Source organism: Neomonachus schauinslandi, chromosome 13 (assembly GCF_002201575.2).
Source record: "Neomonachus schauinslandi chromosome 13, ASM220157v2, whole genome shotgun sequence".
NCBI classification, from domain to species: Eukaryota; Metazoa; Chordata; class Mammalia; order Carnivora; family Phocidae; genus Neomonachus; species Neomonachus schauinslandi.
In genome coordinates, this window is record NC_058415.1 from 8461310 (window position 1) to 8532977 (window position 71668).

General features: G+C 42.3%; 1 protein-coding gene across 2 annotated transcripts; it reads left to right on the top strand.

Annotated features, from left to right (window-relative positions):
* Nucleotides 1-4880: 4880 nt before the first annotated feature.
* On the top strand, nt 4881-51788 carry PUM3 (pumilio RNA binding family member 3). Of its 2 annotated transcripts, XM_021694347.1 has the most exons (18): nt 4881-4991; nt 10409-10500; nt 11890-12108; nt 14053-14188; nt 14790-14865; nt 17141-17234; nt 17491-17557; nt 18892-19066; nt 20034-20137; nt 21132-21210; nt 23291-23389; nt 24270-24323; nt 27883-27963; nt 35769-35911; nt 43425-43647; nt 45174-45261; nt 47598-47688; nt 51500-51788. In XM_021694347.1, exons 2-18 carry the CDS (start codon nt 10416-10418, stop codon nt 51630-51632), a joined length of 1947 nt encoding a protein of 648 aa, XP_021550022.1. In that variant the 5' UTR covers nt 4881-4991; nt 10409-10415; the 3' UTR covers nt 51633-51788. The 2 variants fall into 2 exon arrangements, with proteins under 2 accessions (XP_021550022.1, XP_021550023.1); XM_021694348.1 differs by lacking the exons at nt 23291-23389; nt 24270-24323; nt 27883-27963.
* The last annotated feature ends 19880 nt before the right edge of the window (nt 51789-71668 follow it).

Here is a 71668-nt window from a genome sequence, read left to right on the forward strand (position 1 = left end):
GCCACAACTTCAGGGTCTACCACAGCATCCACACTGAGGCCATACTCTCCCTGGGTTGCCTAAACAATGACTGAGCACAGAGGGGTACTAGAGCTGGGCCATTCCTACACATTCCATTTTCCTTTGATGGGCAGTCTTTGCTCTGGAGCCCTTTGATGGCTCAGGCTTCCTCAGAGCTCTACTACAGTCTGGACATCATCCCACCACATCCTTGGCCCTTCCGTCTCTCCCTTTACAGGTGTCAGATCAGCACTGTGGTCTGAGGCTCTTCTCACTCATTGCTGTTCCCTCTCTTCTCCTCCCTCGTAGGCTTTTCTGCCAATAAATTTCTTGGCCTCCTAATTCTATCTTGGCATCTGCTTCCTGGAGAATTCAAACTGACACAATGGGTTTAGGCTAGTTGGTTAATTTTTTCTTTATCTCAAAAGGAGGAGGAAATTTGGGTAGGTAGAATTGGATCATCACTGTAATTCCTGACATAAACTTTCTATAGTTTTAAAAAGTTAAATGGAGGGAACAATTAGAAAATGTATAATTATCGAAATGCTTGGTTATCAAGACTTGATTGCTCCTAAATCAAGGAAATCAGAGGCTAAAACCAGTCACTACTTTCCAAAGGAAATACCTCTTATCAAGCCTATAAAGAAAATTTAAACAAAAACTTAAAAACATGTTAATTGTTCTCATTCTAGCTAAAACCCAAAACTGGTACACGTTGCTTGAGGAGTTTTGTTTTATAAAACCATAGTGCATTGTAAGTGCTCTCTATATAAATGATACTTTGTGGGCTTTATGTGACACTAATTAACCTTGGTTTTTATTTCTCCATCACATGCGGACATGATCTTTCATTAAAAGTGGTACTTTATACTGCAATCAGATACACTTTCATTTTGGTCATGTTATTTTTCTGCTGCCCCTAAGCATGGAACCAAAGAAAGTAAATTAGGGCCAAGATCGATTTTGTGTTTATGAGATAGCAACCAGGACATTATGAATGCACAATTAATGTTTAGACTCTATCAGTACACTTTGTAGCAAATTTATGGTATTGAAAAACATAATCCACCCTACTCAGAAGCAGTTCTTTTTTACTAAAAGAAAATGTGTTGGCAACTGCTCTGTTTCCATGGATTTGTGATTCTAATAGGCCCTGAAAATAAAACTCGATCTTTGCCAAAATCTCACTTACGGTTTATATCAATAATATGCCCTTTATCCCTGCTTATGCATTTGGGAAACAGAGAAACAACACCAATTAGTTAAAAATCCATTAATTAGAACTCTAAAGAACTGATTTTAGGAAAGGGGAGATGTGTGGGAGCTAACACCTAACACTTTATTTTTATGAAAAAGAGAAAAATTGCACAAAATCATGAGGGAAAAAAAAAGCAAACATTTTCCAGAATACATTTGAAAGTATATATTTCAAATTTAAACCATTTTCAGTATATCGTAATATTAAATAACTAATGGAAACCTCAAGCAGCAAGAAAGATAGTTATGTCCAAGACATTCTACCTACAGAAACAAGTGTATTATACATTTAATTCTTTAATTCTGGTGGCACAAAAGGAGGGACCAGAGGGTTATAGGGCTTAATCCTCCGTTAACTAGAAAATCAAATCAACAACTAGAAATCCATTCTTTAAACAAGTGGCTCTTAATTTTAGCTACATGGTAGCGTGGGGGAACTTTCCAAATCCTCAAAGCCCAGGTCCCACTTCAGACTAATTAAATCAGCATTACTGTTTTGTTGTTGTTGTTTTTTTTTTTTTTACTCTACAGGTGATTCTGATGTGTGGCCAAGATTGAGATTGGCCACCTTGACTACTACAGTTATTTTAAGTTTTAAACCAGATTAGTTTAAATTGCAGATTAAATCCCTACTGTGGGATGGAGGCATATTTGCCAAGTGACCTTTAATTTTACTAGAGTACTGGAAAAATAATTAAATCCAAATGCCATGATTAACATTATGTTTTATGGTCTTTTGATCCTGAGGGTGGCCATGTAACCCAGTTCCAGGCACTGAAATAGAAGGTAAAGCCTGCTGGGTCTTTTCCTTTTGGAATAAAAGGACCGAGTCCTATTGGGTGGAAAAAGTGAATTTGACCCCTTTCCCCATTCTCCTAGTCCTAAACTCTGATATAAATCCTGTAACTGAGTACATCTGGCCTCAGAAAGCAACAGTAAAATAAGTCAGAGATAAACAAATACTGTGTGCTTTCACTTATATATGGAATCTAAAAAATCGAAACTCCAAGAAAGAACAGATTGATGGTTGCCAGGGTGAGGGGGACATGGGGGGACAAGAGGGGATAGGTGAGGGTGATCAACAGGTACAGAGGGGGAGGAAAAGAAAATAAATAAAAGCAAAAAAGTGTGAATATTAAAAGTCAACACACTGAGGATGGTAGAGCCCAGAAACTGTGAAAGAGCTTGGGTCTTTGATGATATCATTGTGTCATTGAACTAGGAAACTAACTTTAGAATTTTTGTTGTGTGAAGAATTACTGCTTAAGCCACTAATAGCTGATATTTCCATTACTTGCAGCCAAAAACATTCCCAATGGATATAGCTTGGTTCTCTCTCTGTGTCTTTTTCCTCTCTAAAGCTATGCATCACTCAACATTTACTACTGGTTAATACCTTTACAGTTATTATTTTTGAGTCATGCAGCAACTCCAAAAGATAGGTGCTACTATTCCCATTTTATATATGCAGAAACCATAGTCCTACAGACCTTGGATTCTAAGCCAGATTTGATTCCAATGCCAATCCTCTTAATTACAGTGCTGAAAAACCTCTTAGACATGTAGAAGTCCAGGTGCTCTGATTAAGTTGTGTGCTCTATCATTTAGGAAGAGCATTTTATGCTTCTAGGAATACACATGTTCCTAATGCTCGACATTTAGACCATTAGATATTTGAAGAATTAATGGGCTTAACCTGGTTAACTGCAAAATTACAAGATAAGCTTTTTTTTATTGCTATTCTGCAAAACCAGGAGACACTTTCAACTCATTCCAAACAAAAACATTCAAGTCAATTCATTTTTTGGCAGCACAAAGGACTTGATAAATAGCATTATTAATAATAATCCAGGACTTAGGTATGTGATTCTTTTCTCTCCCTCGTGAAAAAACAAATGAACAGTAGGGTTGTTTTTTTTTTTAAAGATTTTATTTATTTATTTGACAGAGAGAGAGACAGCGAGAGAGGGAACACAAGTAGGGGGAGGGGGAGAGGGAGAAGCAGGCTTCCGGTGGAGCAGGGAGCCCGATGTGGGGCTCGATCCCAGGACCCTGGGTCATGACCTGAGCCGAAGGCAGACGCTTAACGACTGAGCCACCCAGGCACCCCATGAACAGTAGGGTTTTGATGTATATGTTTAAGATATTCACATGGATATGTCTGAGAGGATATGGGGTGCTGCTATCTGTGGCCTTAAAAAGAAAAACGTATCTCCCTCTCCTTCTGCCCCTCCCCCTGCTTGTGCTAGCTCTGTCAAATAAAGAAAATCTTAAAAAAAAAAAAAAAGGAAGGGAGGAAGGAAGAAAGGAAAGAAAGAAAGAGAAAGAAAGAAGAAAGAAAGAAAAGAAAAGGAAACAAAAGAAAAAAAAGAAAAGAAAAAAGAAAGAAAAACATATCCCTTCCAGCTATTGTGTGGTACGGTGTATCTCTGCTCTCGAGCATTTACTGGAGAACTAATGGATTAGGGAAAGCAGTTCAGAGGCAGCCTCCTTGAATTTGGAGTCAGGCTCACCTGAGCAACTCTACTGTGTTTCCCCTTGTTTCCCTAAACTGAAAGGAGAAGACCTACTTCAGCTGTTCCTATGAGACTTAAGTGACTGAAATGCAAACATACTTATAATAATTAGGGCAAAAAATAAGTACTTAGTAAACATCTATGTGCTGAATAAAGGGATGGGTGCCTGGGAAGTAATGATGGCCCCTCTTTAGTCTAGTGAATTACCAGTCTAATGCCTTAAGGGACAAGAAGTGGCGTCGTCTGCAAGACAGTAGAATCTGTGCTTGACACTTGAGATCATGTCCCAAATTCCTCTTTCCATGTGGTCAAAAGACATGTTAGTGTCCCAACCCCCAGAACCTGTGAAAGTGACTTTATTTGGGAAAAGATCTTTGCAGATGTCCTTAAGTAAGGGCCTTCAGATGAGATCATCCTGTATTATCCCAATGGGCCTTAAATCCAATGACAAGGCTCATAACCAAGTTTGTCGTGTTAGTTTCTTCATCTGTAAAGTGGGGATAATATCCTAACTACCGTCTCATTTCCTGGGGTGGAAAATGGGATAACTGCGGTCCGGAGAAACGAGCAGATATTAAAAATGACATTCACTGAGCGCCTACCGTGATCATTCACTGTGCTAAGCGCTTTCTATGAATGACTTAGAGATCTCTATTTTATTGATCTGGTAATCAACGCTCAGCGAAATACAGCATTTTGCCCAAAGCCACACAGCTAGCAAGCGGTAAAAAAAAAAAAAAAAAAGGATTAAAATTCAAACCGACTTCCGAGATTTTATCCTTCACGCTAGACTGCCAGAGAGGATACAAATGAACGCACTCTAACAAAGTCAATTATTCTGGTATTAGCTCAGGCGCCACCCGACATCACTTCAACAACCGACCACTGGGTGAGGAGCTGCCTTCTTTCCCCTAGCGCGGCAGCGACAGGGTTAACGACGTCATTCCCAGGGGCCGGTGATACGCGGTCGCCCGACGGATCCTTTCAAGGGCCAAAACCCGCGCGTGGCGCCTATAGATGAGGTCATAGAAGCGGACCAATAGAAATGCCTAATTTCCGTTTTCCGGGCTAATTTCTATCCTTTAACCCCAGCTCCGCCGCGGAAGAAGGAAAAGGCGGGCCTGGGGGCGGAGCAAGTCGAGGAAGCGGAAGCGGCCCCGCGGAGCGTGGACAGGCGCCGGCCTCGGCCCCACGCCTGCCTGGACCCCCACGTGTGCGGTGAGTGCGGCTGGCTAGGCGGCCGCCCTGAGGGGGTTAGCTCGCCGTCCCCCCGGCGCTGCAGGGAAGGGTCTCTCCGAGCGGTCCGAGCGGGGACAGGTGCTCCCGCCTGTCACGTGCTGGACGGTCTTCTGTGGCCTTTCTGCTCTGGGAGTTTGGGGGTTGACGGGAGCTTGGAGACTCCTCTCCCTCCTGCTCTGCCCTGACAGTGCTGGGTTCACCTGAACTGCCTTCACTTTCTAAAATCCCGGCCCGTGCTGCTTGCAGTTGGCTCTTCTGTGGTGTGTTTGGCAAACATCCATTCCGCCGTGTGCGTGCTGGGTGCCGAGTTTACAACCTGAATGTACAGTTGCAGGTTATCGGCGCTGGGAAGGAAACGAATTGGGGGCTGAGATGAGCATAGGGGAATCTTAAGTGATGTTTAAGCTGAGACCTGCAGCAGGATGAGAGGCAACTCTGCAATCCGGAAGCCCAGGGAAAACTACTTTCAGCAGAGGCAGTACTTTTGGCTAAGTCCCTGCGGTGGGAGTTGTAGAAAGGGGACCCGTGTGAGCTAGGAGTACAGCGATACAAGATAAAGTTAGAGGGGTAGGGCAGTTCTGTAGGACTTTTAAGGCCGTGATGAGTGGTTGAGATTTTATTTCTATACAATGGGAAAACATTTCCGTTTCTGTTCTCATTTGTAGGAAACATTGGAGGCTTGTAAGTGAGGAAGGGACATGATAGACACAGGTACTCTTTAGGAATTGTATATAATTTCGATTATTACTGAGTATAGAATTGGAAAGTATTGATGGTTTGGATTAGGGTGGTGGTAGTGGAGATGCAAGTTGGAGAGTTAGAGGTGTTTTTAAAGGGGATTCAAAGGAACTAATGGAAGGATTGGGCATAGCAGACGAGGGAGAGGAACATGTCAGGGGTAAATCTTGGGTTTCTCCCTGAGCAGTGGAGTGGATGATGTGCCTGCCACCCGCCGAGAGGGGAAGAATAGGATGGGGAATAATAGATGAGGATGTTATTTAAAGGATTTCATTTTGGACTTACTAAGGGTAAAGTGCCTGTGAGACTTGTAAACGGAGGTGTCAGGTAGGCAGTTAGATACACAGGTCTGGAACCCAGGGGGAAGTTCCTAATGGGAAACAGTTTGCGAGTCCTCAGCATAGAATGCTGTTGGATTGGATGAGATCACTTAGCGATAAATGTGGACAGAGAGGGGAAGACTTGAGAAATGCCACTATTTAGAGGTTAGGTATTGAATGTTTACCTCTTTCAAAGTGCAGTGCTAAGCCTGCTGAGAGGGTGGGATCAGTCACCTCTCCTATGTCTGGGAAATCTTTGCTGTTTCATTTCACAAGGCAAAATTGGGCTCTCAGCTACGGTTTTGAACACTTTATATATAATTCAGTTATAACACGGAAGTACGTTGTGTTTTAATTTTGCTTGCTTCTTTTCCACCACTTTGAATTTCTTTTTCATATATTTTTTTCAACCTAATAGCTTTCTAGCACATAGTGTGTTTGTATGTGGTATATTTCAGGTCCATGGTGTGAAGTTATTAGAAGGCCATCAAAGTGTTCCGAAAAAGATTAAGAAAGAGAATCATTTGGGAAAGAAAGGAGGCATGTAGAGGAGAAATAATAAGAAATTGTCATTTAAGCTGGATTTGAAGAATGGGTAGGATTAATATTAATAGAATGGCTTTTAAGTTTGGATCCTGAAAAAGAACAATGAGGAAGTTTGGCTTCTGTGTGTTGTTTGTGATTAGGGTATGTTAGGACTAAACTTTGAATGGCTTTGAATGCCAGTGTGAGTTTGAAATGTTTCGTGGAGTCAGTGGGAAACTTTTGAAGGTGTTGGAGCAGGGAGATGGCACGAAATTGGTGACTTTGTGGAAGATTAATCAGGCAGCGGCATGTGGTCACAGCAGATTAGATCCTCAGCAAAAAACAATCTGAGTAAGAGATACAGCCTGAATCGGGAAGAGAGAGAAGGGAAAAAGAGGAGACAATTTTGAGAGCCACAGGAATGTGATGGTCAGATATGATGGTACAGGGTTCCCAGCAGATACATTTTGTTAAGTGAAAGAAGCAAGACCCAACAGGCCATATATAGTTTGATTTCATTTATGTGACATATTTGAAAAGAGGCAAAACTAGAGGGATGGAAAACAGATCAGTGATTGCCAAGAGAGCCAGGAGGGGGTAATTGCAAAAGGCTCCACTGGGGACTTTTTGGTGTTAGGAAACCATTCTCTAAGGTACTGTGGTGGAGGAGACGTGACTGCATTTGTCAGAATCAACACTGTACACCAAAGAGTGAACTTGACTGCAGATGAAAAAAAAAAGTCAGCCAACGTGTCTGGAAATGGAATGTGGACTGCAAAAAATCTAACTTGTACGAAAGTATAAAATAACTTCACTCAACAGGGTGGTGGTGGGGGAATTGACCTAAGTAATTTTGGAAAACAGTATTTTGAATTAATACTGTGAGGGAAAAGAAGAAAAGCTGTAAATAAACTCTGTACTACAGTTGGTAAGTTTGTTTCCCATAGCCATCCAGTTTAGCATTCTGAAGCTCCATGTGTACTAACAAATCAATGGTGGATACTGGGAGGCAAGTTTCTCACTGTCAAGAGAAAAGAGTTACAAGTAAAGTAAGAGGGGAAGACTAGAGTGAATTAGAGTTGGAGACATTAGGATGAACTTATTTCACAGATAGATAAATACAGGCTCCTGTGTTCACATAGGTTAGTATACAGATGTGTATTACCAGCCCTTTCTGGTGGAAAGACCTAGAAGCAGTGACGACAAGCACACCTAGCACTCGGATCTTAGCATTTTCAATAAAGGGAACCAGGGTTCCCTGGAGAAATGGCTGATTTCAGGGCTGGTCAGGGAAAATAGAAGATGAACTTGGAACAAGTGCTAGGAAGTAAGGACATGGAAAACAGGATGGGGTCATGTCACCAGACACGGAAGCGACCTGGAAGACTTCACCACTGGCCAAAGCTGGAACAGTTTGAGCAACAAAGTCACTATAGGATTAGGTTCTACCCCGAGTAGCAAAATACGTGTGAGACCATACTGATGTAGATAAGTGATTGAATAAATAAATAGAGAAGAAGAGACAAACTTTCCCTACAGAAGTATTAAAAATAGTAGAGGTAGACATGATGAGAGAAATAGAAAATCACCATGAAAACACCACAGTAATTGCTGCAGGTGGGATCCACTGGAGAACACTAAAATCAGAGGGAGACAATTAGGATATTTGCATAATCTCAAAATGTATCACCCCAAATATTTATTAGTTGCTGCGGTGATTTTAACATACACATTTTTAACAGAATTCTTTAGGACTCCTCCCCCTAGGAAGTGGAACTTAATTGCCCTCCCCTGGTGTGGGCTGAACTTGGTGACTTCTAATAATATGGAAAGGGACAAATGGTAACTTCACAGTGGAAGAATCTGGCAGACGATACCTTAACCAAGTGATCAAGGTTGATAGTATCAGTATGAGTGCTTCACCTCTGTGCTGCTCTGCAGAAACATCCATCACACCCGTCCAGTCGTGAGAAAAATCTCAGGCAAACCCCAGCTGAGTTTTCTGCCAAGTGCCTGGCCAGTACTGTTGAAGAGTGTCTTGGTCATGAGAAAGAAGACCAAGACACGGCCACCTGCTGGCTAAACGCAGTGTGTCCTGGCACAGAAAGAGTTCTGGCAAATCCGAAGTTAACTAGTATCAGAGTATCGTACTAACGTGGTCTCTTGGGGTGGGGTGTTAACTTTAGAGGAAGCTGACTGAGAAGTGCACGGGAGCTTTCTGTTTATCTTTCCAAACTCTTCTGTAAAACTAAAATTATTTCAAAATAAACAGTTAAAACTAATGTACAGAGAAAATCTGTAAATGACTGCATTTTTAGACAAATACAAGCACAGAAGAACCAAGAAATGCTGGTGTGGTTATAATAAAGCTCCCAAGTGATGAAATGACCCTATAGTTAGTAACCAATGACTTAAGGAAAGGGAGTAATTCAGGGGCCATCCATGGTTAAGGATTATAATGGTAAAGCCTAAGCCAAGCTGCACTTTCCAGGGAGTTCTTTGGAACCTTACTGGTCCCTTGAGATGTTTCAAGAAAAAGTAAGTATGCAAATCTTACATACTTTAGCCCGTGCTTAGTGGTCAATTGGCAAATGAGAAGAACCTGAAAACCTTTCTTAAAAAAGCCTAGTTATGGGGCGCCTGGGTGGCTCAGTCGGTTAAGCGGCTGCCTTCGGCTCAGGTCATGATCCTGGAGTCCTGGGATCGAGCCCCGCGTTGGGCTCCCTGCTCGGCGGGGAGTCTGCTTCTCCCTCTCCCTCTGCCTGCCTCTCTGCCTACTTGTGCTCTCTATCTGTCAAATAAATAAATAAAATCTTAAAAAAAAAAAAAAGCCTAGTTATTTTCATTCAATTAACTATTTCTCAAATCCATGCCATCTTTGAACCCTTCTTTTTTCCCTATGCCCACTAAAAATCTTGCAAAATTAGTTGTTCTTGGAATATTTCCAGTTCTTGGAAAATCTTGGAAAATTCTTGTTTTAGAAATATCCAGTATTGTCTAGGAACTTCTCAGGTCTGCTCTAGGGGACCAACTTTAGAACTTTAGAAATGAATTGACTATACAGCTTTGGAAGGTAGAGAAATCGCCAGATGGCATTTTTCTTGATACACTCGCTGCTTTCAGGAGCCTTGGGTAACTAAGGGGTTATCTGTTGTATGCCCTGTGCATGGTGAGGTCTCTGTACCCAGAAGTGACCTGTTAGATTTCCTCTAAATGAAATATTAAATATTCCAACATAATCTTACTTTGGAGGGCACTGAAAATTACTGGTCACCTCTAAAAAAAAATAACAAAATAAACAGAAGTTTTTGTTTTAGCTACTCTGGATTACATAGAGAATTTGTAGGCAATCTTTGATTTTCTCTCATCAACTTGAATATATATAAGTGCAGCCTATTGTTTGTTCTGGACTTTTTAGGATGGAAACCAAGAAATCAAATGATATGGTCAGTCTCTCATCACAAAGTTGTCCTAGGTTATAAGAAACACAAACACTGACACTTGTATCATAGTTAACGTAAATAATGGTCTATTTTTACCCAGAACTATTGTTGAATTGTTGTCCCCAAATACATCACACACCAGCCAAGGTGTGTGTGTTCTTAGTTTTTGTGTTGGTATCTTGTTTATTTTCATTTTTAAAATCTTAGAAGCACTGATGGCGTAGTTCCTGGACACTTGGGCCCACGGTGGACCCAGGTGGTTTTGTCTTGCATCTGTGAAGCCCTGGGATTAAGTGTGGCACTGGTGGATGCCACCTACTGGTTGAGAACAACCCAGTGATCCTTTTGGGGTTTTGTTTTTGTCTTCCAGAACTGCTATGATGGAAGTTAAAGGGAAAAAAAAATTCACAGGAAAAGGTGCAAAGACGTCACAAGAAAAAAACAGATTTCATAAAAGCAATGGTAAGAGAACCATACCAAACCATGCTTCCCATAGGTGGTGGCCCCTATAATTGGAGAGAGGGGTTGGTGGGATGAGGAGCCTAGAGCAGAGTCTGTTTTCATGGGTTAGGATTAGGAAAAAGCAGGAGTTACTGTGTCCGAGTTTGCGTGTTCCTCACGACACAGACATTTAAGAAATTGCCAGGATAATCAGAGAATGCTATTCTCACGGGAGACCCCCAGTCTTAGCTGGGAATGCCTTTTCTTTATTTATTAATTTGCTGCAACATTTTATGTTCATGTTCAGTAAATTGTGCCTGATGAATGCATACTACTGGTGAACCAAATACTTTCATCCTCAGTGTTTCTAGTTGTGGAGTCTTTATTACTCCATCAGGTGTCACTGTTGCGGAGCAGAAAAGTCAGGGACTCTGTAAATGCCTAACTGATTCGAATCTAAGGCATCTTTGTTTTTTTTCTTGCAACAGTCTTAGGGCTTAGCTGTTGCAGTTTTCATCTCATTTGTTAGCTACTTCATTTGCAAGCTTAGTTAGCTAACAGTTTTTATCAAATAACTGTACTATAGGCTTTGAGAAAATTTTTCCAAAACTAGCAATTCTGAAAAATTAATGTCTTTAATTTGATATGATATTTAATAAAATAATAATGACATCCTTAAAATTTTTTAAAATAAATTAACTTCTTTAATTTTAATTTGATATGTGATTTGGTATGGCATTTCTAAGTTTTAGGCATTCATTTTATTTTTAGATTCATTGTTATTGAATCATTGAAAATTATGTATGAAGACTTGAATGACAAGAAGTCATTAAAGTAGAATACAAGATAATACAAATAATATTTTATCTTATTAAGTAACGTTAACATGCTTAAAACAGAAACATACCTGACTGACAACAATGGTTATCCGTAGCATTACGGATAGTTTTTATTATGCACTTCTCTAGTTTGTCGATTTTCTATAGTGAATCTGTATTATAATTTTATAAATCAGAAATTTATTTGAGAGAGAGAAAGAGAACGCCCACGTGCAGGCGATGGGGGAAGAAGGAGGGGGGGAACAGAGGAAGAGGGAGAGAATCTTAAGCAGCCTCCACGCCCAGCGTGGAGCTGGACCCGGGGCTCGATCTCATGACCCCAGGATCGTGACCCGAGCCATAATCACGAGTCAGACGCTCAACCAACTGAGCCACCGAGGTGCCCCTAAATCAGAAAGTTTTTAAATTTTGTTTTGATTTTTTAAAATCCCATTCTCCATATATTGAGAGTAGGACAAAGTACGTTTCACTGAAGAGTGTGTAATTTTGTGTAACAAATACAGCCCAATAGATAACAGAGATCTAGGCTCAGGATCACTGAACTCTGATAATTATTTACTATTGTCCCTAGATTCTGGTTCGTCAAAGACGTTTCCAAGGAAAGTTGGCAAGGAAGGTGGACCTAAAATCACATCTAAGAACTTTGAGAAATGTGCCACAAAACCTGGGAAAAAAGGTGTAAAGCAGTTCAAAAATAAGCAGCAAGGGGATAAAATACCAAAGAACAAATTCCAGCAGGCAAATAAATTCAACAGGAAGAGAAAATTCCAGGCGGACGGTAAAAGTGATGGTAAGCACTGATTCCTTCAGCATAGTCTTTGCAGAAGCCTTGTTCCGCCCGAACTATGCAGGAGGGAGAGGGAGGCTCTAGAAGTCTGGTGGAGACCTCCCGTTCTTGCTCCTTGACAGGCAGCATTTGGGGTGGGAGGAGGGTAGCCCGGATCAAGTAAGCACCAGGAAGCACCTTGCCTGCTCAAAATTGTCTTCTGGTGCTTAGAGTACCTTACTACCTAGGCCCTTGCTGAATTATCCGAGCTGTGGAGTTCAGCTAAGCTGGAGCGGCTTCATATAGTAGAACCCCAATGAAACATCCCTTTCTGTAGGCCGAATTTTATTGATTGATTCAACAAACAAATATTTGAGTTTTCTGTGCACTTTGCCAGGAGATGGGAAAGAAAAATTATAACAACCAGTAGGGGCACGCGCCCCAACTCAGCTAGAGTTCTTGGCACTGCATTTTAAACACACATGGTTTCTACATTAAGACCCGTCGTGGTGTAGCTTTGGTTCCTTTTCTGTGGGAGCTAGGTTCCTGACATGTCAGAACGGAGCTCTGATTTTATTGTCTCAAATTTTTATATCAGCAGCTGAGGGGAATTGGATACTAGAGATCCCCAAAGTTGTTAGATACACTGCAGCCTAGCATGGCAGATGTCAGGGTGTCCGGAAGTTGGTGGGATTAAATGAGCTCTGGGTCAGCCTTTCTCTTCTGCTGTGCAGTGCATGAAGCCCTGATACAAACAGGAAATATGCCCTCTGCTTCCTGCAGTCTCTGATTACCACCGGGGAACAGATAAATAACGGGAATAGTTAAGTACATTGCAGTAAAGTGTATAGCCGTTAAGAATTATGTTCTTGAGAAATAATTTAGTTTTGTGGAAGAATACTTATAGTAGAATAACGTTTAAGCGAAGCAGTGAGATTCTGAATTTTTAAAGATTAATATAAAACATACATAGGGAAATGGCAGGAAGAAAATAAAATGTTACTAGTTATATGTGGGTTTTGAGATGATAGGGGAATTTTGTTTTTTTTGCATTTTCCAAGACTTTTATAATGCGTGTATTTTCTAATCTGAGGGGGAGACGTTTAGAAGGCACTAATTCTCCAAAGGGTTCCTTGCAGGACACTCAAATAATATCCATTTTATTAAGTTGTTCTTTGTTGGTGTCAATGGGTTTTTGGATTTATTTGGTGGGATACTTAGCTTTTGGAGACAAAAAAAAAAAATGCTAATAGAAAGATACTGGACTTACAGAACATTACTCTGTAGAAAGCTGAGAAATTTTGACTGGGCGCTGTCATGAGTAAGAGGCAGCAGAGCATGAAGTTTCAGAGTTGTCTCTGGGTTTCAGCCCTGGCTCCACCACTGAGGACTTGCGTCACCTTGGACAAGGAACAGAAGGAACTCCTTAGTGCCTGTGGCTCCCCGATGTGAGAAGGAGCATATTAATAGGTTGTTGTGAGAATTAAATGACAGATAACACTCAGCGTACTGAAAATTTTCATACATTTTTCCCTGTTTTAGATTGGACTAATTTTTGTTTACACTAAGAACTGATTTTGTTTACAGTAAGAACTGATTATACCTAAAGTCCAAGGACTGTAATGTTTTAGAGTAGAATTTTTATTTCACAATTGAAAAGGAAGCTTAACATTTTTCAGTTGCTTTTACAATCCTTTTGATTTTTTTTTCTTAATAGGGTGTCCTGTTAAGAGTCAATATGTAGCTGTTGAATGAATGAATGAGTGGTTGTTTTCAACCAAATTTAAAATGTATAAACTGCTCAGAAAATTAAATTAAGTCTCAGTTTATAGGGAATGATATTTTTACAGTGAATATTGATCCTGATCAGTGTTGCCCTGTGTCCCTAATTTGTACTGGTTTGTGACGTTCAGAATGTTAAATGTACTTTATTTCTACAATGACTAGAATAATTTCTCTAATGACTAGAATCAGCAGCCAAGAAACCTAAATGGGATGACTTCAAAAAGAAGAAAAAAGAACTAAAGCAAAGCAGGCAACTAAGTGACAAAGCCAACTACGACGTTGTTGTTCGGGCGAAGCAGATTTGGGAGATCTTACGAAGGTAATGCTACCTCGTGGCGTCACTATTAGTCCTTTGAGAGGATGGAGGAGCACCCGTGTACCTCGTAAACAGTGCGCTGTCCTCCGCTAACCTGCACTGCCCTGGGGGTGTTCGGGGAACACTCAGCACGCCGCTAGACGCGTCAGTATTGGACGTCTGCCCATGGCAGAAGTGTGCGGAATCATGAGGATGGTGTCAGATGTGTTTATGAAAATGTATGAGAATTAAAATGGAGTGGAAATCCTTCCTGACAGAGTTCTGAGAAAATGAAAGACAATTTCTTTTATCGGCTTGCTTTTGAGATACTTAAGTATTTGGTATCTTGGACATGTTTTATTATTTTCTTTACTTCCGAGGTTCTGGCTGTGAAGATTTAAATTGATGCATAAAATTACACCTTGTGAGATGAGTTCTTGTCTTTGAGAAAATTACTTTTCTCCGGCTGCTCTGGAATAGTAATTTTAATGTCAGAGGTTTGCTGCCTCCGAAGAGAAAAATCACACCTAACTGGGTGAACGTACACTGGTAGGGTTTTTAGTTTCTCCTGTTTAAAATAATGTCTTTACTTAAGCTGTGTTTCCCCCTTTATTCTCATTTATAGAAAAGACTGTGACAAAGAAAAGAGAGTGAAATTGATGAGTGATTTGCAGAAGTTGATTCAAGGAAAAATTAAAACTGTAAGTAGGGCAGGCTCATAGTTGCATGTATTAACAATTGAAATCAGCTCACTCTTAGGAAAGGCTAGGTGACCATTCGTGATCTGTGAAACTGTTTTAAATGTATTTGGCCACAAATTTCAAGTACCTTTTAGAATACTGACTAAATAAAAAAATTTAATAGTGGGGACCTTACTGCTGGGAAATTATTAAAATATCAAGTATTTGGCTGTGTCATTTTTTCCAAAATTAAAGTAAATCGGTGTTCTTTAAAGTTGCCTTGAGGAATTTATTAGTTCATTAGTATTTGTCAGAATGTCTTGCTCTGAACTCCATATGCTTTCATATGTTCTAAATTGCTGACTTTTTGAATATATGTAAACAGATGATTACTTTCATTTCTTCATTGCTTTTACAAACATCATACAGAGATCTTTATAGATTTGGGAGTTCTAAACTGATTTTCATTGTTGTTGCTTAATTGTATTTTATAATAAACCTCTGTTGACAACTTGTGTATTTGGATAAATACTTAGTGACTATTCACTTGTAAGACAACAGACTTAGTAGTTTTGGGGACCCTAGAGGGGTAGTCTTTGCCAAAGCATACATAGGTCTAATCAGATGCTATTTTCCAATTTGAAGGAATGTCTTGAAATAAGCAAGTTCCCAGCAACTGCTTTCTTCTTTATCTGGGAAGAAAGGTTTTTTTAGGCTAGAACTTCTCCTCAGCTCCAGCAGTAGTCTGTTATCCTTGATTTAGAAGTATTTTACACTCAACATCCTTTCCCAACTACCCTTAGGTTAATACTGCATGGCCTTGGGTGTTAATGTGGTGTTCAGATCCTGCCTCTGCTGCTTAAAATATGTGTGCCTTTGGAAAGTAACAACCTCTGTATCGATAACTGTGTGCTAGGGGTTATGCTAACCATTGCATACTTTGTCTCCTTTAACTTATTGTCTTCGTCCCTGATGGACGTTTGAGACATCTGGGGCTCAGAAAAATTAAGTTTTGTCCCCAGGGTCACAGGGATAGCATGTTCCTTCTCATAAACTTGCTTTTCTCATCTGCAAAATGGGCATAGCAATAGCACACTCTTAAGGTTGCTTTGAGGTCTAAATGAGGAAAATGTACTTGAAGCATCAATCCTGGTTATATAGTAAATAATCAGTATGCACAAAACAGCCTTCTTGTTAAAAAATTTATTTTTTATTTTTTATTTTTTTTAAAGATTTTACCCATTTATTTGACAGACACAGCGAGAGAGGGAACACAAGCAGGGGGAGGGCGAGAGGGAGAAGCAGGCTTCCCGCGGAGCAGGGAGCCTGATGCGGGGCTCGATCCCAGGACCCTGGGATCATGACCTGAGCCAAAGGCAGACACTTAACCATCTGAGCCACCCAGGCGCCCCTAAACAGCCTTCTTGTTAAAAAATTTATTTTTAGTTAAAATATCTCTACAAACCTCCCTTAAGAAAATTCTGAAATGCATGACTTTGATGGAGGTCCACCTTCATCTTCTGACTTGTTGGAATTAAAATTTTTAGAGACAGGATGAGCAGCAAATAATAAGCACTATTAAAGTAGACTGGTAATGTAAAAAAATAATTTTGCTTGACTATTTGTGGTTATTGCTGTAGAAAATTGATCAAGCAAGTCTTGTAACGAGGATCTGATTTATCCAGTAGTTGGGGGTAGGGGGTGGAATTTTGAAATACAGCAACTTTTCTAGGAATAAAACAGATATATATTCAGGGATTATAGTGAAAATGTGAGAAACAGAGGGATTAGCTTATAATTGCCAATGTGTATATAGAAACATTTACTCATGTAGCAAGGCTTTTAGATCTGTCTTCTTTCTATACCTTTGGTTGCCAAGGCCAAACATTCCTAGATTGCTTACATAAGGAAAAAAAAAATCAGAGTAATAAAATTTTTGAATTGGAAAATTTCCATTAGGGAAAGTAATTTCCAGCGAAATGAGAAATACAGTGTGTATAATCATTAGACAGGTTTGGTTTGATACGGTTTGTTTTTAATTATGATGATAGGAATCGTGCAAAATGGTTAAATCTATCCCTTTCTCTATGTCGCAAAACCAAAGAATGCCATTTTGTACAATTAAAACATGTATTTCTTCTCCTGAGCAACCTAGGTTTGACTTTATCCATGAAGACTCTACCTCTTTTCTAGCAAGGAATTCTAAAAGCAGTAGCAATAAAACATTAATACTGTGATAGAAACATACATCGTCAAAGAGAATTAGTCTAAAGGCCCCAACTGGTCTTTCCTACAGATGGCATTTGCCCATGATTCCACTCGTGTGATCCAGTGTTACATTCAGTATGGTAATGAAGAGCAGCGAAAACAGGCTTTTGAAGAACTGCGAGGTATTTCTTATATGTGGAAGATTATTTATAATAAGTCACTGTTTTTTTCTTGAAATACCCAAAACTGCCCATGGTAATTCTTGTTGAGGGAAAGCTGTGTGTTCTCTGCAGGACCTTTTTTGGTTTTTTTTGTTCTTTGTGTGGGACAAGTTAAGAGAGTTGTCTGTGTTCCCAGGATTGTGCATTTACGTAGTTCTTTGCTTCTGGAGGACTGAAATGAGGTTAGCAAATCATTGTAATGTATTTTGTTTTTCAGATGATTTGGTCCAATTAAGTAAAGCTAAATATTCCAGAAATATTGTGAAGAAATTCCTCATGTATGGGTGAGTTGTTTTATTTATAAAATGTATTGTCATTAGCTTTTTTTTTTTTTAAAGATTTTATTTATTTGACAGAGAGACAGCGAGAGAGGGAACACAAGCAGGGGGAGTGGGAGAGGGAGAAGCAGGCTTCCCGCTGAGCAGGGAGCCCGATGGGGGGCTCGATTCCAGGACCCTGGGACCATGACCTGAGCCGAAGGCAGATGCTTAACGACTGAGCCACCCAGGCGCCCCTTGTCATTAGCTTTTTAAAGCTTGGGATACCACTTGTGCCCGTGGTCTGGGATCATAATAATGGCCCTAGGCAGATGCTTGTGATGTTTCTTAAAAGCAATTATTGAGGCGATGTAAATGATGGCCTTACCTTCACCACTTTCGTGAGTGTATTTTGACGCCCTGGAAGAAGACATGACCAGTATTCAGAAGGTGGATGGCCGGGAGGGGGAAGGTGAGGGGAGTCAGCAGGGTTGGTGGGTTAGGCAATGTCAGGATAGGAGAATTTCCTAAATTAGCTGGAATTGCTACTTGTCTTGACTTTTTTTTTTTTTTTTTTAAGATTTTATTTATTTATTTATTTGCGAGAAAGAGAGAGAGACAGAGAAACAGCATGAGAGGGGAGAGGGTCAGAGGGAGAAACAGGCTCCCCGCTGAGCCGGGAACCCGATGTGGGACTCGATCCCAGGACTCCAGGATCATGACCTGAGCCGAAGGCAGTTGCTTAACCGACTGAACCACCCAGGCGCCCCTGACTTCTTTTTTTGCGCGGAAGGTGCCAAAACGCGCTCACCGGCAGTAGAGAAGTTCGGTTGACAAAATTTCCGAGTGTTTCTGGCTGTAATCGTCAGCTGCTTGATTAGGTTAGGATGTAACGTCAGTACTGGTGACTACGTGCTGTTTGAATGGAGAATCCTGATGTGTTGTATTCGTGTTTCCCGTGTCTTCGACTTTTACTTTCTCCTGCCGAAGAGTTTAATATGGGGAAGGGACGCGGGTCACAGCTCCCTGTGCCCCTTAGGCACTCGGTCCTCTCCTCAGCCGCATTCTCTCTGTTCTGTGACCGAAGAAGCTGCATCACAGAGAATTCCAGTCACTTGCTCGGGATCTCTCAGCTGCTAGGCCGAGTCAGGTCTCAGACGTCAGTAGCAGGCTGGCTGCCGCGGAAGCTGGCAAGCTGGAGGTGGAAAGACCACTCATCTCGGCTGGCCTTCTCACAAGTGTTTCTGGCCCACCGGTGGCCCCACATTTTGATGGGTGGGCTTCAGGGGAAGTTAGGTTTTGTTGCCACCCGGCTTTCTTCTCCTTGTCACTGATTTTTCCCACCGTCGCATTGGGTTTAGGAGTAAGCCACAGATTGCAGAGATAATGGGAAGTTTTAAAGGCCACGTGAGGAAGATGCTACGGCACACAGAAGCGTCCGCCATCGTGGAGTACGCGTACAATGACAAAGCCATCCTGGAGCAGAGGAACATGCTGACGGAGGAGCTCTACGGGAACACATTTCAGCTTTACAAGGTGACATCCCAGGACATTCTGCGAGCATTTTTACTTTCTCTGTGTGCTGTTCCTGACCTTCTAGTGCCCTGTTCGCAGAAAATAGTTTTGCTTTGGCTGGCCTGTTAAGAGACTGTCTCCTACCCTTTATTCTCTTAGATTATTTTGTCTCTGGTGTGATGAGCAAGTGATCAGACTTTGATTTCTCTTACTCCCAGAGCGCTCTCTCTAAATCCCCTTTAAATTAAACTACGTTGTTATACTCCCTCCTGAGTGCTCTGTGTAATGCTTCAGGACGTCCGTTTCTGATAGGCTGAGGTAGACCACTCTTAATAGTTAGTAAAGCTTTGTACCCGCCCCCTAACCAGCTCTGGCTGAAGTGCCTCCGGCTCCCCATTGCTACCTTCTGTGTGTCTCCATGGTGTGGACTCTCCTTCTCTAGGTTGTATCCAGGGAGGAAAGGGAGTAGAGAGAACCAGTCTTGGATATAGTACAGGGATTGAATCAGAAAAAGGCCAGGAAGGGGACTAGGACAGTTAAAGAGGCGTAAACGCACACATCTGTCTTCAGGGATATGGGTTATTTCCTGGCTTGCTTCCCCTGGTCAGGTTCAGCTCCTGGGCTGAACTGAGAGCTTTATTGCTTTTGTAACTGTCACAGGAATATCCACCTAATTACAAAGCGCATGGTGGCAAGAATTTGTGAGCTGACTGCTTGATCTTACAATTAGGCATGTGCTAGCCCCTGTCGACTGGTTGAGTTGGGGTTGTTTGGGCTGGCTCTTTAAATACATTGGTGGGTATATAGAGTGAGAATCAGATAATCAAGTTACTCCATGAGTGTATCTACAGCAGGGCCTTCATTATATAAATATGGGAAATTTGAAATTTATATTAAGTTTACTTGAAATAATTATAATTGATTTCCTTTGCTCTGAAGGTGAAGAAACTTGATTAAATTTAGAGGGGTTTGATTTTTCTCGTTGCAGTCAGCAGATCGCCCAACCCTGGACAAAGTATTAGAGGCTCAGCCAGAAAAGCTAGAGCTTATCATGGATGAAATGAAGCAGATTCTAACTCCAATGGCCCAAAAGTAAGAAAGCTGTTTTTGTCTTTTCTTAGCATTTGAAAGAAGAAAATGTTATATAACCCTTGCATAGAAAAGGTAGATAGTTTCCCAAATAGATCGTGTTATTTAAATTGGATCGTAAAGCTTAGATGCTCAGGCGTGTGGCCTTCTTAGCATTTGTACCACAGCGGAGTGGTTAAGACGTGGCCTTTGGGACCCAAGCTGCCCAGGTGTGAGTCCCGGTGCCCCCCTCGCTTACTGTGTGACGTTGGGCAATGGAACCTCTCTCTGCCTCAGTTTCCACATCTGTAAGATTGGGATATAGTAGTACGTGTTCCGTGGAGGTTTATGAAGATTAAATGGGTTAATGTTTCCAAAACACTCAGAAACAGTGCTTTGCCCATAAAGGCAACCTGTGTCTGCTGGCTACTCAGGTACTCCGTGTCAGCCTGACGTTTTGGGTGCCTCGATCATCAGCCTCCACTGTACATCTGCATTCCACAAGCACCACACCAGGAAGCTTGGATCACTTAGGGGTTGTTGCAGTTGCTGGTGCTGTTTCGTTCTGTTCATGTTTTAATTGTGCTAAAATCATTTTATGGGGCTAAGCATTGTGAAGGGTGCTTGACAGGAAGAAAATAAGCCATAAAAAAAAATGGGTGCACACACGGATTTCTAATCATGTGTCCATTGTTGAGTAAAAGCATAGATGTCCTCACTGAAGGTGGTAGAGTGTGTTTGGAATGATGACAAATCTTGGCTGACTAGATACTAAAAATTCGTATTCTGGTTTTGATTGTAGAGGCTACTAAAAGATTTTTGTAGTCTGAAAGTTTGTTTTTTTCCTTAATTCTTAGTATATTGCTGAAAGATGTATTCTGTCTTATGACAGGTTACATTTGCTAAGACCATTTCACTTGCTCTGATTATTGTAGGACAACTGAGGCTGCCTCTGTCTCTCTTACTGTATGTACTGCTAGATCTGACATAGTCTCTTTTCCCTTTTCTCTCTTTTCAGGGAGGCTGTGATTAAGCACTCATTGGTGCACAAAGTATTCTTGGACTTTTTCACCTATGCACCCCCAAAGCTAAGATCAGTAAGTTGTTGCTTTTGGTTTTTAAACCAAACATTAGAGGAAGAGCCATGTTAAAATGTAAAACGCTGCTTTGATGCACCTTGTCTTTTGGAAATTTTAAAGAGTTGTTTCCTTGTTTATTTATTTGAGAGAGACAGAGGGAGGGAGGGGCAGAGGGAAGGAACCTTAAGCCAGCTCCACGCCCAGCATGGAGCCCAGTGTGGGGCTCGATCTCACGACCCCGAAATCATGACCTGAGCCGAGATCGAGAGTCAGACACTTGGCCGACTGAGCCATCCTGGTGCCCCCGTTTCCTTATTTAGAGAAGATAAGGCACTAAACGTCCTTTGAACAAGCCTACTAATTCCATTTAGGTATTTGCCAGAAGACAGTGGAATTGACCATAGTTTTATCAATCTTACTGGATTTTTATATTTTGATTACAAGCCAGAAACTATGCTCCAGCTGACCATACTGAAAATTAACTCACAAATAGATGTTCGGCATTCACGTAGTTTGAAATTCACCTGTGCTGATAAAAAAAAAAAAAAAAATCATGTCAACGTTAAAAGGTTAGGGGAGGACACTTATGTAAAACTAAATGGACCATGAAAACTGGACCTTACAGGCTAGCAAGATAAGGAGCAGAGAGTGAAGGTAATTTGTACTGCCCTTCAAGTCAGTGATGGGAATACAAATGAGAATTCATCATGTAGTCCCCTGAACTTGCTTGCCTCATCAAACTGAACTCATTGCCCATTTGTCCTCATTTCAATAGTAAGAGATAACTCATAATAATGACCCTAACTTCTTTTTAACAAATATGCCAGATTAAACATTCATAGGAATTTTCACCCTCTCAAAATTGACATAGAGAAAACACTTTTCCAAGAGTAGCTGTTCACCTAAGCTTGTGGTCCAGTGAACATAGCAGCTGCTTTTGGGGATTTCTGTCTCTTTTCTGCAGAGCACAGTTTCTGACTGGTCTGGATATATTAAGGCAGGACTACATTTGGAGAAGTGAGAATATGAGCATTTGGATATAGTCAGTGATGGAAAATATTTTTTTAGTGTTGAATGTATTAATAACACAAAAATCATTGGGAACTTAGTGTGAATATACAGTAATGAGACAAATCTTTCCTGGCCCTGGGGGCATTTCACTCTCCAACTGGGTAGCTTTGAATAGATTTGTAAGTTTAGATATGTAAGCTGAGAGCTGTGTTTTTGAGACCCATCCTGGGAAAGGATTGAACAATAGTTAAGGACGAAATCGCTTGTTCCTTACTGATGAAAATAGGTACCCACCTTTCTCTTTTGTGGTCGGAGACTTTGTGTTTATTTTATTGATTTAATCTAAAATTTTAAATCAGGAATGGACTAAAGTGGGGCCCTGCAGCTTTTAGCTGTCAGAACTCATTTACATCTATAGACTAGACCTCCCAGATATAATTAAGAAATTATGTACATTGACAGTGAAGAAGAAAGTTTATAAATAAGCTAAACTACCTTGTAAAAAATTACTGACTGGGTTTTTACTACAGGGGTCATTGAGAAATGAGGACCTAGTCTAACAGACTAATTTCTCTTAGGGAAATGTTATTTAAGTGTTTTTATGGTGAATTATTAAAATGATTTCTAGAAGTAATCCAGTGATGAACTGAAAAAGGGAAACCTTTTCAGCCAAAATTAGTGTTTGGTTCTCTGCTCATTATATACACGATTCTCTTATGGAAGAAGATTTTATTTTTTTTATCTGGTTTTACTGTTAAGAACTCCCTTCTTACCACAGCCACTTCCTAGATTTCTTTTTCTTGAAAAATCTTTTGGAATATACTACACATACATACACTTGTTTGAATAGATATTGGTGAGACTCAGGTATCTTAATAGAAATTGCTACCACTACTTGCTGCTCTTGATGGGGAAAAAACTGTTCAGACCGCAGTCGTTTCCGCAGGCTTCTCTACGAAATGAAAAATGCAGTTGTTTACTGCCTGTACTCTCTGTCATGCTCTGTGCATCACTGCCCCTCAGTGGACAGGTTTTAAGAAGGCAGGAAGAAAGAACAAGATAAAGCCCAGTAGTATTTGTTCCGCAGGAGACGGTCGAGGCCATCCGCGAAGCCGTGATCTACCTGGCGCACACACACGATGGCGCTAGAGTGGCCATGCACTGCCTGTGGCACGGCACCCCCAAGGTGAGCGGTCCCTTCGGGCCGAGGCGCCTCGCCTCAGACGTGCCCTTGCCTGCCCGCGGGCTTTGCCCTGGGGCGTAGGAACGGCGTTCCCGGGGCGGAGCTGTGCCTCCTTGGGGCCTCCCCGGAATTGGATTTTCTTAGGGCCTGGGGTTTCTTTGCTGGAGTTTGCATGAACGTACAAAAAGCTTGAGTTGTCTTTATTTGGGAGGGGACCCGGTCGAGCAAGTAAATGCAATGTTCATGTCAGGCTTACATTTATAGAGGTTTGGGTACCTGGCGGATTCTTTGATTCCTCATCTACTGATCTTCATGGGGGCGGGAGAGGCAAGGTGCTAATGAGCAGCTCCCCGTTTGCTCATGTGGGCGTTCAGTACTTTGAGGGGAAAGGTAAAGATCCATGTTAAACACAGAAGTTTCACAGAGATGCTCCTCATTTCCTTGGTCAGTATAATGTTGCCTTTAAAAGAGTTGCACTCTGCCCACTTTTTAAATGAATACAAATTTAATTTCTGTTCAGCGAGTATCGAATACTGTCTCTGTTGCACTCTTAGGCATTTCAAGTCAATTCAGACACTGGAAGAGTTCTCTCCATTCTCACTGTTTTAAAAGAAGGTAGTTTTGCTAGATTTGCTTTTCAGCTAATTTATGGTTCCGTATTTATGTCTCAGTGCATTGTCACGAACAGCTCTAAGGTTGTAATAGTTCTGAAAGGACTTAAAGCATATTGCCATTTCTTTTCTTTGTTCTGGCTCATGACTGTTTTCACTAGTGAAGAGTATGCCAGACTGGTGGGAATTTTAGTATTATATAAAATTTTTGACTCTATAATTATTAAGCTGTCACTAAAAGTTATAACAAAAGTTAGTTTTTCTTTTTAAAGGACAGGAAAGTGATTGTGAAAACAATGAAGACTTACATTGAAAAGGTGGCTAATGTAAGTATAATAAAACCACAATTTATTATGTTTTTGTTTGATTTTGGCTTTTCTTTTAGGTTTTTTTTTTTTTTTAAGATTTTTATTTATTTATTTGACAGAGAGAAAGATAGCGAGAGCAGGAACACAAGCAGGGGGAGTGGGAGAGGGAGAAGTAGGCTTCCCGCCGAGCAGGGAGCCCGATGTGGGACTCGATCCCAGGACCCTGGGATCATGACCTGAGCCGAAGGCAGACCCTTAACGACTCAGCCACCCAGGTGCCCCTCTTTTAGTTAATTTTAATAATAAAATGAAATCATGTCTATTATAGAAAACTTGAAAACTGCAGAAAATTGCCAAGAAGAAAATTGTTCATTGTTTTATTACCGTCTTTTACTACACATATGCCTGTATTTTAATGATATTAAATTTACACTAAATAAGATTTCTCCTTTTTTCATTTAACATCCTACTGTGACAGTTTTCCATTTCTAGTAGGTATTTTTTGAAGTCCTGATATTTACCTCTTCAATGAATTTGTCCAATTATGTTATTAAACATGGAAATTACTGCCTAGAATAAATTTGTAAGTTTTATAGTTCTTTGGGATCCTTTGGAGATGCTGTAACAGCTCTCCAGATGAAATTATAGAGGATATGAAAAGATTTTTCTAAGGAATTAATTGCCTCAAAAAAATAGTATCTCTGTGTATTTAAATACTAAATAGTTTTCCAGGGGTGTATGTAGTAGTGAACGTTTTTTCATTCTTGAGTTACTTTATATGTTTAAGCTTCTAATTTACTGGGGAACTAAAATTGGTGATGATAACCATTTCCTACGAAAAATCCAATGAGAACTGCTAACATCTGGTGAATACTTGATTTAGTCAATGCTACTTCAAACACAGATAAGCTGGTGCTTTGTGACCATATACGTACCTGTCATCTTCTGTAGGGCTGGAGACTAGAGAGAGCTGTGTAAGGCCATGTGGAAGGCAGCTCACAGAATCTGTAACAAAATGAAAGAAGAGATTCTCTAGGGAGTTGTTTCCAGAGTATGACAAGATTTTATTATTCATTATTCACCATTAAGTAAATCTTGGGTATAACATTTTGAGTATTTTAAATTAGAAATGAATAAAAATAGAATGTGAATAGAAAATTCTGAAAAGTATTACTAGTAGAAGACATCATTAAATAATAAAATTAGATTGTTCTAATTTTACAGTTTAGTTGTAGAAACAGGTTTTTTTTTTGTCTTTGAGAACCTAATCCCAGCAAGGCATTATGATGGTAATGAGAAATTAACAGTGCAGTGCCTTTTGCATCTCAAGGAGTTGTCTCTAAAGAGGGGAGATAAACTAATAATACCCATGGATATGATTTATGGTTATTTAGAAGTGTTTACATTTCCAAATATTGGGGATTCCTGACATACTCTATTTTTTCGATCCTTTTAAATTTTTAAAGACTAATTTTGTGGCACAACATATGGTCTATCGCAGTATCTTGAGAAGAACTTATTTTGTGGAATTGGTGGGTGTGGTACTCTGCAAATGTCAATTGAATCAAGGTAGTTAATAGTGTTCATACCATCAGTGTTTTTACTGATGTATCTTAGGTAGTTCTATCAGTTGCTGAAAAGTATATTAAAAGCTCCAACTGAAATTGTAGAATTGTCCTTTTCTCACTTAAATTCAGCTCCAGTTCTCCTGTATTCATCCAGAGATATTTTGTGTTTGGGCATGTTTCTGCGTGTGGAACTTAAAAAAAATCAGAGACCAGTGGTTCTGTACTCTGTGCACATTGTTCTCTACTTCGTTTCCTTCACTCAGTCTGCCTCAGGGGTCAGTTTATTTCAATATACATACATTTCATCTACCTCATTCTTTTTAATGACTGGATAATGTTTTATTATATGAGTTACATAATTCACTTAAACCAGTCCCTACTGTTGGGCACTTGGGTAGTTTCTTGTTTTTTGTTATTTCAAATAGTACTCAAGAACTCCTTGTGCATTTGTGGAAGCACATCTGTAAGATAAAGCCCTAGAAATGGAATTGTTAGATCAGAAAATACATGCACTTTAAATTTTTATAAATGTCGTCAGTTGCTCTTCAAAGAAGTTGAGCCACTGTACATTCTCACCAACGACAAAGAAGTGTGCCTGCTTTTTCCCAGACTTTTGCCAAATTAGTATATTAGCAGGGGTTTTCACTTTTGCCTAGATGATAGGTGGAAAATTGTATTTCATTGCTTTAATTATTGTCCTTAATTAGTGAGTATTATTTCATATGCTTAAAGCCACTTGTCCCTTTTTTTCTGTGAACTGACTCTTCTTGTTCTTTGTCCATTTTTAGTAGAGCGTTGGTCTTTATATGGTAAAGATGTTAGACCTTTGTTATTTTTCTCCAGTTTGTTTCTAACTGAAACATTATCACCTGCCATGTTCTTTAGACCTGGCTCTGAATGAGTGTTACCAGAAGTCAGATACCCTTCTCAAAGTAAAAGATTGCTATCATTATCTAGGATACAAAAAGAATATGCCACAAGCTCTGAAAACAGAGCTTTTTTTTCCTTTTGTCTTAAAAGTAGAAGTTCTTAAACTTCAGAACAATATCAGCACAGAAGTAATTCTGTTATTTCAAGAGATGACCATTGTGAAAGTCACAATGTATATATTTTTTTTATCTATTTATTTGAGAGAGAGAGAATGAGAGAGAGAGCATGAGATGGGGGAGGGTCAGAGGGAGAAGCAGACTCCCCGCCGGGCAGGGATCCCAATGCGGGACTCGATCCCGGGACTTCAGGATCATGACCTGAGCCGAAGGCAGTCGCTTAACCAACTGAGCCACCCAGGCGCCCCCACAATGTATATTTTTTGATCTTGTGCTGCTATACTTTTTAAAAGCGGTTACTTTTACCTTATTCTCATAGTATCTAAGTATATTCTTCTGGTTTATTATTTCAATATATTCTGATTATGTAGGATGATTTTGAAGAAATTAGTATACAAAAGAAAAGGAAAAATCATTTATAATCCTTTAACCCAGAGGTGACTATCACATTACAGTGTTTTTCCTTCCATGATTTTCTTGGTACACATACTATATATATTTTGTACCATATATGTGATTCTGTCTGAGTTTATATGCTTTCTTTTTCATGATTATAAAGTTCTGTATATATACATATATATATATATAGTTTTACATTCTTAGGGTTTTTTTTTCACTTACGCTTGAATTTTTTAGTGTAATTTTCAAGTAGTTATTTATTAACAGGATACCTGTTTTTGAGAGGTGTTATATCCTGGTCAGTTAAAAAAAAATGAGCCTCGGCTATTTGATATTGAAGAATGTGCTTTTGTTTTTCTCTGTTTTTTTTTTAAATCAACTTAGAATATAATTAACTAGGCCCTGATAAGAGAGGAAGTTCCTTTGAATGGCTTTTATCTGTCTTTGTTTGTATTCTGGTAGACAGTTGTCAGGTTGGTAACCTTTATAAAGTGCCTCCATGGGGGAAATAAAAGGGAGAAGCAGTATATTTTTCTAACCTTCCCTGGCTTCCATTTCTTACAGGGCCAGTACTCCCATTTGGTCTTACTGGCGGCATTTGATTGTATTGATGATACTAAGCTTGTGAAGCAGATAATCATATCAGTGAGTAATTCTGATGGTCTTGCATATACATTAAATTGATATATTGTTTGCAACTACGTCAGTTTGATTTTATACCGGTATGTGTAAAGACGTTGAAGTGTGCTTTCTACTGGTATTTTGTTATTTTATTTTATTTTTTTGGGGTCTCAGTTCTGTTTTGGGGCATTTGCTTTTTTTCTTGTATAAACCACAATCTTGTAACTTGATACTAATGATTAATATTATTTTAATTTTGCAAAAGACTGGTTACATTAGGATCACATGGCTTTTTGACCACATGATGTGCTGAATGAAAAATGAGCAATATAGTGTTGAGGGGTGATCAGAAATTGATTGCCATCGTAATTCTGCGGTTATGCGGGGACTCACAGGGAGAGGGTGTCCTTTTTCTCCTTGTGCCTTTGGAGAAACTACCTCTGCGCAGTTACCTGGTTTGTCATTGCATCGGTGTTGGTCGGAGCTGGAGAGGAAAAACTGATGAAACTCACTCAATTGTGATACTCCTTAGAGCTTCTGTGAAAGCTTCTTCAGAGTCCTACTAAAAAAGTCTTACTCAAATCAACAGACCAGCTTCCTTTTCTCATTTCAGCAGTTCCTTCTAGTGTGGTACAGTGACCACAGAGTGGTAATAATTAAATGCAGTTCATTTAACCCTAAGTTGGCCCTCAGAAAAACTGTTGTCCTTTGGGTAAAAGCACTTCAGGGTAAGAACTGCATTCTTCAGTGCTTGCCTCTTTTTCTGACTTCTGAATATGTGATCCTTTCTTCCTTTCCTCTCTTTCTGGTGTGCAAGTGGCGTGGGCTTTGTGATAGAGGTTGCAGGGGTGGGGATAAGCGGTTGCAACATTGGTAGCAGTGACCAAAGTTAGAAACATTCTTAAAACCATATGATCTGTACAGACCTGGATTATTCATGTAGGCATTATGCAGACCTTTGTTGGATACACACAGATGGGGCCCTTGGGGAGCTCTTAGTGACAAAAGCGACTTTCCCACCATGAGCAGGGAGAAGCCATGTGGATGTTCAGAAAGAGACTTCACCTGTTGGCACGTGGGGGTGCTGTGGCCTCTCTCTGCAGCCTTTCTAGAAGAGCAGAGCTGGTGTAGTGGGAAAACGGGCTGGCGAGGGTTAGGTGCCAGCCATGGGTCCCAGTGTGTGTGAATTTCTCATGCCCTTGCTGTCATGTTCCGACTTTCCCCTTGACTGTTTTAAGATTGCGATGACTTTCTTTGGGATGGGATTGTGGGAAGAAACAAGTTGGCAAGACTTTCATGTCACAGACGGAGTATTTTGGCATGTTCCTTGTGACTTTATTACCCTTTTGACTCCAATCAATAATGGTTGTTTTTCATTCTGGTGACAGAGATGTGAGGCCATAAATTGGCAAAATGAATAAAGTTGTTTCATGAAAATGGAAACAGGCTGGGCTATTGAAAGTTTGCTTTTGTTTAATATTTTCACGACAACTAAAATTTGCATAAGTGTTCCAAATGGATTTCCAGAGAAACCAGACTTCCTTCAGAATTTACCACCATTGTCTGCTAGATTAATTTTTTCCGAACATTCATCCCACTTGAAGTTGCTGTTGAAACAGTTTTAATTCCTTGTGCTTATCGGTTTGATTCCCACAACTACTTGAGCTACATTCCTAATGACTTTCTCATACTTAGGGCAGCTTTCCCTGAGAATGGCCTGACGTGCTGAACTCTTGCTTCTAACTGACAAAACGCTCAACAGGTTCTGTGTATCATTAAACTATATAGCTGGTGATAAAATCCAGAAATGCTAATTGCTGTCGCGTCTTTCCCACCACCACAAAACCTGTTGCAGTATTCAGTGCTTTTTAAGAATACCCAAGAAAGCATAGCATTGCTAATAAGCATTCTATTCAGGGTAACCAGGCGTCCTGAAATGTCAGGTCGAAATCACAGCCGGGTCAGCGGAGCCGTCATCTTTTCCCACCCACTTGACTTTCCGGAATAAACATGCTTATAAGATTTGATCCATTTACCCCTGGAAGTGTTGGTATGATGCAGCTTCTTTGATAGCAGCTTTCCTCTGAAAAGGAGAGAAGTGCACTGACCAGTTGCTGTTTGAAAGGGAATAAGTATTGCTGCATATTTTAAAATTTATTATCTTTTAAATATACAGGGAAGTACTAAGAATAATATAGCAAACACCCAGCCTCCCACCGTCTGACAAAGAAGTAAAACTTGACAAACACGCTTTAAGTTCAAGCCTTCTGTGTGCCTGTCCCTGATTGCCTGTCCACCCCCACCCATACCCACTGGGATGAGTTTTGTTATGTATTGTTTGCATACAGTTCCTCATCCTTTCTCTGAATGTAGATGACATGGTACTGTTCTGCATGTTTACAAATTCTGTGTAAGCGATATCTTGTATGTTTTCTTCTGCGACTTGCTTTTTTCTTTTGGCATTATGTCTGTCTGTGAGATTCATCGGGCTTGGCAAGTCTTTTTTTTTTTTTTTTAATAAAAGGCCAGGTTGTAATTATTTTAAGCTTTGTGGGCCATTATATGATCTCTGTCTCCTATTCTTGGGTTTTTAGTTTAGTTTTCTTTGTTTATTTTTAGCGACGTTTAAAATATGAAAACCATTCTTACCTCATAGGATGTGTGAAAACAAGCTGCAGGTTGGATTTGACCCATGGGCTGTGGTTTGCCCACCCGATTCTAAACCACCGACTTCCAGTGCCAAATAGTATTCTATGAGTATACCGTAAATTATTTTTCCCTCTTTTTGTTGATAGAGACTTAGATTGTTTACAGTTTTTAAAACATTGAAATTTGCATTATTTTTTGCTATTCAAATTTTATTTTTTCTAAGGCATTTACTTAGCACAATCGATGGGTTGCCAGAGACGCTGCACACATGTTTATATAGAATCACGTGCCACATTTCCCACCCAGCCGCTACAAAACCTGTTGCATTATGCAGTGCTTTTAAAAATAGCCAAGATGGCTTAGTGTTGCTAAGCATTCGGCTCAGAGTAGCTGGGTTTCCTGAAATGTCAGGTTGAAATCATAGCCTAATAAACACTCCTCCTCCTCTCTTTTAAGAACAAGCGCCAGTTCAGTTTCTTATCTGGTCTCCCCATCCTTGCAGCTCCTGTAGTTAGTCTCTGCCATCCGTTCATTTAGCAGTTGATGGTGATGTGCCCCGGGCTCCGGCCAGGTAAACGAGGAGGCGGGCCAGGTGTGGGGGGTGGGCTGTGGGGAAAGGACAGGCCAGAGCTACCTGTCCAGGGTGGTAGCTGCCAGCTTCTGGGAATCTGAGCTCCACAGTGATAGATTCTCCTGGTTTTGTTTTTGTTTACTTTTAATTGTGGTAAAATACACGTAATAAAAAATTTACCATCTTGGGGCGCCTGAGTGGCTCAGTCGGTTAAGCGTCTGCCTTCGGCTCAGGTCATGATCCCGGGGTCCTGGGATCGAGCCCCGCATTGGGCTCCCTGCTCAGTGGGAAGCCTGCTTCTCCCTCTCCCACTCCCCCTGCTTGTGTTCCTCTCTCGCTGTGTCTCTCTCTGTCAAATAAATAAAAATCTTTAAAAAAAAAAATAATTTACCATCTTAACCTTCCCCTCCCTTTTTTGCACACTTTTTTTTATTGAAGTAAGGTTGGCATACACTATTTTATTAGTTTCAGGTGTACAGCATAGTGATTGGACAATTACATACATTACTGTGTGCTCACCACGATAAATGTAGTCACCGTGGGTCACCATACAAGGCTATTACAATATTGCTGACTCGGTTCCCTGTGCTGGACTCTACAGCCCTGTGACTTACTCATTTTGTAACAACAAGTAAACAAACATCAGAAATACACTCATAAATACAGAGAACAGGTTGCCGGGGCGGGGGGGTGGGGGAGTGGAATGGACGACATTGGTGAAGGGGATGGAGAGAGAAACTCCCAGCATTTTGAAGTTCAGTAGTATTAAGCATGTGCACAATGTTGTGGAGCCAATCTCCAGAACTTTTTCATCTTGCAAAACTGAAATGACACTCATTAAACTTTATCTTCCATTGTGTGATTACAGTCAAAGAGGTGTACTTCTGGACGGAATCACCATAGGTTTAAAAGAAGCACTTAAGGGGCTGCAGTCCTTGCCTGGCGATCTTCCTTTTATACTTCTCCATTCTTTACCTCTCATTGGTATTATTCTCTTTTTATTACACTTCTCTTGCCTCTTCCAGTAGATTTTGGCTCTTGTAGGTTATGGCCAGCGTGCATCTCTTGCTGGCCCCGCACGCAGCACCCCAGGCTCTGTTCTCGGTTATCGTGCGCTGCTTTCTGCATGCCCTCCTTCCACCGAAAGTGCAAGACGTGTGCTCTGACCCTGCTTCCAGGGCGCACCCTTTATCGTGACCCTTACTTTTCCTTTTAAAAAGAGGGTTGGCAAAACAAGAATGCCTGTGAATCTCCTAAGGGTCCAACACAAGTTGGACAGTCAGAACTGGGCAAACATGTCTTCGGAGGGAGGGGTTTTATTCTTCCACCGCACTCTGCTCCGGTCCACACGCCTGCCCTAGAGTGAAGCACACAAAGAAGTTACAACAAATGGGTCTTGGGATTTTCTCTGTGTTAATTCTTGTAAGAGGGATAGCTGAGTCAAAAACCTTTAAAATTGAACCTTCGTTGTTGGGGGTTCTCTCTCTCGAGGATGCCAAAATCATGACCCCAGCAGCTTTACTTACTTTCACAGTTAAAGATCCTGTAAATTGAGAGGTGTGTTTTTAATATGGACATAAATTACTTTAAAGCACTTTTCAGTTTGCAGTGTGAATTTTCTCATTTGCTCCTGCTAATGACCCACAAGTGAGGCAGGTGTATCATTTCCTTCTACAGATGAGGTAGTTGATAGGCAGAGAGGTTGGCTGATTTGCCCAAGGCTACACAGCTTGAGCCCAAAGATCGAATCCAGCACACGGTCATCGGTGCCATAGCAACCCCTTACCTATTTCTACATGTTACTGTACTCATTAGTGTTTGGGGGGATCATCTAGAAATTTCTCTCCTCCTTCTCTGTAATCCACGTTAAAGAGAAATGAATTAACACTCTGTAATGTAGCCATGCTCATACTATTTTATTTTTTCCAAGATGAATGTTTTTGATGGTAGGAAAGCTGGCTGAGAGTGAGATGGGGAGAATTAAATGACATCACTTTTTTTTAAGGTGGGGAGGGGCACAGGGAGGGAGGAGAGAGAATCCTGAGCAGGCTCCACACCCAGCGCAAAGCTCCACGGGGAGCCCGACTCGCGGCTGGATCCCACGCCCCTGAGATCATGACCCGGGCCAAAATCAAAACTCGGCTTCACCAGCTGAGCCACCCAGGCGCCCCTCATGATACCACATTTTTAAGTAAAGATTTTCTTAGTTTCATATGATTGTTAGTTTATAAACATTGCACTCTCTTAAAAACCTTAAATTTAGAACATAAGTTTAGATTCTAAATTTCCTAATGACACACTGAAAGGAAGGAGAAGTTCAGTGAAGTTGGGGACTAGTCCTAAGTAGTAGTTGTGCTTGGGTTTTGTGTGTATTTTGGAAGCCCTGGCTTCTTGTGTTGAGGTGAAGCCCTTTCTGTCCAAACCGTGTGCCTTGTACTAGCCCTCAAGTGTCACCTCCGCAGAGGAAGTACGTCCAGGAGTACGTTGCTGGCTTCATGTCTCCCCTTTTCCCCTTCACACCAAAGGAAAAAACTTTAATTAGAAATAAATCAGCAGCCATTTGTAGCTCTTTACTGCATACTCCCCTGGGGTTTGGTTTTGTTGGTTTTGTTTTGGTTTTTGATTCTTTGGGTTTTTGTTTTTCAAAAAAGCAATTGCTCTAAAGATATTATACCCCAGAGTGGTTTTCCGAAGGACAGCAAGCGGGCGGGGTCGGGTTAATGATTGTAGGAATTGACCTACGCTGTGTATCAACAGATTAAAGCATCTGTCTTTTATGAGTTGGTTAAACCTTAAATCGGAAAGCCACACTAAAGGTAACCTCTATCTGTGGTACCAAATGCCTCATTATAAAAAATACATATCCTGAGCCCACTTTGGGACATGTTTACCTTGAGATTACAAAAGAGCTCCCTCCCTCATGATAAGGTATGAACATTTTTTTCTGTCTTCCTTTTTTTACTGAAATTTTAAGTTCTTTTTTTCCTGGATGGTTGAAGTTCATATTCATTTCGAGATGGTTAGATCTTTAGCACCTATTCTCTACAAACCTTTACGTTGTATGGGGAGATCTTCATATGTGACCTTAAACATCTTCAAAAGTAAGAGTACAACGGGGTTTAAAACCATGGAAACCCATGGTCTTGGGTCAGCCATGTCCTGCATGAGTGACCTTTACACATCTACTACAAGTCACTTATCTAAACCTCGGGCTTCTTGTTAGTAAGACGGAAGTAACTATACTCCCTCTGTCGTGGTGTTGCGAAGAGTATTTAGGATAATGGGTATACTGCTCTTCATGTTGGGTCTGGTTCCTCTAAGTGCCTAATAAGCACAGTATACTTCTGTGCAGACAATGTGGGAAGGTTGGGATTTTAAAAAGAGAACTGTGGTGTGTGGATTCTGGAGTTGCATTGCCAACCTTGGGGCCACAGATTTTGTACTATTGGGATTTCCTCGATGACCAACTTCATTTTAACTTGGCTCCTTGCATTAAATTATTAATCTCATTATAATCAATGGTTACTTAAGAAGATAGCACATCTGAGTATATTATCTCACGGAGAATTCCCTTCCATGGAGTCAGGGGACCAAGACGAGTGAGAGCCCCGCCACTGACAGGCTGTGTCCTCTGGCAGGTCACTTCTTCCCTTCATGGGTCCCTCATCTGTAAACCTGAAGACTTGCACGGCATTCTCTGTGGCCCCAGCCTGTTGTGCTGGATCTGTGCTGCGCGAACACCTGTAGCTGTGAATATCTGTTAGGCTTGTTGGCAAGGATTAGGAATGTTACAGGGGAAAACAGACGATTTTTTTCTGTTGCAGATTCTCTATTAAGAATAATAGAGAATTTTTTTTTTTTAGAATAAAGGAATTTTTAAACCATGACTTTGTCTGAGAACATCAGCACATTTACACAGGAGCTTAGCTGGGGTGGGGATGACATTGCCTTTGTCAGTTCAATTCAGACACCTAGAAAAGGAGATTATTGTTCTTGGGAAGTTGATTGGAGATGTCATAGAGCGTAATTATTTGTAACTGCTCGGTGGACTCTTTCTGCATTGATCCCCGTCCCCCTAGTTTTGTTTTCAATGCAATACTTAAACAGCCTTCATTTGCCATGAATAAGCAACTAATGTTAAAAGCCTTTATTCACTGGTTCGATGCAACAGAGTTCCTTTATCTCTCTTCACATACATCTCAGTGGGGAAATTCTAATAAGAATGTTCTTCATCTATGCCAATTCTACATGTAAAGCAGCTGCAAATTAACTATATCTGCTCGGTGACCCCAGCAAGCCGTGTCCCTAGTAATAGTGGCCTGAGAACTATTGGTCATAGTGAAAGAAGAGAACTCCTGTAAAGATTTTTTAAGTCCTTGAGCTCGGTCAGTTGTATAAACGGCTTGTTCAGCAATGCTGGTCACAGTCCAGAATCAGTTCTGAGTGTCAGTCTTTGTGCTTTAAGGACCAGATTTCAAAATTAGCTCCACATTTTCTATTACGTGCATAGGAGAAAATAGTTAGGCATGGATCCTTCTGTACCCTGCAGATTTCAAGTGTACATCATTTTAAGCACATAGGTTCATTTTTTGTTTCTTTAATTTTCCAGGAAATTATTAGTTCTTTGCCTAACATAATAAATGACAAATATGGAAGGAAGGTCCTGTTGTATTTACTGAGCCCCAGAGATCCTGCACATACGGTGCGAGAGATCATTGAGGTTCTACAGAAAGGAGATGGCAACGCACACAGGTAAGAAGAGTCGAGTCACCGGAGCCCTTTGTTCCCTTGCTCTGCTTGCTTCTTAGTTTAGAGTAGCTGATGTTTCCAGAAATCTGCTCATGCACGCATACCCTCTATTGTGCTTCTTCTCTGCTTAAAACTCAGAAGGTGAACCCCATTTTTAAGCCTGTAATTTTGACAGATTCTTAAAGTTCTTATCTGGAAAAGAAATAAAAGTATCGTGCCAAAAGAATGCCTCTGAGTGCCTGGCACATAGTAGATGCTCAGTGTATGTGGTTTGGCTTGGTTTTGCTATTTATTTGTTTAGGTTAAACTATAGCAATATTTTTGAGGTTTGTTGTTTTGTTTTTGTAACTCAGGTATAGTTAACATACAGTGTTATATTAGCTTCAGGTGTACAATGTAGTGATTGAACAGTTCTGTACATTATCCGTGCTCATCATGTTAAGTGTGCTTTTTAATCCGCTTCACCTATTTTACCCATCCCCCCCCCCCACCTCCCCTCTGGTAACACTTCGTTTGTTCTCTAGAGTTGAGAGTCTGGTTTTCGGTTTGTCTCTTTCTTTTTTCATTTGGTTTCTTAAATTCTACATGCGAACGAAATCATATGGTATTTGTCTTTCTCTGACGGACTTATTTCATTAAGCATTCTACCCTGTAGAGCCATCCATGTTGTTGCAGATGGCAAGCTCTCAATCTTTTTTTTTTCATGGCTGAATGATATTCCATTATATATATACTACCTCTTCTTTATCCGTTCATCAATCAGTGGACACTTGCGTGCTGCTTTCATAATTTGGCTGTCGTAAATAATCCTGCACTAAACATAAGGGTGCATGTATCTTTTCAAATTAGTGTTTTCATATTCTTTGGGTAAATACCTAGTAATGGGATTACTGGGTCATAAGATATTTCTATTTGTAGTTTTTTGAGGAATGTCCGTACCATTTCCCCACAGTGGCTGCCCCAGTTTGCATTCCAACCACCAGTGCACGAGAGTTCCTTTTTCTCTACATCCTCGCCAAAACTTGTTTCTTGTGTCATTGATCTTGACAGATATGAGGTAGTATCTCGTTGTGATTTTGATTTGCTGTTTCCTGATGATGAGTGATATTGAGCATCTTTTCATTTGTCTGTTGGCCATCTGGATGGCTTCTTTGGAGAAATGTCTATTCATATCTTCTGTCCATTTTTATTGTTTTTCTGGTGTTGAGTTGTGTAAGTTCTTTATATATTTTGGATACTAACCCATTATCAGATATGTCACTTGCAAATATCTTCTCTCACTCTATAGGTTGTCTTTTAGTTTTGTTGATTGTTTCCTTGGCTGTGCAGAAGCTTTTTTAGTTTTAGTTTATTTTAGCTTTCCTTTCTCTTGCCTCAGGAGGCATATCTAGAAAAAAGTTGCTACGGCCGATGTCAGAGAAATTACTGCCTATGTTCTCTTCTTGGATTTTTGTGATTTCGGGTCTTACATTTAGGTCCTTAATCTATTTTGAGTTTATTTTTGTGTATGGTGTAAGAAAGTGGTCCAGCTTCGTTCTTTTGCATGTAGCTGTTCTGTTTTCCCAACACCTTTGTTGAAGAGACTGTTCTTTTCCCATTGCATATTCTTGCCTCACAATCCTTTGTTGAAGATTAATTGACCCTATAATTGTGGGTTTATTTCTGGGCTCTCTGTTCTTTTCCATCGATCTGTGTGTCTGTTTTTGTGTCAGTTTCTTACTGTTTTGATTACTCCAGCTTTGTAGTGTATCTTGAAATCTGGGATTGCGATACCTCCAGTTGTATTCTTTTTCAAGATTGCTTTGGCTATTCAAGGTCTTTTGTAGTTCCATACAAATTTTAGGATTATTTGTTTAAGTTATGGGAAAAATGCTGTTGGTATTTTGATAGGGATTGCATTACATCTGTAGATTGCTTTGGGTAGTATGGACATTTTAACAATATTTGTTCTTCCAGTTCATGAGCACAGAATATCTTTCCATTTGTTTGTGTCACCTTCAATTTCTTTCATCAGTGTTTTATAATTTTCAGAGTATAGGTCTTTCATCTCCTTGTTTAAGTTTATTCCTGTGTATTTTCTTCTTGTTGGTGCAATTGTAAATGGAATTGTTCTCTTAATTTTCCTATTGCTTCATTATTAGTGTATAGAAATGCAACAGATTTCTGTATATTGATTTTGTATCCTGCAACCTTACTGAATTCATTTATCAGGTCTAGTAGTTTTTTGGTGGAGTCTTTAAGGTTTACTCGATACAGCGTCATGTCATCTGCAAATAGTGAAAGTGCAGTGGCTAGCGCTTCTAGTACTCTGTCGAATAAAAGTAGTGAGAGTGGACATCCTTGTCTTATTCCTGATCTTAGGGGAAAGCTCTCAGTTTTTCATCATTGAAGATGATGTTAGCCGTGGTTTTTTAATATACGGGCTTTATTATGTTGAGGTATGTTCCCTCTAAACCTACTTTGTTGAGGGTTTCTATCATGAATGGATGTTGTACTTTGTCAGATGCTTTTTCTGCATTTATTGAAATGATCATATGGTTTTTATCCTTTCTCTTGTTTTTGTGATGTATCACGTTGATTGATTTGTGAATATTGAACCACGCTTGCATCCCAAGAATAAATCCCACTAGATTGTGGAGGATGATTTTTTTTTAATGTATTAATGGATTTGGTTTGCTAATATGTTGTTGAGGATTTTTTTTTTTTTTTAAAGATTTTATTTATTTATTCATGAGAGACAGAGAGAGAGAGAGGCAGAGGGAGAAGCAGGCTCCCCGCGGAGCAGGGAGCCTGATGCCGGACTCGATCCCAGGATGCTGAGATCATGACCTGAGCCGAAGGCAGACGCTCAACCATCTGAGCCACCCAGGCGCCCGTTGTTGAGGATTTTTGCATCTGTGTTTATCAGAGATATTGGCCTGTGATTCTCTTTCTTTTTTGTAGTTGACTTTATCTGGTTTGGTATCAGGGTAATGCTGGCCTTACAGAATGAATTTAGAAGCTTTCCTTCTATTTTTTGGAATAGTTTGAGAAGAATAGGTATTAACTCTTCATTAAATGTTTGGTAGAAATTCACCAGTGAAGCCATCTGGTCCTGGACTTTTGTGTGTTGGGAATATTTTGATTACTCTTTCAGTTTCATTGCTGGTAGTCAGCCTGTTCAAATTTTGTTTCTTCCGGATTTAGTTTTGGGAGGTTATATGTTTCTAGGAATTTATCCATTTCTTACAGGTTGTCCAGTTTGTGGGCATTTAATTTTTCATAAGATCCTCTTGTAATCCTCTGTATTCTGTGGTGTGGGTTGTTATTTCTCCTCTCTAATTTCCAATTTTGATTATTTGAGCCCTCTCTTTTTTTGATGAGTCTGGCTAACGGTTTATTAATTTGTTCATCTTTTCAATGAATCAGTTCCTGGTTTCATTGATCTGTTTTTTTGTTTTTTTTTTTTAGTTTCTATTTTGTTTATTTCTGTTCAGATTTTAGTATTTCCTTCCTTCTACTGGTTTGGGGTTTCTTTGTTCTTTTTTCTAGCTCTCTTAGGTGTAAGGTTAGATTGTCTTTTTGAGATGTTTCTTGCTTCTTGAAGCAGGCCAATATTGCTGTATATTTACCTCTTAGCACCACTTTTGCTACATCCCAAAGATTGGGGATTGTTGTGTCTTCATTTTCATTTGTCTCCTAGCATTTTTTGATTTCTTCTTTGACCTCTTGGTTGACCCATTCATTGTTTAGTATCATGTTATTTAATCTCCATGTATTTGTGTTCTTTCCAGATTTTTTCTTGTGGTTGATTCTAGTTTCATAGAATTGTGGTCAGAAAAGATACAGAGTATGACATGATTCTTTTTGAATTTGTTGAGACTTGTTTTGTGGCCTAATATGTGATCTATTCTGGAGAATATTCCATATGAACTTGAAAAGAATGTGTATTCTACTGTTTTAGGGTGGAATGTTCTGAATATATCTGCTAAATCCCTCTGGTGCAATGTGTCACTCGTAGCCACTGTTTCCTTGTGGATTTTCTGTTCAGATGATTTGTCCATTGATGTAATTGGGGTGTTAAGGTCCCCTACTATTATTGTATTACTATCGATTACTTCCTTTATGTCTCTTATTAACCGCTTTATGTATTTGGGTGCTCCCACGTTGGGTGCATAGATATTTACAATTGTCATGTCTTCTTGTTGGATTGTCCCCTTAATAAATATTTAGTATCCTCATTTGTCTCTTGTTGCAGTCTTTGTTTTAAAGTCTATTTTGTCGGATATAAGTATTTCTACCCCAGCTCTCTTTTTACTTCCATTTCCATGATAAATGTTTTTCCGTCCCTTCACTTGCATTGTGCATGTCTTTAAGTCTGAAATGAGTCTTGTAGGCCATGTTTAGATGGGTCTTTTTTTATACATCTGTCAACCTATGTCTTTTGATTGGAGTGTTTAGTCCATTTACATTCAAAGTACGTTTTGATGGATATGTACTTATTGCCTTTTGTTACTTGTTTTATGGTTTTTGTAGTTCTCGGTTCCTTCTCTTGCTCTTTTCTTTCACAGTTTGTTAGCTTTGTTTAGTGATATACTTGGATTCCTTTTTCTTTATTCTGTTCATATCTGTTACTGGTTTTTGAATTGTGGTTATCATTAGGTTTATATATGACATCTTATGCATATAGCAGTCTGTGTTAAGTTGATGGTCACTTAGTTGGAACCCATTCTAAAAGCGCTAAATTTGGTAGTTTTCCCCTCCCCCCTCTCATTTTAGGTATATGGTGTTATACTTTACATCCTTTTATTTTGTGACTCCCTTGACTGACATTTATAGATTTACTTAATTTTACTGCTTTTATGCTTCCTACTTTTCTTAATTCTGCTTATGGTCTTTCCTTTCCACTTAGAGTCCACTTTAACATTTCTTGTAGGCCTGGTTTAGTGGTGCTGAATTTCTTTAACTTCTCTTTGTCTGGGAAACTCTTTATCTCTCCTTCCATCCTGAATGATAACCTTGTTGAGTAGAGCATTCTTGGTTGCAGCTTTTTTTCTTTGAGCACTTTGAATATATCATGCCACTCTCTTCTGGCCTGTAAAGTTTTTGCTGAAAAATCCACTGATAGCCTTAGGGATTTCCCTTGTATATAAATGTTTTCTTTTCTCTTGCTGCTTTTAAAATTCTCTCTTTATCACTACTTTTTGTCATTTGAATTATTACTTATCTTGGTGTGGACCTCCTTGGTTTGATTTTGTTAGGGGCTATCTGTACCTCCTGGATTTGGGTATCTTCTTTCTTTCCTAGATTTGGGAAATTTTAAGCTGTTATTTCTTCAAGTAAATCTTCTGCTCCTTTTCTCTCTCTTCTTTTTCAGGGATCCCTATAATGTGAATGTTATTACCCTTGATGATGTCACTGAGTTCCCTTAAATCTGTTTTCATTTTTTATTGTTGTTTTTTCTCCTGTTTCTCTCCTATTGCTTTCCATCATTCTGTCCTCCAGGTCACTGATCTGTTCTGCTTCCTGTAGTCTACTACTTATTCCATCTATTTTTTTTTTAATTTCAATTACTATATTCTTCATGTCTGATTGTCTTTTTATTTTCTATCTTTTTGTTGAGGGTCTCACTGAGATCCTCCACTCTTTTCTCAAGTCCAGTGAGTATCTTTCTGACCATTACTATAAATTCTCTATCAGGCATATTAATTATCTTTGTTTCATTTATGTCTCTTGCTGATTTTGGTCCTGTTCTTTCATTTGAGACATATGCCTCTGTCTCCTCATTTTGTCTAACTCTCTGTGTCTGTTTCTGTGTGTTAAAAAAGTCAGCCATGTCTCCTGCTCTTGAAGGTAGTGTCCTTATGAAGAAGAGGTCCTGTAGTGTCCTGCAGTGCCGTGTCCCCTGTTCACCAGAACCTGGCACTCAGGGGTGTCTAGTATGTGTGTTGTGTGCACCCTACTGTTGTGGCTGAGCCACTTTTTCCTTCATTCCAATTATGTGCAGTGGCTCTCGTTCCCTGTTGTGGGCAGGGACTGTGTTGTTAGTGGGCCGGCGGGAGGTGGGGGGGGTGCCTTGGACTTGATTTGTCAGACCAGAAGTTTGCCAGAGATGCAGTGGCACCAAACTGCAGTGTTGTCCCCTGAGAAGCTTTCGTTGGTGGGCGGGGCCTGCAGTCAGACCAGATATCTGCCCCTAGACACTGCTGGAGCTGCACTGGACTGGTGTGTGTGTGTGGTTAACATTCGCTCTCCCCGGGGCAGGAGTTGCTTTGGAGTGGTGCTGGCCCCTGTCAGTCTGCAGAGCTGCTTTGGATGGTCTCTGGCCGGGGGTGTATTGGAGGGAGGTCTGCAAGAGAAGGCCATGTGGAGCATGTGGTGTTAGCAAGGTCTGCAGTGGTCTTCTGTGGGAGGGGCCCTGGAGCAGAGGCCTAGCTGGAGGCGGTGTGTCTGCAGAAGTGCTCAGGGCCGGGGCACGCTGTTAGCAAATCACGTGGAGAGTGTTGTCCAGGCACTGGTTCCCGCAGGTGTCCATGTATCTTGGCTGGGGGACAGGGAAGGGGAATGACCCACTCTTCTTTGTTCCTGGAGAAGTCTCCCAAGGGTCCCGGCTCCTCCGCCCCTCCACCCCAGGCTGTGAGATTAGTAAGCAGACTTCCCTCCCGTGTGTCCCAGATGCTTTTCAGCCTGCTGGCTTCTATGCTGTGTCTCCACAGGCGGCTTGTTGTGCTGTCTCCTTCAGGGGGGAACTTCCATTTCCTCTCACCCTCCCACTTCTCCCAAGCCAAGCATGCTCCTTCTTTAAAGCTCCAGGTGTTAAGCCCCACTGATTGTAAGAACTCATGCTGAATTTCAAAGCCAGATGTTGTGGGGATTTGTCTTCCCCATACAGGCACCCCGTGCATGGGATGCCTGACATGAGGGCCTGTTTCCCACCCTTTTCCACGCGCACTGCACCCCTCCCTCCTATAGACAGTCCTGGAGGTCTTCACCCTTCCTATCCTCTCTGTTATGGCCTCTTCTCCACATTGAGCTACGGAGAGTCCGTTCTGCCAATCCTGTGGTCGTTCTCTGGGTTATTTACATTGATGTGGGTGTTACCTAGTTGTATCCGTGGGAGGAGGTGAGCCTAGGGTCCTCACACTCCACCATCCTCACCGGAAATCGATTTCACTTTTAAGCTACTGGTATCACATAATGAAGTATTCTAGAGAGTAGAGTCCATAGAGTGGTCTAATCCTGTCTTATAATTTGTTGTTGCTGTTGTTTGGGTTTTTGATGGGTTTGGGCTGGCTTGGTATTACATAAGTGCTTGCTCTGTGCCAGGCACTGTTCAGATGCTGGGGGGACACGAAGATGAAAGAGAGGTATCCCACCCTTAAATTGCTTATTACCTGCATACACACTAGAGACAGACAATTACGGTAAGTTTGACACGGACTGTTTCAAGCCCTTAGAGGTTTTTGTGGTGATAAGATCGTTGTATTTCCTTTGCTGTTCATCTTCCCTTAACGCCTCATTCCCCGTGTTCCGACAGTAAGAAGGACGCAGCGATCCGCCGGCGAGAGCTCTTGGAGGCCATCTCTCCCGCTTTGTTAAGCTACCTGCAAGGACACGCCCGGGCCCTGGTGCTGGATAGGTCTGCGTGTGTGTTGGTGCCCGACATCCTGGGAGCCGCCGTCGGAGACGTTCAGCCTGCCATGAGCGCCATTGCTGGCTTGGCAGCGGCCGCGCTCCAGCCGGGTGGCAGGGACGGAGAGGTAACGTGCTACCGCCGGGCAGGGGGAAGCGCCTGTCCCTGAGAACATTGCCGTAAAGAGAATTTGAGTGCTCATTGCCTCAACTCACCCCATGCTGACAGCACATCTGATCACTGTGAATTCAAGATAGTGCCGTGGCAGCACCGTCTTCCTCAGAATCTCCCCGCGACTTCGTATGACCTACAGAGGAGGGGAGGCAGAATCTCCTTAATGCGGCTCTCTGTTGTCCACGGCTGGCCCCACATGCTTTTCCAGCGTATTTCTGTGCTCTTGATTCCGTCCTGAGTTTGCTGTGGATTTTGGCATCTCTCTGCGTTTGCACACGTCCCCTCCCTCAGCCCAGAGGCTGTCTGTGTCTCCGTTTTGCTGTGCTGTCTCTGTACAAGGCCCACCCATCCCGCAAGGTCCCCGGAGTCCTTCTCGCGGAAGTCTTCCCAGTTCCCTCTCATTAAGGAAGTCTGCTCCTTCTCATAGCTCCTGCCTTGTGATTTGGCCCCTGATAGTTCCGCCTTACACCTGAAGTTCACGGATTCACGTACCTGATTTGTGCGGGGCAGTGGTTGGCACCGTCCCTCCCCCCCCCCGCAAGCTTACTGTTTTGTTGAGCACAGTATTTAAATGAACATGTACACAGATAATTACGTAAGTTAGGATCGAGATGAGCGCTGTGAGGGAAACTGCAGGTTCTGTGGGACTGTATGAGAACGGGAGCCAGCCTGTCCGCAGGAAGGCTTCCCTGAGGCAGTGAAAGCTACGCCGAAACCAGAGGGTTGTAGCTCAGTAAAGAAAGGCAGAAAGAAGACTGTAGGTGGAGGGAAGAGCACGTGCGGCCGTCTGAAGGAAGAAGGGGCCCGGCACGGTTGAGAACAGAAGGCTCAGGGTAGGAGATCAGCTGGCAGAGGGAAGAGAGGAGGCAGAAGGCAGACCGGGCAGGGCCTTTGTCCTGCACTAGGTCGTAAGCTTGGCGAGCCTGCTGTGTCCCGATGTGGCCCATGTGCCTCAGAGAAGCCCTGCACCTGCCCTCGTAGAGCAGAGCAGATTATCAAGTTGGGAAGATGTATGCATGAGTTTTCTCCCTAGGAGATTGAGCGTTGTCCCCCATGCTCCATAAGGAGAGATCCTAGGTACGTGGGAGCAGCTGATATCTAAACATCATTCAGCCCCAGCTTTCCATGTTTCTCTGCTGTACCGTTTTGTCCCACAGGTTTATTTGGACCTCAGAACGCTATTGCAGCCTGAACGGTGGTTAGCGTGATCTTGAGACGGGCACTGTGCTTCTGCCATTCAGCTGGGCACTCCTGAAGCTGAGCCACGGTGCTTTTGAGTGGTTCCCTTGAACATCCGTCTGAGCGTCAGTCTGGGGATTAGACGAGATCGCTGGGCCCTTTGGGTATTGGTGGTCATTCTCCCTAAAGACCTCAGCATTGTGGCACTTTCCACACAGCCGTGTCCTCACCTGTGCGAGGTAGAGAACAGATGGTAGGCCAGGGCGTGGCTGAAGACAGCTTTGTATGTTTTCCTTCCAGCTTCACGTTGCAGAGCATCCCGCAGGACATTTAGTTCTGAAGTGGTTAATAGAACAAGATGAGAAGATGAAGGAAAGTGGAAGAGAAGGTAGGCTATAAGACTTGAACTTCTCCCGTGTCGTCTATGGAATTTCCTAATCCCCGGCAGCCCTGAACTTGATGCCCGCCATTTACGTTCAGATGAAATTTGTTGAGTGTTTAGAAATGGTGTCTCTGGACAAGAAATGATTAGTGCTTGCAGATAAGCTTTAGTAAATACTGGAAATTTATGTCCTGGAGTCCTTTAATTTCCTTTCTCTTCCCCACCCTCCCTCACTGCCTCTCCTCCCTTGCTACCTCAGACTTCTGAGCTGGAGCGACCAGGGCCCTAAAATGCCATTCCGTTCCATGGGGGGGTGATAGCTGGGGCGGGAGGACATTTGTGAGTGTCACCACCCCAGTTGAAAAGCAGAATATCTATCTCTAGTTTGGAGGAAGGGATAAGCAAAAGAAAATTGTCCTCATCAGAATTTTGAACTGAGGCCTGTTTGGCATTGAAATACATGTGACCACAGAGCAAGCCAGTCCTTGGCCTTTGTGGTCTTTCACAGCCCTCCTGGCTGCTCTGTAGAAGCTCAGCTTTCAAGAGAAGGACAATATCTTTTAATCAAATTGAAAAGTTGCATACCATTCCTTTCTCGGCCCCGTCTTTGAGCAGACCTCCTGTAACTAAATTCAAGCTCCATCCAGCGTTTTAGCCACTAAGGAGATCTCCCCCCACTGAGTTCGAGCAGTTTGTGCTTTCTGTCATCATGTCTGAAAAAGGGGACAGATCGTGAATTTATGTCTTGAGGCAAGTTGCAGTTCTAATGGCTAGTGAGGCAATCGATACAGTGGAGCTATTGCTTCTCACTCTGCCTTTAAGAATAGAGACTCGGGGCTGTTTTTCATTGCAAACTTTCTGTGAAAGACAAAGCTTCTTGTAACAAATTTTGAAGAAAAAATAACATATTGAAGCCTCTTTTTCATTATTAAGAAGTTGGTGCACAGTTGAGCTGAGTTCGTATTTAAAGAATTGTCTGGCTTGCTTTTAAAATCCAAAGAATGTTCTAGTGATAGTTTTCCTTAATTCAGTTACACTGACAGCTCTAAAACACGCCTGTATGGCCCTCACGTGCGTATCAGATTCATGCAGCACCAAACCAGTGTGGCTGCCTTCGTTATCTCTTGCTGTGTAACCAGCCACCTCAAAGCTTGGTAGTTCTCGAACAACATCAATCAGAGTTTGGTGGAGCTTGGTTTTGCTCCGCTCACAGTCCTCTGGGGCTGCTACGCTTGGAGTCGGCGTGTCCATTTGGACGATGGCTGGCAGTGCCTCAGTCCGGCAGCCTCGGTCCCACTCCCGGGGCTGCTCGGGCTTCTTCACAACATGGTGGTTGGGTTTTAAGAGAAGAAAGCAGGTGTACAGTGCTTTTATGATTTAGCTTCAGAAGTTATTGAATGTAACTCTTCCCACACTCTCTTGGTTAAGTCAGTCACAAAGGCCCACCAGAATTCAAAAGAAGACATTGATTCCACCTCTGGCTGGGGCGGGGGCGGGGGGTTTGCAGCATTCTAGAAATATTGTTGTGCTCACACTGCCTCACTAGCTGATTACGGTCCTTCCTTAACGTGTGCTGTGAAACGCTAAATAGCCATAGGCCTCTTGGCTTTTAAAGGGTCCTCACATTTGGGTCTCTTTGGATGAATTACACATGCTACCTACCCAAGGTACTTGCCTTCAGTATAGGTTTCCCACACTTCCATCTGCACCAGATCCTAGCTTTCAGAGTTTCTCCGTTGTCCAAAATTAGTTACACTTAGATGGCACAGTGAATTGAAGATGATATATCAAGAACTGAGGAATCTGATAATAACATACGAAATAATTAACAAAAGATGAATAATATTTTTGATGGGTGAATGTCCAGCTTTGTGGAGAGAAATTACCAGGTGTTAGCCGGAACACCACCTGACCACTAGTGTTATTCATGGCACCTTCCGAGTCAGCATTTTTCACAAGGGAGACCTTGATTCCATCCAAGCATGAAGTGCTACTGTCAAACATTGACTCCCTGAATACCTTTCAGGTCAGGGTTAAATCATTAAAGAGTACAAAGAGATGCAAACACGAGCAAGTGAGCGTTTTATAAGAATTCATTGTTTGTCTTCAGTAATTACTGCTAAACATAGTTTAAGACTCAGACCAGAGTTGAAAGAAGTAGCTGTATTAAAAAGACATTAAATAAATCGGAGGTGGAACTTTTAGTGTTAAGGGAGGTTGAGTGAGAACTCTTTTTATGCACTTTTTTATTAAAATATGTTTGCAGACTTAAGGGCTGTAGGGATGGAGATGGGGAGTTTAAATCTTGTATAGTGTTCACTGAGTTTCAGTATATTTTTCAGGTTGTTTTGCAAAAACACTTGTTGAGCATGTTGGTATGAAGAACCTGAAGTCCTGGGCTAATGTAAACCGTGGTGCCATTATTCTTTCTAGGTATGTATGATGTGCGCCTTTCTACACAGGGCCCTCCTCCTGAATGCCTATTCACGCAGAAGGTGCTTCCTTCACCTTCTTTCTCGCTTCCGATCTTTGTTCCTAATCGTTCACAGTCACTCAGGGTCTAGACAAGTGTACCAAATAGTAGAAACCAGGCCTAACTCTTCCAGTCAGTCCTTACTCATCCGCCCTCTTCTGGATTCAAGGATTGTGAAGTTGTGACATTCACAAGGTCTCATTTGGTTGTTTTACCCCATTTATGGTTTCAACCAAAATATAATTGTATTCTCTCTCTCTCTTTCCCACTCTCAGGAAAGCTCTTTACATATGACTAATTTATAGAGATCCCTTTCGCTACCTCCTTTTCCCCCCAGATTATGGAGCCCTCCAACACCCAGTTATTACAAATTATATAATTCATAGGACTTGCCAAGCATACGTGTTCTGGAGCTTTATTCTTGCCATTATTAATTACTTATCTCAAAAAAAGAGATCTATACTAACTAGTTCACCTAATGCATTTAACATTTGTTTGACTTAAAATAAACATTACAAAATAATAAGCCTTTAGTTCAGCTAATATCACAACTCCTAACCTGGTCCTCCTTCCTGTAAGCCTATTGCAACCCATTTCCACCATCCTGAGAGACAGATGCAGAAGAGACCACATCACTTTTTGTTTTGGTTTTTTCCCTTCAAAATGTTGTTTTATTATTATTACCACCTTTTGATCTCCTTTATCCCTATCCACACCTTCCCCCGGACCCTCCCCCAAACACACATACTTCCTGCCTCTGGCAACTACCAGTCTCTTCTCTGTATTTATGAGCTTGGTTGGTTTTGGTTTTTTGAGGTTTGTTTTTTTTGTTTTGTTTTGTTTTTCATTAGATTCCACATATAAGAGGGGCATCTGGGTGGCTCATTTGGTTAAGCACCTGCCTTCGCTCAGATCATGATCCTGGGGTCCTGGGATCGAGCCCCATGTTGGGCTCCCTGCTCAGCGGGGAGTCTCTCCCTTTCCCTCTACCCCTCCCCCCACTCATGTTCTCTGTCTCTTTCAAATAAATAATATTTTTTTAAAAAGATTCCACATATAAAGAGAGATCATACAATATTTGTATCATTTGATGGTCTCACCACGTTTATGGTTTTGACCAAAATTGTAATTGAGTTCTTTTTAATGGATTAGCCTTGTCCTTCTGAAAACTGTGACAGAGTTGCTTTTTAAATCATGACTGACTTTACATGCGATTTTCTTTTGTGATTTCCATGTATTCTTAAAAGGATTTTGGAGGCATTTGCTAGTGAAGTCCGCAAGCTAATTGTTTATTTCTAATTAAAATGGTAGAAAAGTGATGATTTGTGAATCGTGGCATGCGCTGCACTTGTTTATTATTCTCCAGACAGAGTTATGTAGAGTTTATAATTCACAGGTCATTGAAACTTCAACTTCCATGCGTTCTATTCCTGGATGTGAAACCCTTCTATTGACAACATCCATTTAAAATAGATTGGTTTGTGAAGCAATCACTGGTGATTTTTTTTTTCCCCCTGCTGTGTTACCGAGGTTTGGAAAAAGATACCAATCTTAAATTTGAATTTCCCACAGTGTTTCACGTACAACAAGCCGTGCAATTTAATCTGCATTGTTTGTAAATGTTACAAGTCTTTATTCAGTATATAATTCGACTTGGAACACATAGACTCACAGATACACTCGGGCATTCATTTCTTTGGGTAGATCAGGATCTCCAAATATGTGGGTGGTGCAGATCATTTTGTTCATTTCTCATTGAAATTAGCTAATTTTCCAGTTGATGTTGAATAGTCAGAATCCTTTAGCTGAAACATGGACGTATTTAATGTGAAGTTTTTTTACCAGGCATTTAGAGTGTTAACATGTACTACTGACATTCTTTTCATTAACACTCAATTAACTAAAAATTTCAGCCATGCCATGCAGTTAATTTGTAGAGCTTGCTCATCGATCATAGCTCCATTTGGGTGGATTTCAAACATCAGAAGGCTCCTGCAGGTTTATTGTGGAACACTACTTAGAGGTGGACCACTAGTACAGTATTTGAGGTTCTGAAGGGAAGTTGAACTCCAGATGACCTAACACTTGATTAATACAATAATCAGTGTTATGTGGTTTTAGAATACTGTCACGTGCTTGACTTGTTTGGTAAAATTCTCTGCTGCTTTATATTTTACTTCAAACTCATGCAGTGTTTTTCCCCCGTAAATCTTTTTTACAATAAGTGAAAAGGCATCCTGGGTAAAAAAAAAAAAAGAGTTTCAGCCTTGTATGCAGTCTGAAAAATGACTCAGGGAAACAGAATTCTCTAGCATTTAGAGCATCATGGGCTCTAGGCTCACTGCCTGGGTTCTAGTCCCAGCTCACTGTGTGGTCTTGGGCAAATTATTCAGCTTTTCTGAAACTTAGTTTTTTTGGTTAGAAAACCGGATTCGGGATCATCACAGGTCGTCGTGCAGACTGCATGAGATGGTTACATCCAGTGCGTGTGTTCAACAAATACTAACCTTTATTACTGCTGTGCATTATGTCACTATGTGCTTAGCCAGTGTAGAAAATAAAAACTGCCTGGTGAGTCACAAACCTGTTAAAAGAGACTCGTAACAACTTCCTCGGCTTTGCAGGTGGCAGGCTGTACTTGTTGCTTGTCTCCCGCAAACAGCAGCATGCTGCCTGGTGCTGCTAACTCACCCTCCTCTCTGTGCACGTGATGGAAGGCCTTAGGACCAGGGACTTTGGGAAGTGCCATGTGATTTGGTTCTAGGATGCGTTTCAGAGGTCAGCATTAATGTGTGGTCGTGAAGAGGGGGGCAACCAGGAGACTCAGCCCTGGCGTTCTACCGGCAGGCCCCTGTGTCCCAGCCCCTGTTTCAAGTGAAAGGGGCCTTCCTTTTGCCAGCCTCCAGGACTCCACTGGACTCCATTCACTTGTGGGGATAGAGCTTTCTAGCAAGGTTTCAGAAAGTGGAGCTGACTTGTTCATTTGTTTTAATGGCTCACTTTTATTGAGTGCTTACTAAGGGTCAGGCTCTTTGTGGGTGGTGTAGGTACGAGATCATTTGAGCCTCAAAAACTCTCTGAGGTAGAAGGTGGATTGTGTTGCTGATCCCATTTATAGGTCAGGAAACAGTCTTAGAGAATTTAAATAGCATGCTCCTGCTTGTACCATTACTGAGTGGCAGAGGTAGATTTCACATCTAGGCCATTAGGCTCCAAGGTAAAGCTGCTCACCCCTTCCCATGTTTTAGCTACAAAGTTGAGGAGGCTGACTCTTCCCTGCTTCCCTGGCGGGCCATCTGCCTTTCCTCTCTGCACCCCTCCGCTCCCGCTCTTTCGGTCACATGGCACTTCTTGGCCATCTGCTCTGCACGTGTGCTGCCACGAAATCAGGAAGTAAAACCCAAGGTTTCTGTTCTTGAGTTCATCTGGGTGGGGAAGGGAAGATAGAATACATGCAGGAAATACTTCTAAGACAGGGTGTTAATCACAGTGAATGTCGGACCAATTCTGTACGGGGCGGAGTTGCTCCTACATGGGAGTGACTCTCCCAGCAAGATTAGAAAAGGTTTTCTGTTGATGTGGTTTCAGAACGTAGGCTACCAGCTCCCATCATTCAGCTGGAGAATTCAGAAGATGTACTTACAATTACAAGACTTGTCTCACAAATCAATGAATTGTTTATACCTTGTGTGGCGATAGTAATTGCAGATGATTAGGGGTTTTTATGAAACATGATTTTTTTGTTTGTTAATCTTTGTCTTCTCTCTTCAGCCTTCTCCAGAGTTCCGATCAAGAAGTTGCACACAAAGTCAAGGCTGGGTTGAAAGGCCTCATTCCAACACTGGAAAAAAACAAAAACACCAGCAAAGGAATAGAAATGCTACTTGAAAAACTGGCTGCATAGTGGACACAGTTAAGAACGAGAGAGAATCATTTTTCCTGTCCTCTTTTCCCAGTGTGGAGAAGAAAGGCTCGGGTCCACCTTCCTGGGAATCTGGGTGCTCTGTATATCTTTCTTTTTTGTATAAGAGGTCTATTTATAAAACAATTTCTAAAAATGGTCTTTTTTTTTTTTTTTTTTTTTTTTTTTTGTTAATCCCAGCCAAGTCCTCTATCATACTGAGTAGTGAGCAAATTAGATGTGAGGTGGTAACATAAGAGTTTAACCGTCCTAGACATTGGGACCAACCAAATATATACCACGTAGGAGCATGAGTTGATTCAAGAGAGAAGACGTCTTCAGAAGCAGTAGTCTGAGAAGGCTTCATGGAGGAGGTGGGGCTTGGGGACCTTGAAGGAAGGCAGGGCTTAGCAAGAAGGAGCCCAGGGTAGTCTGTGGTGGGAGCAGAGGTGAAAGTGAATAGTTTTGCTTGGGGGAACTTCCGGTAGCCTTGGGGCTTTGAGGGCTACAGGGAGGGGGATACCGTGCAGCCAGAGCAGCTGCCTTCCCTGCTTCCTTAGGGATTGGGTTCCGGGTTAGATTTTGTTTGAAAGGCCCTGGAGTAAGGAAAGGCTCCTAGGGGGACATGTGCTACAGAAATGAGGGCATCACCGTGGTAGCGGTGTTAAGATCAAGGTCACTGGGATAATCTCCCTGTCTCTGGAGCCAGGTCTGCCAAGGAGATAACCCCTTGTGATAAGACTTTCTCCCTTGAGACTTTGCCTGAAATAGTTGAAGCCTTTACAGGGTCTTCGTTAGAAGAAAGGAGATGCACGTTTGTTAACAGTGCTGCAGAAGTTTAAGTGTGAGGATGTTTGAATTTTCTAACTGTGCTTGGTGGTCAGCAGCCCAGTGTGGAAGGGTTGGTAGACTCCTCAGGGCCCCTGTAGCCCCCACCTGCTTGGATTCCAAGCCTCGGGGCTTTCTCTAGCCCATGGGACAGGACGCCCCCGCCCGTCTGCCCCTGTGCTCCACCTGCTGGAGAACTGCTGTGCCTTGTTGAACCAGACTGCGCGGCCCAAGACAATCCCCCACATAGAAGACACCGGCATCCCTCCCTCCCCCCTCTCCTGCCAGGAACATGGAACCTACCCGGGGAACAGAAGAGCTGATACCTGTAACTGGCCTTTGGCTTGGAGCCTCAGGCTGGAGGTGGGATGGGGTGAGGAGGTAGATGGGGAGAAGGCCACTTCAGAGCTTGCTTTTGTTTGACGAACACATTGTGAGTGTGTTTTCCATATAAAGGGCGCGTTCAGAAGCGGAGAAAAAGCCCTACTATTTGTTCCGTCTAGGAGACTAAACAAAGTACCATACATCATTTTCAAATTGGAGCAGAACCAAAGCAGCAGCCCTTCCTCTGCACCCCTGCTTTGCCCCGTCCACCCAGAAGTAAGGACTTCCAGTTCTTTTCAGCTCTGCTTAGTTTGTAAATGCAGATGTGGGTTTTTGTTGTTTTTTTTGTTTGTTTGATCTATTAGTTGTAGGCATTTTCTTTTGACTTCTGTTATAGGAAAATATAGATTAAGACTTTTCACTGCCCTGGGGGGGGGGCACCTGGGTGGTTCAGTCGGTGAAGGAGCATGACCTGACCTTCGGCTCAGGTCATGCTCTCAGGGTCCTGGGATCGAGCTCCGGAGCTCCGCATCAGGCTCCCTGCTCAGCAGGAGGTCTGCTTTTCACTCTTCCCTCTGCCCCTCCCTCCCACTCCTGCTCTTGGTCTCTGTCCAATAAATAAACAGTATCTTTAAGTCATTGGTGGATTTTAAGGAGCCTGGCCAGTGAACCTTGGAAGTGGTGTTCCTGGGAAAGGTTTCTTAGACCGTAGACCCCCGAGGAACAGTCCCTTTCCTGCCAGCCAACCTTAGATGTGCTGATGATGCTTCGAGCTGGTGTCGTCTTGCGGCCGTGGTAGAAGAGAGCGTGCTGATGACGGCTGAGCCAAAGGTGGGAAGTTGAGCTGCGGATAAATCAACACCTGGAGCTGTCCTACTGCCGGACGTGCGGTTAGGTGAGACGGTAAGCCCATTTATCAAGCCGTTTTGAATTGGATCTTGAGAAACTGTCAGCTGAAAGTGTGCTAACCTGACTATCTCTGAATCTTAATTTCCACACTAACACATTGAGTCAACTGGCATTCCTATATTTCCCTTAAACACTCCTCCCGGAGCCAGCTGGCTTTCTGGATGTCCTGAGGAACTTCGCTACAACCACCACCATCATCCTGGGCCTTCCCTCCATTTCTCCTATGGAAAGCCCATTTCCAGGATCCCATACATTTCTCTTTCTTAGTTAACACTCTTGAATGAGGCACAATCTGTAATAACCTCCTATGAAAGAATGCAGATAAAATTTTAAAGTCCGCATGTCTTCATTCACACCCTTTCACACCTGGGTACCTAGTTTAGCTGGATATAGAATTCTGGTTTGAAATTAATTTTGCCTCAGAATTTTAAGGACATCGGTCAATATTTTCTTTGATGTAGAGTTGCTGTGGAAGCCGAACGCCATCCTTATTCTCAGTTTTTTTAATATGTGGCCTTTTGCAGGGGAGCAGGGCTTCCGGGGGAGGTTAGCACTGTTTCTAATCCCCAGCTGCCTTGTCTTGCAGGAAACTGTGCGTTGGTATATGACACGTGTCTGTTTTCCATGCTTCATGCTGGGCACTTGGCAACGTTGTAGGAGACTTAGGCTCTTCCATTCTGGGAGTTGCATTATTCCTCTGACTTTTTTTTTCTGTTTTCTTTCTTCTTTGGAACTCCTGTTAACTGCGATTTTGAGTGCTTGGTTTGATCCTCCTAATTTTTACTTCTTGGGCTTTGGCTTTTTCCTTTGCCCAGAAATGAGTGACATATTTCCTCTGCTTCCTCCACCAGCCCTTCCCACGGAAGTGTCCTTTTTTTGTGCCTTGGATGTACATATGTCTCAGGATGTTGTCTTTTATGTTTATTTTATTTCATTGTGTTTTACTTTGCTTTGTCTCTCTTGAGACTGTTATCTGCTCTTTGTTTATCTTGGTCTCTGTCCTATGTTTGAGGCTTTCCTAGAGAGATCTTTGGCTCTCCCTCTATATTTCAGACACTGGCAACTGATGAGAAAGGGGCAGGTGTTTTCCTCTTCTCTCCCGCTGAGGGTTCACTGCACAGGTGTGGAAGCTGCTGTTTCACCAAAGCCCTCCAGATGTCAGGATCTGTTGGCCTTTCAGTGCCTCTGGAGAGAAGTCCACCTGGCAGCCAGTATTCTGGCTGCTCAGCACTCAGGGCACAGATTTGAGTTAACCCAGCGACTTAGAGTAAGGAGAGCGCCTCTCCTTCATGCTCTCTTGTTCCTGGGCCCCAAACCTGGAGGAATTGAACCCGTGCAAGTCCAGAAAATACACTGTCGGCCTTCTGCCAAGATACAGAGTGGTAGTAAACCAGTTTGGGGCAGTCCCCATTTTCCACCCCAGGCGTCTCTGCAGTACCTAGAACCTCACACTGCCAGCATTTTGTATCTATCACAGTGAGAATTCGCTTGCTCCCCACATGCACTTGGCGTTCACCTTTCTCTGCCCTGCCTCTTTCTTCACTGCTTTCTGTTCTTCCAGATTATTTGTTGCTAGTGCTCACTCACCGATAGCTTTTCTCCTCTTTACTCTGTTCTTGTGAGTTTGGACCATTTTTATTTTTAGCAGAAATCTACAAATGGTTTTAACCAAACCGAAAGCAACCGGGCTGACTGAAGGGTTTATTTTCCATGGAAAGAGCTTGATTTGAGAATGTCTTTAATTTCCAAATAGAGCTTTTTGCAGTTCTCAGGTTGCACCAACCCCATACTTTTCCCTGGAATCAGACGTTGCCTACAGGGAAGGAAGAACCTTGTTTTCCTTTTAAGCCTGGGGTGCTGTGCGTTTGCATAATGGAATAAGGACTCTTGCAGGAAATGGCTTCCTGCATGCTCACTCTCAGAGGATTGGCTCTTACATGAGATGGCACTTGTCTTACTATTTTCAAAGAAGTTTTGAAAAGATTACATCTTAAAAGTCTTGGAAAGATGAGGGTGTGTGTGTATTTTTAGAATAAGAGAGCACAAGGTCTCAAAAACAGCAGTTAATATGGAGCCACTAACCATAAACGTTCTGTACCCAAACTAATGAACTAAACGCAAAAATCTGCTGCTTGAGCTCTTTTCTCACTTGTGACCTTGCTTAACCCAAGGAAACTAAGTTTATCATAATCTGCACCTAGTACAGGCTGACTTCTTTGAGTTTTTGTGTTGGAATTCTAACCCCCCTCCCCCAAGTGCCTCAGAATGTACCGTATTTGAAGACAGACCTTTAAAAGGGTAAGTCAGGTAGAATACAGTTCTAGGGGTGAACCCCAATCCAGTATGACTGGTGTCCTTACAAGAAGATGAGGACACAACCCACATAAAGAGAAGACCACATGAAGATGGAGAAGACAGTGTCTACCAGCCAAGGAAGGAAGCCTCTGGACGGAACCCACCTTGCTGACCCCTTGATCTTGGACCTCTGGCCTCCAGTACCGGGAGGAGATGAAGTTGTGTGGTTGAAGGTACCCAGTCTGTGGTATTCGTTATGGCCACCAACGAATCCATCTTTTCTCACCTCAGTTGAAAACCACCACCACCAAAGTGACCCAAATTCCCTAACCTTTTCCCCAGTGAATTCTTAAAGCTTTTAAGTGACCATTCTTACCCAAGAGATAGAGCTTGCTATTTGGATCCCACGACTCCCACGACTTTTCTGAGCAGGAACTAGATGGCGGCTCTGCTCTGCATTCCAAAGTGTGCAAACAGACGCTGATTGCTGTGTACATGTTTGTACCCCAAGCAGTGCCTTGGAAGATGTGCTGCTGGTTCCACTCCCATCTCTATAAAGGAATAGTGTTTGGAATCTTTTATCAAAGTGTTTTATCCAATTTTTAAACATGGATTCATGCCCCCTGCTGAATCTACGTGGACAAAGCTGCAAAAATGTGGTACTGAGAAATTTTGGTCCATGCTCTCTTGTTCTGAGGGGAATTAATTATGTCTTGAGGGAGAATAATTAGTGCTGAGTTGTGCCTGCTGGGTGATGACCACTTGAATGGAAGGTGATAGGAATCTGGTAAGGTTATGAGAATCAACTGACTGTGCTCTTGATGACTATAATCAAGCATAATGAATAATTCAGATATTTTAAATGATTTCCAGATGCTTGAAAACAGACGACTTTTAGATAGAAATCCTCCTGCCTTTGGAATGCATATTTTTACTGATACACCTACCAGTAAAGACATGACTCGCTGTGACGTTCAACAGTGTGCGGTGGTGGGAAGAAAGACCAGGCTTCTTCAAGATGGGTGTGTGACAGCAAGAAAGCCACGTGGGGGAAAAAAGACAAGTCAGGTTTTCTTTTTCTTGCCAAATCAACAATTGTGCTCCATCCTTATTGCTTAATACCTAAGTCTAGTTCCAAATATTGAACTGTTGGAATCCACTGTGTCTGCTTGTGTTAATAACCTGGTGGACTTATGTTTTTGTCTGGCACCCCTGGGGTTCCCCTCCCACCTTTCACGGGCCTGCCTCTACCAGGTGCATATGACCCAGGTCTCCCAAATCACCACCGTTCCCTTGGCCACGATGATTAGTTAATGGGTACCGATACTCTCATAAAGTAGCATCTAGTTAGCCTCTGGGGTGGGAGTAATACCACTTGAGCATCCTGGGCCTTTGCCAGAGAAACTGTGGAATCTGCTGCCCCCACCCCTGGGACCTCAAGCTCCTTCGTCTGTCACCTGATGCTGCCCCGCTTGGATCTTACTCTGTTTCTTCAGTTGTAACAATGCACGTTTTGATCACAGTTGAACAAACCCGAAAGGATGCATCTTAGTTGATGGCATCTTAGTCTGGTCATTTTTAACAGGCAGCTTGCTTTCTCTGTGATACATAAAATAATGGTGGGTCTGAGCGTCAGGGCCTAGTACAGATGGTAAAATACAGTGTTCGTATTTTCCTCTCTCTCTACGTAAGCCTGCTTTCCTTTTCCTTTTTTTTTTTTTTTTAAGATTTATTTATTAGAGAGCGAGCACGAGCGGTGGGGAGGGGCAGGGGGAGGAGCTGAGCAGGGAGCCCGATGCGGGGCTCGATCCCAGGACCCTGGGATCATGACCTGAGCCGAAGGCAGACACTTAACCCACTGAGCCACCCAGGTGCTCCCTGCTTTGCTTTTCCGTAGTAGCTTTTCACTGCCTTCCAAACTTTTGTTGATTGCCGGACTCCTAGAGGTGAACAGGGTTAGGATGAGGTGTCTTCTGCTCTATGTTTGCATGCAAAGTACACCCCTTTTGAAAATGAAAATCCAGTAAAATGAGAGGCAGGGGCACCAGCCCAGAACCACGCTGCGATTTGAAGCCTGGCTCTCTCCACTGGGCATCCTTGGAAAAGATCCGTAGCCAATACGCTTCAGTTTCTTCATTTACAAAAAGATAATGCACATGTCATGTGCCACTGTGAGGATTAAATGAGCTTCTGTATGTGGGCTTTTATTTTTTTGCTTTAAAACATTTAAAAAATTTTAAATTGACGTGTAGCGTTGTATAAGTGTAAGGTGTAAACCTGTCGGTTGACAGGTTTATATGTTGCAGTGTGAATGCTGTTGTAGCATTGGCTAACACCTCACTATTTTTTGTGGTGAGAAATACCTAGTCTCTTAGCAAGTTTGTTTATAGTACAGTACTGTTGCCCATATCATATACCATATTTTAGTTCATTGCAGCATTATTCGCAATAGCCTAGAATCCAGCTAAATGTCCATCAATATAGAAAAAATACATGGTGTATATATATACATACATATGTACACATACATACATTGGAATATACTTCAGCCACCAGAAAGAAGAAAATCCTGCTATTTGCAACAATGTGAATGGATCTTGAAGGCATTAGTGCCAAATGAGATGTCAGACAGCCAAGAAATACTGTATGCTATCACATGTGAAATAAGCAAAAGCCACCGTTAGTAAAAACAAAAGTAGATGGTGGTTACGACGGGCTGGGAGGATGGGGAAATAGGATAGATGGTGTTTAAATACATGAACTTGAAACTGGTAAAGTGCTTACGTTTGGTAAAGGACGTACAGCTGGGGCTCGCTCAGGGCCAGGCTTCCATATGGGCAGGTAGGCTCATGGTGTTTGGGGATTGCTGGAAAAGTCCCTGTGAGGACTCTGGAAGTCATGACTTGGAAATCAAAGTTCCCACCTTTGACATGTTCAACATTGAACATTTCAGCAACCCTGGACCCAAAATGCAGAATAACACCTGTACTTTTGAGTTAAATATTGGCTAAGAAATCACATAGAAACTTCCCCAAGAATTCATTACCATTTTTAGGTTCATATTTTATAATTTAAAACAGCGATGTACAGTGGGAAGGTAGTCAAAGGTGGGGCGCCTGGGGGGCTCAGCTGGTTAAGTGTCTGCCTTTGGCGTGGCTCATGATCCCAGCGTGCTGGAATGGGAGCCCTGTGTCAGGCTCCCTGCTCAACAGGGAGTCTGCTTCTCCCTCTGCCCCTCCCCCTGCTCACGCTCTCTCAAATAAATAAAATCTTTAAAAAAAAAAAAAAGTCAAAAGTGTAAGCCATAGTTCCATTTGCAGCTAGTGCCTGGGGTAAGAGGGTTTGCAGGGCTCTCAGTCCTCTCTTCTGCCCACACGTTAGGCAGAGGGTGAGAAAGCAGCTCAAATCAGCTTTTAAAATGCAAATAACCCTGGTAGGAACCGCAGGTTTAGCTGTTGCCAGTGACCAACACCTTAGAGTCTTATCAGCCTGCTCCAGGAGGAGGCTGGGAGCTAGACGGGCTGGAAAGGGAGTTTGCTTGGGGAAGGAGTAATTTGAGGTCACTTAGCAGGGCCACTAGGCCTGGGTAGAGCAGAGGCGTGGGGGGATTTCAACTTGTCTAGTAGTCTTGGCATCCAGAGATGGAGTATGGGTCAGCACCAGGAGACAGCGTGGCTGACTCCAGGGGCTTGTGCAGAGCACCTGGGCCCTGTATGGGTTCTGCCGAGAGCAGGTGATCTTGGTCCTCGGTGTCTCATCTGTAACACTGGCCACCTGCCTCCTGTTCCCTCAATAGAAAGACTATTTAAAACGAGATTCTCTACAAGTGTGCGGGGATGCGGCGGACAGTACTACCGAGAGACGTGCTTGGGGTTTGGTCTCAGAAGATCTGGCTTTGAGGCTGTGTCCCGGCTCTGACCAAGAACGTGGGTAAGTCACAATCCTTATGAACCGTTGTTTGCTTACATGTAAGAATAAAGAGACCTGAAAATCTCAGAGGGCTGGGGTCGGAAGCATGTGAGATTATGCATGTTGGAGGTGCGTGTAAATCTGTAGGTGTTTAGGATTCCCCGATGAGATATTCCTTGCCAGAGTTCAGTGACCAAGTCACAGGGTTGCAGTATTTAGAGCCAAAAACTACGTTAAGTAAAACTACTGAAAGCCTAGAAATAGGGCAACAAGATTTGCCACATTTAAAGACCTACTAGAGCATTATCTACAAAACCACAGGAGTCTTTGACTTTTTTAGGGAAATGTAACTTTGACATACTCTTGTATTAATTAGAGCTCAGATTCTGGAAAGGTGGGTCATAAAAAGTAGAAATCAACGTGCTGCAAACAATTGCTGTCCAAAGTGAAGACAACCCAAGAGATTAGTCTTATTGCCATTAGTGTTGATCTAACTTTGCGATCTTCTTCTGGTCGTTCATTGAATATATATGTGTGTATATATGTGTATATTTGTATTAGAGGAGGAAGAATTTTTCCTCTGTCATTCTGAGTTCTTCTAAGCTACCCTTCTAAGCTGGAGCTCTTATAGCAAAAGACAGATTAACAGGAGAAAAGCACACAAGTTTATTTAAGTTCTACATGACATGGGAGCCTTCAGAAGGAAATGAAGACCCAAAGAAGCAGTTAAACCTGAGCATTTTTTTATCACAGTCATCATTTTATTGAAATCTTCCAAAAACTATTAATTTGGTATCACTCTTTTATTTAATGGAAAGTGTCACTGACAGCGTGATATTGCTTACACAAAGCATGTGGAACGTAAGGAATGGCATGGAGGACCATAGGAGAAGGGAGGGAAACCTGAGCATTTTTATGCTAGGCTTGACGAGGAGTGGAGAGTCATGGGAAAATAGAACAAAAGGGAGAGTATAATAAACTGGGGGAAAAGCAAGGTCTGCTCCGTCAGATTTCTCTTGGTGTCCCTCCCCTTCAGAGATAAGCGTGCTCCTTTTCCTTCAGATGTAGGAGGGCGCCTCTCACCTGAGGGTCTTGGGATCGGCTTCAGGGGAAGGTCACAAAGTCTTCCTGCACCTGCAGTTTCTCAGATTCCTTCAGCTTTCACATTCGCTTTATATGTCCTGAGCCCCATCAGTATATATAGCTTTACCACCTTGCTTTTTTCCCCTCATTGATGAGTTCTATCAACCTTCAACATATTACATATTTGTAGGAGAATCGTGTTTTTACTGTTCGGAAAATACTTCCGACACTGCAAATTAGCCTCTCTTTTCTGTATGGCATTTTAGATGTAATTATCTCGTATTTTGCAACCTTTTAGTACCAAAACCCCTAGGAGATTTATTCATCCTTTCTCAAAGGTATCAGCCAGTTGATGCTCCTTTCCAAATAGGAGAAGCGAGCTACAGGATTCCCCCCCACTCTCTGAAAGCAAGGCAGTCCTGCGAAAACTTTTGGAAGCTGAAATAGGGTAACACGGAGAAAGCCATGATCCTTAATTTATATGGAAAATTTTTTGAGTGTTCCCAGATCCCAAAAAATAACCTCTCTTGGGCTTTTCTGCTACCTTAGGCCCTATCTTGCTAATGGATGCACAGACTAGATGAAGATAAAGCACACACGCTCCTAGACGTAGTACAAAGCGAGGGCGGCCTGCCCCTCAGGGAGGCTTTGGCTCCTGCAGCCGGGGTTGGCAGGGGCCACTGTCCCTGCTCCGGTGCCCGATGCTTCCATAGAGGCTCAGTCAGTGCAACACAGACACTCAACACTTGGAGCGTTTCACCTTGCCTTTTTTTTTTTTTTTTTTTCCCCCTAAAAGCGGAAATCCCTTTTGTGTTTCACTCAGTGAGCAAAAGCAGGTACCGATGTAGGTCCTTCAGCAAAATGAAGTTGCGTAACGTGAACTTGAGAAGAGCGGGTGATACCTGCATTTCCGCGCACCATTTTGTTGTCAGCGGCAGTCAACATGACTCTTCTATGGAACACTGTTAGATTCAGATGGCATGAGAAGTGTAATTTGTTTCAAAGAAAGCTTTAGGGATTCACAATTGTGGTTACAGGAGACTATTAAGATTTCTCACCAGCTTGAGAGTTGTAACGGAGGTGGGATAATTGAGAAAAGAAGGGCCTGACAAGAGAACTTACCCTTTCTGATGAGAAGATATGAGTCGGGCGTCCGACCCACACAGAACTCACTTGAGAAGCGTGTGGACCAAGAGAATCTGTGCTAGAAAGAGCAGCTGCATGATGGGAAAGTTAACTGTGAGACCAAGGTGGGAAAAAACTACAGCACTGCTTCAATGGGAACAAGCTACTTCAAATGAAAGGTCTCTCTAGAGAAGTTTCTTAGGTTTCTCAAAGTTCTGCCCAGACCGGAAACGCAGTCAGCAAGACTTGAAATCCCAGCAAATGAAGAGGATATGTGTGCAGCTGTATTTAAGTCCATCAGCAATAAAAATTAAAGACAAAAGAGAATCTCTATGGTACCTACTTGCAAGATGTCCTTGAATCTTGTCTTTTTTCATGGTATTACGATAGCTTCTATCTATGCTCAATTCGTAAATACAGTTAATGTTCCTTTGACCCCAGGGGTTCCTGCTTTTTCCCCTGCCACTGGTAAAACTGCCCACTGGTGCCATCCCCTGCCTCTTGCCTTCCCCTGGGTGTGGGGAAGGACCAGTAGTTCAGGGGAAGCAGTCTCTAGGAGCTTCAGTGGAAGGACCTGGCCCTCCTCCACCAGGACCACACGGGGAGGGGGGTTTCCTGAGTCACCATAGATGCAGGCAACCCCTTTGATTCTATAGTACAATACTTCATTTGCGATAAGGTGTGAGAGAGCTCACTACACAATTTTTGGGGCTGGCCTAGGAATCAAAGGATTATTATGGTAGAATGAAAAGATCTGTGGACAGGTATGAATTCTAGTACCCAACTTGCCAGCAACCAGATATGTGACCTAGGCTGCGCCATTGAAACTTTCTGGATCTTAGCTCTGTCCTCAGGAAGAAGAGGGGCTCCGAATAGATATTTTCCGAAGGGATCCTTGAAGACCCAGGGTGTGCTGAGATGCCTTGGGAGCTGGAATGGGGTGGGAGGTAGGGGCAGAGCAGATCAGGTTCCTGGCCAACTTCCTGGACTCCAAGTGGGGCACCCGCACTTATATCTGTTTAATGTGTTCAAATTTGAAGCAAGATTTCCTTTGGTAACGGTTTAGCTGTTACAAATAAAACAATGTGGGCCGCCTGGTTGGCTCAGTTGGTTAAGCATCCAGCTCTTGATTTGGGCTCAGGTCATGATCTTGGTGTGCTGAGATTGAGCCCCCAGTTGGGCTCTGCACTCAGTGGGGAGTCTGTTTGAAGATTCTACCCCCACCCCCTACCCCCCACCCCCACACTTACGTGCTCTCCCTTGCATTCGCTCAGGCGCGCTCTCTCTCTCTCTCTCTCTCTCCCAAAATAAGTAATAAATCTTAAAGAAAAATAGAACAATGAGTTAGGAAACCACTGGTGAATGTCCTCTCCAATGGCTCTTCTAAATGAAGTGCCTACTGGTGGTCAGCCAGCAGTGCCGGGAGGGAAGCGTCAGTCTGGAAGCAGATTTCCTGTGAAGCCAGTGGGACTTAAGTATGAGAGTCCCTTGATCGTTGGGCATTCTGAAGCCTGCTACCTCACTTTGTATTCAAAATCTTCAGGGGAGATCCTAAATTTTACAAGCTTCAGGTCCCACAAACCCTGGATCCTCCTTCACATAAGGCCTGAGCTGCTTAATGTGCACATGTCACTGCGGACCTGTCCTAGTGAACTGAAAATGCTGTCTTCAGAAGAACAAAGCTACCATTTGCAGTGGGCTGAGGGTTGCTTTGCAAGCTCAACCTCATTAAATGTTGGTAAAACCAATGCTATGTTATGCCTGCTAATGAGGAATGGATGTGAAATGACAGTTACGACTTCGCTTTCATCTCCTCCACCAACACTTATCAGAGCAGCACAGCTTTGAGGCTAAGAACACACGCTCTGCAGATAGACTGCCTCGGTTGGAATTCACCACCACCTCCTAGTTATGTGACATCAGGACACATGAGCCCACCTCTGCAAGCCCAGCTCCTGCATCAACAAAAAGGACTAATGATTCCCTGTGGAATTGCAGTGCCTGGACCTATATAGAAAGCCCTCCTAAGTTTTGGTTTTCCTTATTACCATTGGTGAGTGATTAAGGCAGAAGTAGCTAGTTTCTTCAATCCCTCAGAAACAGAACCCCAATTTTTAGGTAGATGGTCTGTGCCCAATTCAAAGACAGTATTTCCACCTTTCGTCACAGAGAAGTTTTTTTTTTTTTTTTTTTGCCAGTGAGAGAAAGTCCTGTTAAACACGTGTACCCTTCTTTGGTCTTTTCCCCATCCTACTCTTTTGAGCTTGGATGTGATGGCTGGAACTCCAGCAGCTATATTGAATCATGCGGACAAGATTCTTACCCTTGGGATGGAGGAATGGTGAGCAGAAAGGAGCCTGGGTCCCTGACTACTTCATGGAGTCGCTAATTTAGCCTTGGAATGGCAACTCTCAAATTGTTTTATCAAAGCAGGGTTCTCAAGTCACCTGTACGACTTGTTAAGACAGATTTCTGGGCCCTACTCCCAGAATTTCTGATTCGGTAGCTATGCTTTGGCGCCTAAGAGTCTTCATTTTTAACAAATTTCCAGGTGATGTGGATCCTGCTAGTCCCAGGACCATGTTTTGAAAGCCAGGGTTTTATGTGTTAGGGAAATAAACCCCTCGTTGTTTAAACCACTCCTATTTTGGAGTATTCTATTAAACAGATGTCTAATATATTATTCAGCTTAAGTAACTCTCCTTGCTCTGCTAAGTTATAAAGAACAGCAAACTGATTAAAATGCTCCTCAAAGTGAAGCAGAGAGATGGGGTGAATTGCAAGTTGAATTTTTAGCTTCTGCAGCATTCATTTGTCAAATGAGTACTGAGAACCTAGTATGCACTAGGCATATACCAAAGCAACTTGAAGACCTGGACCATGACTTAAGAACAGTTACCTCCTTGGGGCACCTGGGTGGCTCAGATGGTTAAGCGTCTGCCTTCGGCTCAGGTCATGATCCCAGGGTCCTGGGATCGAGCCCCACATGGGGCTCCTGGCTCAGCGGGGAGCCTGCTTCTCCCCCTCCCTCTGCTTCTCCCACTGCTCATGCTCTCTCTCTCTCTGTATCTCTGTGTCTCAAATGAATAAATAAAATCTTTAAAAAAAAAAAAAAAAAAAAAAAAAACAGTTACCTCCTCCTTGATACTCCTGTGGAATCCAGTTGAGTCAGATTCATTTTAACCAGTGTCTGCAAGAGAGCGATGAGCTAAGCCAGTGATGTCCCGTCACTCAATTAGTCTGGAAAAGGGGAGAGAGACACAGGCACAGGGCTGGAGGGGTCCTGAGCAAACTGCTAGACGCAGTGGTAATCAACCTCACTTGCACATTGGAATCACCCGAGGAGCTTAAAATTCCTGCTGCCTGGGCCCTGTCTCCCTGGATTCTGATTTAATGGGTCTGTGGTGGAGCCTGGGTACCTAGATCGCTGAAAAGCTCCCTTGGTGGTTCTAATGTTGAAAATCATTGATCTAAACCAATTCAGAAAGATGAGGTGACTGCTCCCAAGTGACCTAGAGGGTCAGAGGCAGGTCTCCTGCTATCCAGCGAAGGGCTTTTCAGATGCTTGGCTGGCCCTCAGAACCTGCCCACGGCCGGGTACACCGCCAGGTTAATTCTCCCTCACCCTTAATTGTCAATGACGTGGGATGGGTGGTGCTGTAAGCACCCATCTGCTCCCAGCTCAGTGACAGAGCTTACTGCAGCTCATCAGTTTCCCTAACAAGATTTTCCTTGGTGACAGCAAAACAAATCATTTTAATTAGCATTAGATAATGAATTTAAATGGCATTGAAGTAATTCCAAAATCTCCCTTAACTGCCCTAAATAACATCATGCAGGAGGTACTCTAGCGGGATTTATTGTTGAGAAATTGCTGTGCTAAGGGCACAGCTGAAAGGTTTCCTTGCCTCGGATTATTCTGCCTGGTTTTATTTTGTACAAACAGTCCAGTTAGCACCAGACGCTGGGCGAGCTGCAAGGATTCAGATGTTGTTTGGTGTCCTTGCCCCATATCAGGTGCACACATCTCCTCGTCCGCTTGTCCTCGTGATGTGGCTGTGACCCTCGGCTTGGAGCATGCCGCTCACAAGGAGCGCATTCTCAATCTCCTGAGAAGCCCCCTCCACTCAGAAAGTCCTTCCTTATGCTCAGCTGAGACGGTACCCCTGTCACTTGTGCCCTAGATCCCAGTACTCTCTGGGAATTCATTCCTTGCCCCTGAGTGCCAGGGGCACAGGGCAACATCTCTGGGTGTCCCAAGGGGTTTGAATAGATGTGTTTGGGATGAATACTGCTGCTGTTAGCCTCTGACTGGTAGGACTGGGAAAAGAACGCACTGTCCTCGGGGTCCTGAAAGAGCTGTGAGTGGATTGCCCCTCCCCTTCAATTTCTGTGAAATGGGCAGTGGATAGGTTTGATTTCACATTTTTCTGAAAGAAAAAGGGGAAAGAGCGACCTTGCCAAACCCGAAGTCCTCGGGCCTTCAGGATGCCTATCTCCTGACTACAGTGTGAGTGTCTCCCCAGGCCTATTTTGATTTAGGAAGAGGGGCTCTGCCTTCTTGCTCTAACTGGCCGAGCCCCACTGTAGACCATCTGTTCCATCACTAGACCTTAGCTGCTTTATGGTAACATGAGATTACAGGAGCTGCAGACCCCTAGGTGACCATCGTCTTGCATCTTTTAAATGTAAATTTCATAAAGTGAGATAGTAAAAGACCTTTACCTAATAGCTTTTCTATGGGCAAAGGTCAAAGTATTAATTTTGTTTCATGTCTACTTTGAAGCAGTATTTTTGGAGTTAAAAGACTGGAGGTACTGTAGTCACATCCCATGTTTCTCTAAGTTTTGATTGCTCTGACACCAACTGGTGTTCAACTTTGATGCTAATCACCCAGAGTTAGAGTTGGGCTCCATGGGTTTAAGGGCATGGTCCCCAACAAGAGTGCCCATCTTCAGATGCCAGCCACACTTGGGGAGTCTGGAGACCACTGCGTTTCTAACAACTGGCTACAAACTTAGAGGTTCTCACAGCACCCTCAGGTTTGATAGTTCACAGGAGTGATGCACAAAACTCAAGAAAGCACTGTGCTCATGACAACAGTTTTATTACAAAGGACAGGCATTAGGACTAGCCAAATGAAGAGATGAGTAGGAAAAGGCTTGAGAGGGCCTGAATGCAGAGCTTCCTTGCCCTCTCCCAGTGAAATCAGGGCACACCGTCTTTATACATCCGCGTGTTCACCAATCAGGAAGTTCTACTCAGCCCGATGCCTAGAGCTCTTATTGGGGTTTCCTTATATAGGCATGATTGATTGGTTGGGTTACTGGGCATGTGACTTGATCTCTCTTTGCCTTCCCTACCTTGATGTTGGGCTGGCTCAAAGCCCCAGCCCTCTAATCACCTGTCTTACTGGTGATCAGCATCATCCTGGTCATTGCATCTCTTACCATAAGCTCAGGTGTGATCCAAGAGGCTCATGAAAAACAAAGGCCCTTCCATTACTTGGGAAATTTCAAGATTTTTCATTCTCTATCCTAAGAACCAGGAACAATGGCTGGTCAAACCTTTTATTAGACAACAGACTTGGGTCAACCAAATGTGCTTTAGAGTAGAGGGAAGGAAGAGTGGGGTGCTGTCAACAATGCACCCACCATTGCACTCCATCAGCATGTGTCCCAGAGTGGATGCAAAATGGGAAAATTGCTTTATTTGGTCACCGTACTTCTTTCACAAGGTTTTGCGATGCTGGTGTTTAAATGATTGTACTCTTCATTATATTGTGCATCATAAATTCATATATTTATACATATATATCACATGCACCAACCCAGAATCTATATTAACATGTGCTATAGGGAATTTTCAAAGTGATTTTGGTTAGATGTTATTTTTGCCTTACCCACTGACCTGAGAACCTAACTTCCATGTAAAATACTATTCTATGCAATGTCCCAAGGCAATTCTTCTATAGCTTTCCAGAAGTCGGGTCATCCAAATCCTGTTTGAACCCTTCTGGTAACAAAGAGCTCCCTGATTTAAGGGTCAACCCATTCAGTTGTTGGACAGCTTCATGGTTAGGTAGTAGTTTCTTAGGCTGAGCCAAGTCTGCCCCCTGGTCCCCTGACTCTACCTTCTACAGTCACACGGAGGACACTGTCTGTTAGAAGAGGACTTCAAATACTTGAAGACCGATATCCTGTGTGTTACAAAGTCGTCTCTTTTTCCTAAGCAAACATTCTCTGGTTTCTTCAACTATGTTTTATATGTTCTCCTACATAGACGGTTTTAGGACAACCTCATCAGCCTTCCCATGGCTAGTTAATGTCTCTTGTAAGGTACAGTGCCAAGAACTGAATACAATACTCTGAGTGGTTAAACATTTATAGCATAGCTCTTAGATTTCCTGATATGACATTCTAGGCCCATTAATTCAATCATCCTGTGATTACACTTTTTTAGCTTTAATTATAATTTCTCTGCCTTTTCACAGATGAAGTAAATATACTTGGTAGACACATGTCCCTGGGATACCCAGCACCCACCTCCCTTTCTGCTGGCAGCTTCATCATTATTTTCCTTGGGCTAGCCAGCCACTTCCCCATTCTTAGTCTCTATACCCAGAGATGAGAATGTAACCCAGACTAAACAATCAGAGCATTCTATTCCCCTTACCAAAGTGATTGGATCTTTTGCTCAAGGTATTAGAAAAGAGGGTTTTTCTTTCCACTGGGGTTGCCATACTGATATAAGAGCCTTGCATTACTACTGCTTTCTACCATGTTGGCTTCATCCAGAAGAGCAGGATTGCAATAGAGGGAGAGAGACTGAGTCTTGTGACTATTAGGAGTCCAGCTTCTAACTCTGCCTGAAGCCAGATCTAATGTGGACTTGACAGTTTCTTGAAATTGGTTTAAGCAAATGAGCAAAAATACCAGTTTAGTCAAGAGTCTAAATACACCTACTAATACACCTATTTTCCATTCAGCAGTTCAGTAGTAAATGTTTAACAACCAGTTCTTGCAGGGAAGAGAAAGGAAAGGCCCTGATTTATAGTGCTTACTAATTTCTGTAGTCGAAATACCCCCCATGAACAATTAGAAGCTAACAACATGACGTCAGCAACCATGTAAGTTTTCTGAAAACTTAGCGATCAGCTCTCACAAGGTAGCTTCAGCACACTATAGCTTCTGTGTCTGCACTCAAGTTATTAATAGAAATTTAATCAAGACTAAGTCAAAGATAAAGCTCAGAAGCCAACTAGAGAACTTTCCTCTGTTGCCCAACTGGACATGGACACAGCAATCAACACTCTGGGCAAGTCCAACAGGCTACAAATTTAGCTCTTTTTACTAACATCCAACCCGTCTTTCTACTTCGTCCGTTATCATGAGATAATGTCAGAAATTTTGCTAATGGCTGGTCTTCCATATCCTTTGATCCCTGTCCTCTGTCAGTTCAGTTACCATGAGAAATAAATTCACGGTGTCATGACTTGTTCTTAATGACCCATGCTGCCTCCTGATGATCACTGCTTTCCATTCTGAATAGCAAACCACCTGCTAAATGCTCTGGTAGGATTTTTTTTTTTAGATTTTATTTATTTATTTATTTGACAGAGAGATAGAGACCACAAGTAGGCAGAGAGGCAGGGAGAGGGAGAAGCAGGCTCCCTGCTGAGCAGGGAGCCCGGCGCAGGGCTCAATCCCAGGACCCTGGGATCATGACCTGAGCCAAAGGCAGCCGCTTAACCGACTGAGCCACCCAGGCGCCCCTCTGGTAGGATTTTTATTGCTTGCCAGTGGTCTCTTGTTTCTGGAATCTGTCCTTCTCCCCACTTGGAAAACATGAACATTGCCTGTGTCCAGTCTTCCCTCACTTTTACAGATTATTTTGGGTATGTGCCATGGGAGAAATCAGAAATGATTAGAGTTGGAATGTTTTCTAACATTTGTCATTTTCATTTTTGCAATTTTGCCAACATCTGTTTTCCTTCCAACAGATCTGCTATTTCTTAGGGGTCTAGAGGCCTGCCTTATATAAAGAAACTGGAGTTCTCTTCTAATCTGTTCTCCAATCTTGAGATCTGTGTCTCTCCTAATAATGTCCTATAGCCTTTTTGATCAAAAGCATACTCCCACCTGGTCATATTTTGGTTTCTCTCTCCCTGGGCTTTACCTACATGCTTTTCACTGTCTATTTTATGTCTATGGATTTCCAAATAAGACTATACCCTCTAAACATTTTATGTGACTCCCCTTTCCCTGCTACTAGGTATTTCTTTTGAATGATTCAAGTTTGCATTGGCTCTCACAATTAGATGAGATTCTCAACCCACCAAGTTTTCATGATACCTATAAGACCATAGTTCTCATCTTGGATTGAAATTCCACGATCATTCCTACATTTTTTGATGCATCATTATGAAGACCTCTGAGGTCATCATCACCATAGCTAAACCCATGCTCTGTGGTTTCTGCGTTAGAATTACTGCCATCTCATCCAGTCATTTTTATTTTGTATTTTCATCTTTCAGTTTAAGGAACTCTTTCTCAGGTTAGATATCACGAACTGGCATATGCATAGTTGTTGATCCTCCAGTGGTGATGATACACTCACACCCCTGGCCTGGGCCACAGTTTTCTCAGGGCTTTGTTATAGCCTTCATAGCCAAAATGCTCTTTCTGGACACCATCTATACAGCTAGCTCTTCACTTCCTAAAGCCTCCGTACTTACTCCAGCTGTCCTTGGGTCGGGGGGGGGGGGGCAGTGGAGAACATGACAGTAATGCCTATGTCACCAAGTCCCTCCATCACCAAACCAGGAAGCGGTAATGGCATAATGGCTGTAACATTCAGAAAGGGATCATTCATTGTTCTTGGGTTGTTGCTCCACCCTGGCTACTTGCTGACTCTGTGACCTTGGACGAGCTCTGGGCTTTGCTTTTCTCATCTGATGGGTGAAAAAAGTAAAGTCTGCTCTGCCCAGATCTCAGAGTCATGTTTAGAATGAAATGAGATATACATGAAAGAGATGGTGAGTTGAGCATTACGCACAGCTGACAGGTAACATTATCAAGGTTTCTTGTGAAGCGCAGAATGTGAAATTGAACGAGATTTGTGGAATTTCATCATTTCATCCCCTCATGATCAGGAGGTCCTGTTTCCCTAATTGAACACCACAGTAGAAGAGGAAAGACTTACCAGTTTTCTGAACTCATGAATCTTCATTTGATCTTTAGTTGGTATCTCCACTAGGAGAGGCACTCCACTAAACAGAGAGCAAGGCAGGTTTGGGACTGGTGGGCTGGTTTTCATTGTAGACAAGCCTAAATGAAACTGTGCCCACTCATAAGCACTGCAATTAAACTGCTTCCTGTCACTTTAAATAAACCTTCTCTCCATTCCTGGCCTGTGGGGCGAGGAGGGAGAGGAGGGGGAGGAGAGCGAGAGCTAAAAATACTGGCTTGTGTTCATGTTGGTAATTTAATGTTGGTAATTTATAACTGATAAAATTAATTGCTGCCCCTCTTAGTGGGTTGTCAAGAAGGTTTGTTTAATTCCTT

Excerpts from the sequence above, each read along its gene's own strand:
- PUM3 (XM_021694347.1), top strand. The coding sequence starts at position 10,416 with ATGATGGAAGTTAAAGGGAAAAAAAAATTCACAGGAAAAGGTGCAAAG. Across the intron at positions 10,501-11,889 it reads CAGATTTCATAAAAGCAATG|ATTCTGGTTCGTCAAAGACG; the intron begins GTAAGAGAACCA and ends TATTGTCCCTAG. Across the intron at positions 27,964-35,768 it reads TGAAGCAGATAATCATATCA|GAAATTATTAGTTCTTTGCC; the intron begins GTGAGTAATTCT and ends TTAATTTTCCAG.